Source organism: Girardinichthys multiradiatus, chromosome 20 (assembly GCF_021462225.1).
Source record: "Girardinichthys multiradiatus isolate DD_20200921_A chromosome 20, DD_fGirMul_XY1, whole genome shotgun sequence".
Taxonomy (NCBI): Eukaryota; Metazoa; Chordata; class Actinopteri; order Cyprinodontiformes; family Goodeidae; genus Girardinichthys; species Girardinichthys multiradiatus.
In genome coordinates this window covers 17,096,960-17,169,048 of record NC_061812.1, presented here as the reverse complement: position 1 = coordinate 17,169,048, position 72,089 = coordinate 17,096,960, and the positions used below count along the sequence as shown (strand labels likewise).

The 72,089-nt window shown below is 38.5% G+C and overlaps 3 protein-coding genes across 4 annotated transcripts in view; 1 reads left to right on the top strand and 2 right to left on the bottom strand.

Annotated features, from left to right (window-relative positions):
* Nucleotides 1–10,479, top strand: part of col2a1b (collagen, type II, alpha 1b) — a 64,088-nt gene extending 53,609 nt beyond the window's left edge. For both annotated transcript variants that reach the window (XM_047347292.1, XM_047347291.1), the window contains 11 exons: nt 688–795; nt 3,567–3,620; nt 4,364–4,471; nt 4,850–4,903; nt 5,041–5,148; nt 5,261–5,314; nt 5,518–5,625; nt 6,902–7,190; nt 7,474–7,661; nt 8,629–8,871; nt 8,961–10,479. In XM_047347292.1, coding sequence (XP_047203248.1) covers nt 688–795; nt 3,567–3,620; nt 4,364–4,471; nt 4,850–4,903; nt 5,041–5,148; nt 5,261–5,314; nt 5,518–5,625; nt 6,902–7,190; nt 7,474–7,661; nt 8,629–8,871; nt 8,961–9,107 — 1,461 coding nt within the window. In that variant the 3' untranslated portion in view covers nt 9,108–10,479. The remainder of the gene's footprint in view (nt 1–687; nt 796–3,566; nt 3,621–4,363; nt 4,472–4,849; nt 4,904–5,040; nt 5,149–5,260; nt 5,315–5,517; nt 5,626–6,901; nt 7,191–7,473; nt 7,662–8,628; nt 8,872–8,960) is intronic.
* A 4,647-nt stretch (nt 10,480–15,126) lies between these two features.
* On the bottom strand, nt 15,127–20,655 carry LOC124856310 (leucine-rich repeat-containing protein 3-like). Its single transcript, XM_047346643.1, has 2 exons — nt 20,468–20,655; nt 15,127–18,761 (listed from the first exon to the last, which is right to left on the bottom strand). Exon 2 carries the CDS (start codon nt 18,693–18,695, stop codon nt 17,832–17,834), a length of 864 nt encoding a protein of 287 aa, XP_047202599.1. The 5' UTR covers nt 18,696–18,761; nt 20,468–20,655; the 3' UTR covers nt 15,127–17,831.
* A 12,620-nt stretch (nt 20,656–33,275) lies between these two features.
* myg1 (myg1 exonuclease) lies at nt 33,276–68,017 on the bottom strand. Its single transcript, XM_047346664.1, has 7 exons — nt 67,677–68,017; nt 66,786–66,898; nt 56,875–57,034; nt 55,766–55,915; nt 50,512–50,634; nt 45,532–45,713; nt 33,276–33,687 (listed from the first exon to the last, which is right to left on the bottom strand). The coding sequence occupies exons 1-7, from the start codon at nt 67,956–67,958 to the stop codon at nt 33,498–33,500; spliced, it is 1,200 nt and encodes a 399-aa protein (XP_047202620.1). The 5' UTR covers nt 67,959–68,017; the 3' UTR covers nt 33,276–33,497.
* Between the last annotated feature and the right edge of the window lie 4,072 nt (nt 68,018–72,089).

Sequence of the window (72,089 nt, the reverse complement as noted above, 5' to 3'; positions counted from 1 at the left end):
GATTATGCTTCAGTCATGTTCTGCAGGTTTATTCTGTGTCTTTTCTATTAAGATACAATGCAAAGTGCAATTTTCGTGTGGTCACTGAGTAATTATTATTGTTATAAGCCGTTTAAACCCAACAGCTGGATCTAAGTAAAATCCTTGGTCCTGATGTGATTGCATCCTGTTTCTTTTTCTGAACAGACAAAAATATAAAGAGGAAACACACTGAAAAATATTGTTCTTCAAATAAATTTAAATATAAGAATTATGTAGCTAAAAGGAAATGCCACAGTTATTATCTAAAATTCAGAATAGTTTTTTATACTTCAATATTGCACTAAATGTAATGACTGTAGGATGCAGGGTGAATGTGCAAAGAAGAAATTGTTTAATTATAAAAAATATGTTGAGTTTTGGAAAAACTCTTCTGTTGAGTCTCTAACCTATGTGCCTCTGCAGATATAATACCCTTACTAAAACCCAAAGCTTCATCTGAATATTTATTTTTCCTAATTCCTATTTCAAAAAATTTTCGGTTTTGTAATTGTAAAATAATTTAATTGATATTAGCATATAAAGCTGAACACTAGAACCTGAACTACTAGCTAATCAAAGAGTTGTGTCATTTTTTCATTTGTGAAGATTTACAGGATAAATATATTATGTCCACATATAATAATGAGTCCTCATTGTTGCTCTCAGGGTGAGCCTGGAAAGCAGGGATCTTCTGGCGGTCCCGGAGACCGTGGACCTCCTGGACCCGTTGGACCACCTGGGCTTACTGGACCTGCTGGAGAACCTGGCAGAGAGGTGAAAAAATATAATATTAAATAATATAATATATAGATAATAATGACCACACAGATGTCTGTCCAATTAACTGTTTCATTAAATGACATCATGTTGTTTTAAAATTAACTTACCTCTGACATTTTATTCTCTAGCTGTTAAGAGAAGTGTGTCTTTACAGAGACACTTCCCACGTTATGTCTTCATTGATTGCACATTGCACCAGTAAGAGCAGAGTGTGAAGGTTCAATTAGCAGGGTAAGAGCACAGTTTTGCTCAAAATATTGAAATGCACACAACATTATGGGTGACATACCAGAGTTCAAAAGAGGACAAATTGTTGGTGCACGTCTTGCTGGCGCATCTGTGACCAAGACAGCAAGTCTTTGTGATGTATCAAGAGCCACGGTATCCAGGGTAATGTCAGCATACCACCAAGAAGGACAAACCACCATCCAACAGCATTAACTGTGGACGCAAGAGGAAGCTGTCTGAAAGGGATGTTCGGGTGCTAACCCGGATTGTATCCAAAAAACATAAAACCACGGCTGTCCAAATCACGGCAGAATTAAATGTGCACCTCAACTTTCCTGTTTCCACCAGAACTGTCCGTCTGGAGCTCCACAGGGTCAATATACACGGCCGGGCTGCTATAGCCAAACCTTTGGTCACTCATGCCAATGCCAAACGTCGGTTTCAATGGTGCAAGGAGCGCAAATCTTGGGCTGTGGACAATGTGAAACATGTATTGTTCTCTGATGAGTCCACCTTTACTGTTTTCCCCACATTCGGGAGAGTTACGTTGTGGAGAAGCCCCAAAGAAGCGTACCACCCAGACTGTTGCATGCCCAGAGTGAAGCATGGGGGTGGATCAGTGATGGTTTGGGCTGCCATATCATAGCATTCCCTTGGCCCAATACTTGTGCTAGATGGGCGCATCATTGCCAAGGACTACCAAACCATTCATGAGGACCATGTGCATCCAATGGTTCAAACATTGTATCCTGAAGGCGGTGCACCAATACACACAGCAAGATTGGTGAAAGATTGGTTTGCTGAAAATGAAAGTGAAGTTGAACATCTCCAATGGTCTGCACAGTCACCAGATCTAAATATTATTGAGCCACTTTGAGGTGTTTTGGAGGAGCGAGACAGGAAACGTTTTCCTCCACCAGTATCACGTAGTGACCTGGTCATTATCCTGCAAGAAGAATGGCTTAAAATCCCTCTGACCACTGTGCAGGACTGCATATGTCATTCCCAAGACGAATTGACGCTGTATTGGCCGCAAAAGGAGGCCCTACACCATGCTAATAAATTATTGTGGTCTAAAATCAGGTGTTTCAGTTTCATTGTCCAACCCCTGTATATATATAATTTATATTATAATTATTAATTTAACAGGTAAATTCAATCCTGTAAAGACTCACAATAAAAACACAAAGATGCCGATTAGAGAAGTTAAATAGCAGATGTTTATTTCTTTGGTGCTCGGACCCCGGAGGAAGACATGAATGCTATGAATGACATGAGCTTGAATGAATGATTTAAGATTAGAATTAGAGATGTCTTCCCCCACGGGATCCGATACTGGTGATGGAGTGGAGGCCCGATAATAAGGGAGTTGGAAGGAGCTAGGAAGCCAGATGGTGACGATAGGGTGGTGGAGGGTTGAAGCTCGGCAGGAGAGCAGGGAGATCAATGGTTGGAGGTCCTTAAAAGCGAAGCCTTGAAGGGTGATTGGCTGAGGAGGAATGCAGACTTGACGCTGATTGGTTGGAACGGAGACGCATGATGGAGTCATAGTACGGAGCCAGTAGTGGAGGCGAGTCTTCCAGATTGAATTTTCGTCAAAACTCCATTATAGAGTTTCATAACTTAATGGACATTTAATGGTACATTAATTTATTTCACGGTGCATTTATTTATTTGATCATATATATATTTATTTATTACATTTTGGCCCTTTTGGCCATCTGTACACCTTAAGGGTCACATCACAAAGATTCTGAAAATCATCTTGCGACCTCCCACTCGGTGTCTCGCGACCCCTACTTTGGGAACCCCTGCTTTAGAACATTGTATTCTAATGATAATAATCTTTAAAATCCTCCGACGCAATAAGCGTGTAGTGCACTATATTGTGAAGAAGTGGACAATATGACCATAGGTCTTAACTGATGTTGACTTTGTCATTACAAAGACAAAATAAAAACACTTTATTTGATTCATTGAGAAATTCAACTTTAACAGCTATTCAACTCTTTCTATTAGTTTTCTTTGAAAATAAATGCATATTTACATTTCTAATGGAGGTAAATGTTTCTTTTATCAGTTAAAAAAATTATTTAAAGCAGCTTTTTAATATTACATTAAAGTTTCAAATATTAAAAGATAATTGCTAAACGTTCATGTGTAAAATTAGGCCAATGGAGAGAGTACAGGATTTAAATACAAACGTAAAATAGTGCAGTCTTAAAGACACACTTGACGGCATGCATTTGATGAGAAAATATGTATCAAAGACTTTAGACTTGACTTCTACTTGATCCTCAAACACTCAAGACTTGACTTGAACCTCAATGTAAACTGTTTTGGACTGGATACGCAGCTACCAATCCAGTTTCAGTTTCATATGGTGAGCAATTGAAGTGTCCACAGTTTGCATCACTCATACATTTGTATTGTGTCCTATTATTAGATTAGGTTGCAGTGGGGCCCATTATGCAGCTGAAATTTATTCAGTAGAACACCTGGTTAGAATTAATTAACACTTCATTTCTGTCTAACAGGGCAACCCTGGATCTGACGGACCTCCTGGTAGAGATGGATCTCCTGGAATTAAGGTAGAAAACGTGAATTACAAGGAGTCAAATCATCTGTATTGCATAATGCTGATGTATACCGATCGTCCATAATATTGCAACCACACACATATCATTGCCTTTAAGGCAAGTCTGAATCATTAGGAAAATAACTAAGAACATCTGGGGTTCTGCACTAGATCTTTCAGGCTCTTTGCGTTGTGGCATCCCACAGATGCCATTACATATGTACTGGAGGAGTCAGAGAAACACCTCTCCTCTGTCATGTTCTTTGGGTCCATCCTTGGCAATTCTGTGCAGGATCCACTCATGTCTTGCTGATAATGGAATTTATGCCACAGGGAAGAGCTGTTATCATGTAGAACTTGTGATTGGACCTTGATTGTGCTTTAATAAAATTTTATAGAGATGGAGGTGTCCAAACAACATTTATTAAACGTGAAAGACAGGATCTGGGTTTTCTTTGGAGAGTTTGTTGTTAAATAAGCAATAACATAACAATAACAGTAACAGTTTTTACACAGTTTGTAAACAAGGGACCTTAAAAATCATCCATTTTAACAAGTAGAAACACATTTGTGTTTCCATCTGATGCAGCCAAGTAACCTGTGGTAAGGTCTGCAGTCTTTTTGTCTCCTCAGTTTACACAGTATATCCCTGAAGACAAATGATCAGTTATTTATACTTTCTCTTTCTTATGTTGACAATTGTAAGTCCATAACATTGACCCTGTTGTTTTCTAATGTGTACTCTTTTTGCTGCAGGGTGACCTTGGCAACACTGGTCCTGCTGGTGCTCCTGGTGCTCCGGGTGGTCCTGGTGCTCCCGGCCCAGTCGGGCCCACTGGAAAACAGGGAGACAGAGGGGAGTCTGTGAGTAATGATTCAAACACAAGCAAAGTTAACACACAGTTTGATGTTTTCTAAAAAACTATTTCAAAAAAGTATTTTTACATTGTGAGATTTCTGTAAAATGTATTTTTGCCAGCTAAACATTAGCATATTGTCTGACACAAGCACCAAGAAGATTTTCTGAGGTGTTTCATTGTGACAGACCTTATATCTGAGACATAAATTATCTTTGATTGCTTTTTTTTAATTTACATAATATTAGCTTAGTGTATGTTATGAAGCCTTTGTTATTTTAACTTTATTTTATTATCAAATGTGCTGTAAAACACGCTACAAGGACATAATTATTGCTAAACATGCATGTGAGTTATTATATTTACCATTTTCTTTGTTTGTTAGGGTGCCCAAGGACCAGCAGGACCTCCAGGACCTGCCGGTGCCAGAGGAATGCTTGTATGTATCCTGAATGGACAGTTGTGAATGACGTCCAGCCACTACAAACAGAAATGAACTCCTGGTTTATCTTCTGTCAGTTCTCAATTTTAACCAACAAACAAAAAATCATTAGGATATTTTACACTTGTTTTTAGGGACCCCAAGGACCCCGTGGTGATAAGGGTGAAGCTGGGGAGTCTGGTGAGAGAGGACAAAAGGGACACAGAGGTTTCACTGGTCTGCAGGGTCTCCCTGGAACACCAGTAAGACACCACAATTAATCTGAATACATCTACACCTTAGACCTTTGTGTTACACTATTACATTGTGTGTTTTATACTTACTGTCGTTTTTCCTGTGCTTTCTCTGCATTAGGGTCAACCTGGAGACCAGGGCGCCACTGGACCTGCTGGGCCTTCTGGACAAAGGGTGAGTACAAAGACAACCAAAAGTGTTGCAATTAAAACTGTGACATTGTGTTGGTTTTAAAAAAAAATCATGCACTTTTTATACAGCAGTCTAATTAGTCTGACTACTAGACAGCTAAATAAATTCTGTTTATGTACACTACACCATACACTAAACGTTCATGTTTTAGAATGAATAAGGCTTATCAACACCTCCACCTGTAGGGACCACCTGGACCTGTTGGTCCTTCTGGAAAAGATGGTGCAAATGGTTTACCAGGACCCATCGGACCTCCCGGACCTCGTGGTCGTTCTGGAGACTCTGGTCCCTCTGTGAGTACTTACAAGAACCTTACACCCTTTTTCTTTTTTGTCTGTGTTTTTGTTTGTTTTACTCTGCAAACTAACGTCTACAAAATAGAACATATGTTGGTGCATGTTTATAGGAATTGTTTTGCAAACTTGACAGAAAAATAAATGTGTGTATTAAGCTTATATCCAAGGCAGAATTGAGGGAAACATAAATGTAAAATAAATTCACCTTAACCTCAAGAGTAAAACGTTTACAATGCAGCTTCATGAGTAGAAGGGCTCCTGTTAATTATGTTGTTAACTCTGCTTTTGTTTGTTAAAATTATTGAATACACCCCCTTTCAAAAGTATCACCACCTCTTGAACTTTTTTATATTTTGCAATGCTGCAGCCACAAACCTAAAGTATGTTATTGGGACTTTATGTGATAGTTAAGCACAATGTAGCATGTGTTTGTGACATCCAAGGAAAATGAACCATGCTTTTCACTTTTGTTTTTGCAAATAAGTATGTAGTGTGCATTTGCATCAGCTCCCATCACTCTGGTACCTCTAAATAAAATCCAGTACTACAACCTTCCTTCAGAATTCAACATAATAAGTAAATAGAATTTACCTCTATGTAATTTAATCTTAGTGCAGATGTTCTGTGAAGGTCTCAGAGGTTTGTTGGAGAACATTTGTGATCAAACAGCATCATGAAGAACAAGGGACACAGCAGAAAGGTCAGGGATAAAGTTGTGGAGATGTTTAAATTAAGATTAGGTTATAAAACTATACCCCAAACTTTAAACATTTTACATTTCACTGTTCAGCATGGAAGTGGAAAGAATACAGTACAACTCAAAGCCCTTTTCTTCTAGTTTACATTTATGTTATTTTGTGTTGGTTTATCACATAAAATTTCAATAAAAGTTCAGTTGTTGCTGTGTATCACAGCTGTGTACCCCTATTTGATGGAAAAATATGCACAGTGGCGCACTTGGTAGCACTGTTGCCTTGCAGCAAGAAAGTCCTGGGTTCGTCTCCCAGCCTGGGGGTCTTTCTGCACGGAGTTTGCATGTTCACCCTGTGCGTGCATATTTTTTATGTAGCAGTTATTTACCCAGGCATTCAGAACAGGTTGTTTTTCAGAATTGCTGCCTTACAAAAACCATCTTCAGAAAATTGGGCAAAATTAAATGTGCTCAAGAGAAGGAAGAATAATCCAGCAGGGCATAAGCAAAACAGAAAGGATACAGGAAAGCAGCAATTGCTAAAATAAAATAAAACTAATCCTTTTTTTTTTTTTTTCTCAGGGTCCTCCTGGAAACCCTGGACCCCCTGGTCCTCCTGGTCCCCCTGGTCCTGGTATTGACATGTCTGCCTTTGCTGGTCTGGGTCAAACAGAAAAGTCTCCCGATCCTCTCAGGTACATGAGGGCCGACCAGGCCTCCGGAAATCTTCGTCAACATGATGCCGAGGTTGATGCCACTCTCAAATCTCTCAACAATCAAATTGAGAACATCCGAAGCCCAGAGGGGTCCAAGAAGAATCCTGCCCGCACCTGCAGAGATCTGAAGCTGTGCCATCCCGACTGGAAGAGCGGTAGGTGACAACAAGAGACTGGCTGACTAGGGGTAGAATGTGGAAGCAGACTTGGTTCAGACTGTACATTATTTGAAAAGTAAGGATTTGACTGAAATCTAATTTGTGTTGTGGGAGATGTTTGTCTTGTGCTGATTTAGGGTCTGTTTGTACAACAGAACATGCCAGAACATCCAACATGTTCCCATTGAGTTGCAGCTTTTATTCAGCTGGACAGGATGAGTGATGTACAGGATTGATCTCACCCTGGAGGCTGATGTTTCTTTTTTTTGCTTTTGTTCAGGTGAATACTGGATCGATCCCAATCAGGGCTGCACCGTAGATGCAATCAAGGTCTTCTGCAACATGGAGACCGGGGAGTCCTGTGTGAACGCCAAGCCTGCCAAGATCCCACGCAAGAACTGGTGGTCCAGCAAGAGCAAAGAACGCAAGCATGTCTGGTTTGGAGAGACAATGAATGGAGGATTCCATGTAAGATCTGCAACCTGTTTCAATTTTCTTAGTTTGTAACATATTCATTTTTACTGTCTGTGTTCTGGCACAATCTAACGCTTATTTGGTACTCATAGTGCTAACTTAAACACGTTGTTGCTATATTTAGTGAGTCCTCTGACCCATCTAAAACTGTGCCAAGCAAGGCAGCAAAGTCTTTGTACATGAATCCCTCCCAGCTGCAGTCAGAGTACAAAAATGGTCATGCATTTGCCAGTAATATTGCCATTACAGTTATGCAAAATATAAATGTTACTGTTATTTGTAGGTTCATAATTGGACTAAAAATTTTTATGAAACTTTCACGGATGAAAATCCTAAAATGCTTTACGATAAAATACATGCTATGCAATAAAAAAAACGACCCTTTTTTTTAATAAGACAGAGATTTCCCATGACGTTATTCCTCTCCTACAAAATCCATTACATGAAAGTTGCCTATTTATGGAAATGTGGTCATGACATCATTTAGCGACTTCTAATGACTTAAAGACCAAAGGTTACTTTTTTAAGTGTGGTGATAGTGAAAATATGAAAATAAGACAGTAATACAGTAATACCACAACAAAGTTATACACTTTCAGTTCTACACCCTTCTTCCCAATACCCTTGCACAATACAAAACAGTGAGAAATAAAAGGTGACACACATACTTTGAAGCCATGACAGGACACTGATACTCATGTACTACATCTGTTTCCATTTTCCAACATAGCTGGCAACATATGAAACAGCAGCTTTGGCACAGTTACAACAAATATGCTTACATGTGAATTTGGATCATTTTAAGGCTTTTTACACCTCAAGGGTGTTTTTATACCTCAAGGGAATCTTGCTGTTACATATAAGTAAAATATGTCTATGAAAAATAAGATGAAATTGTACATAGGAAATACATTAAATCAAGCCATTCTAAGTATTATTTTACATTTTCTATCCAATGTAGTTCAGTTATGGGGACGACAGCCTGGCTCCCAACACTGCCGCCATTCAGATGACTTTCCTGAGGTTGCTGTCCACCGAGGCTTCCCAAAATCTCACTTACCACTGTAAGAACAGCGTGGCCTACTTGGACGCCTCAACAGGCAACCTGAAGAAGGCCGTGCTGCTGCAGGGCTCCAATGATGTGGAGATCAGAGCCGAGGGCAACAGTCGCTTCACCTACAGCGTCATGGAAGATAGTTGCGCGGTATGCAATACTGCTAGCACAAACATATTTGTAGTAGTCTTTGGAGGTGAAACCAAATGTGTTAATTTTTTTTTTTTTCCTTTCTGCAGAGACACACGGGGCAGTGGGGTAAGACAGTGATTGAATACAGGTCGCAGAAGACCTCTCGTCTGCCCATTGTGGACATTGCACCCATGGATATTGGTGGAGCAGATCAGGAGTTTGGAGTTGATGTTGGGCCAGTTTGCTTCTTGTAAAAAATAAGCAGCTGACAAGAAGAGGAAGAAAGTTGCTATTGGAAAGAAATAAAATAGGAAATGAAAGAGGAGCACGCTACAGTAAAAGGAGAGAAAAAGCGAAAAAGAAAAATCAAGACATTTTTTTTAATGGAACTTCTTTTCTAAATAAAAAGTGCTTTTCCAAGTTGAACTCAGTAGGATATCTGCACTGAATGGCACCAACAAACTGTCATTTATGATCCATCCGCAGGCATTGCCTTCAGTCATGTCTCCCTCCCCCATGGACACCCTCCACTCCCTAAAACCCTCCCTTTTTCACTAGTTGTGAACAGTAACCTCCCTCTCACCTACCCAATCTCTATGAACAAAAAGGAGGAAGTATGAGGAGAAAACAGGAACATGCCAGGGAACAAAGGAGAGAACAATGTGTTGGTGTTATTTATTTATTGCTTGGGTTAGGGTCCCAGATGTGGTAGGACTGAGGTTGTTGCAAAGTGATTAAAAATAGATATATTTTAAAGAAAAAGAATTATCATCCACCTACTTCCTCCTGTTTTCTGGATATCATCATCCCTGTGTCACAAACCAATAAAAAATGTTTAGTTCCTTGAAACCAAAAATATTTCATCATACTGTAGAAAGTGCAGCCGTTCCTGTTTCTCCACCCATAGTGTGTATCAACATTACTGTGTACTATAATAAAGTCAATGGTGCTATTGTTGTAAAACAGTTTGTGTCTTTCAACAACCAGATACTCGTAAGTAGTGACACACACACACATATATGTATATATATATATTTATATATATATATGTGTGTGTGTGTGTGTGTGTGTGTGTAGTTTCTTAGAGACCGTTTCTTGCTGGGCTTTTCACTGTGATTTATGTCCCTTCTTACATGAACAAGCATGACTGATAAAGTTTAGTCAGCGTAGTTAGGAACAAATTTATTTGTATTTTTCAAAACATTTGATTTGGCATTTTAAAACTACCTCACAGTAAAAAAAAAAAAATAACAATCTAAACTTAGTTTACAAATAGCATCCTATCAAGTTAAGATGGTTATATTTGGTTAAATGAGCCCAGTCTGCTGACCCTCATCCAGTGTGTCCCTCTCAGCCCCCCTCCTGTCCTCTCACACAGCCTCTGCTTCAATCTACAAACACACAAAATCAAGTGATTTTGTGTGTTTCACTGATGCTGCAATTCAATCCAGCACAGAGGGTTCAAATGTGTGAGGTTGTGTATATTTGTTATTATTAATAGTAGCATTATTATTAATAATAAAAGCGCTATTATTATTTTATTATTATTATTATTATTATTATGGTCTTGACTTGTTTTTGTTATGTCTTAATTAATGTAAATTGGAAATAAACAACAAAACCCAAGTACCAGACTGAAGTTGAGTTTTATTATTGAATTAATATACAGTTAGACTCAAAATAATTCATACCACAGGGGATATTTAGATATATAGTAATGACTTAATTTGACCAACATAATTTCTTCTGCCTGGAAGTAATGTCAATGTTTTGAATACAACAGAATCTGTGGAGAAGGCTAAAGATTAGGGTAATGGCATTGAGGTCTTCCAACTTCAAAGAACTAAAGTTATTGCAAAAAATGAATGGAGAAAACTACCAGTGTAAACATAGGAAAAGCTTGTCTGCAGTTATAAGAATCAGGTTTTGATTATACAAAAAAAATGTACATGGTGTATTTTTTGTTACAATTTAAATACAACTAACTGTTTGGTTGAATGAAAATGACTTATTTAAATCAGCCAGAGCTATGAATGAGTCTAACTGCAATATTTTCTTTCTTTTAAAAAAATTAAAGGAGAGGAAGGGATTTTCATTTCCTTTAGTGTTACTTCTTAGTAGAGAGGAAACGACAAACAATGCCAACAATCTCACAAAGGACTCATATCATCCTGCACACCTCAACATACTAGCAAAATATTTGGTAAAGTTTGTTTTACATTTTAAACTTTGTCCTCATGTTATTTTGTTTTGCTTTTTTCTCTCAAATAAAATTCTGATAATGTTATTTATAACTATTGAAAACATTCAAATAAAGTACATACAAATTGAACTTTTCCACATTTTATGTTTTATGTTTCAGACCAACACAAAAGTAGCACAGACATTAAAAAATGCTGTGTTATTTTCATAACTTAACTGCTGGGTAAGAGTCGTCGGGTCGTACGTTGAGTATCTTTGATAAAACATTGGGTCAAAATTATACCCAATTTAAAAGAGGTATGGTTAATTAGTAATAATTGGGTTATTTTAAGGCTGCACGGCGGCGGAGTTGGTAGCACTGTTCCCTTGCGGGAAGAAGTTCCTGGGTTTGAATTGCAGCCTGGAGTCTTCCACAGTCCAGAAACTGTTAGGACTGTTAGGTCAACCCATTACTCTAAGTAGCCCTTAAGTGTGAGTGCATGATTGCATATTGCCTAATCACTGCACACCAGAAATGACCTTGACACAGGGGCAAACAGATGTGGTGATGAGATTCCACCATCCAATGAGCTGAGGAGCAGGACATTTAGAACCATGGATCCAGGGACCCAGTCTGGTTCACTGAGGTGACACACAAAGCCCAGTAATGCTCCTAGTGAAACCTCCTTTACAATTAAATCAGGCATTTAGAATTTATACTTAGAAACACAGAGTGAGAGAGAGGTATTTTTAATGTTACACCTTTAATCAGCTAATAATACTCAGAACATCTATTCTCAGTTATCTTTGTAATTTCCATTTAAGTAGTTTTTAGTTTATTTCTGGTTTCTTTAATTAGCTCCTTTTTAACTGAATGTAGAAATGTGATTACAAACAGAGTAATAACAGTTTCTATGAGTAAATAGTTTCAATATAAACATTCTTTTTTTTATTGGAGTGTTTTATATTAGGATATTGGGGGGTATAGGGGAGGTGGGCTGGTGCCTATCTCAAGATATTCAACATATTCTTCTAGATATTTTCTATTAAATGTGCAATTAGAGCTCAAATAAGTAAGAGAATTTCCAGCCAGGTTGATCAACCGTTAATGAGTGTTTATCATTCTCTACACATACTGTAGCTGCACTCATCTTCCCATCCCTTACATGCTGAAGAAAAGCCTTCTGGAAACATGATGCTGCAACTATTAAGTTTCACCATGGCATGGTGTGTTCAGGGTGATGTGTAGTGTTTTTTTATTAGTGTGGCTTGCAATACGTGCATTCAGTTCTTTTCCTCTGATACACCTAAATAAAATCCATTAACATCATTTGCCTTCAGATGTCACCATTTAACAGCATCATGAAATTCAAAAACACACCAGTGGTAAAATCAAAGAAGTGTCCTTTTTGTTTGTCACAAGCCATGTAGACTACACAGCAAACGTGGAGGACAGCGGTCTCCGTGAGATGAGACCAAAACTGAACTTTTGAGATACGTTCAAAATGTTATGTGTAAATACAATAAAATTGAACATTACCCCCATCACCACAGCAACACATGGTGGTGGAACCATCATGCTGTGGAGATGCTTTTCTTAGGGACGGGGACACTATTCAGTGTTTACTGCAAGATGTATGGAGCTAAGTACAAGACCTTCCTGAAAGAAAAGCTGTTGGAGGCTTCAAAGGACTTGAGACTAGGAGCTAGGTTACCCTTTCAGTAGAACAACAGAACCAGGGCTAAAACGGGATGGTTTAGATTTAAGCATATTAATGCATTAGAATGGCCTAATCAAAGATTAGACCAAACAGTAAAAGAGAATCGGCTGAACAGAAAAATATCCGTCATCCTTTTTAGATTTTTATTTGTCAAAAGTGTATAATTTATCTTCCATTTCACAGTTATACAGGTCCTTCTCAAAATATTAGCATATTGTGATAAAGTTCATTATTTTCCATAATGTAATGATGTAAATTTAGCATTTATATATTTTAGATTCATTGCACACTAACTGAAATATTTCAGGTCTTTTATTGTCTTAATACGGATGATTTTGGCATACAGTTCATGAAAACCCAAAATTCCTATCTAACAAAATTAGCATATCATTAAAAGGGTCTCTAAACGAGCTATGAACCTAATCATCTGAATCAACGAGTTAACTCTAAACACCTGCAAAAGATTCCTGAGGCCTTTAAAACTCCCAGCCTGGTTCATCACTCAAAACCCCAATCATGGGTAAGACTGCCGACCTGACTGCTGTCCAGAAGGCCACTATTGACACCCTCAAGCAAGAGGGTAAGACACAGAAAGACATTTCTGAACGAATAGGCTGTTCCCAGAGTGCTGTATCAAGGCACCTCAGTGGGAAGTCTGTGGGAAAGAAAAAGTGTGGCAGAAAACGCTGCACAACAAGAAGAGGTGACCGGACCCTGAGGAAGATTGTGGAGAAAGGCCGATTCCAGACCTTGGGGGACCTGCGGAAGCAGTGGACTGAGTCTGGAGTAGAAACATCCAGAGCCACCGTGCACAGGCGTGTGCAGGAAATGGGCTACAGGTGCCGCATTCCCCAGGTCAAGCCACTTTTGAACCAGAAACAGCGGCAGAAGCGCCTGACCTGGGCTACAGAGAAGCAGCACTGGACTGTTGCTCAGTGGTCCAAAGTACTTTTTTCGGATGAAAGCAAATTCTGCATGTCATTCGGAAATCAAGGTGCCAGAGTCTGGAGGAAGACTGGGGAGAAGGAAATGCCAAAATGCCAGAAGTCCAGTGTCAAGTACCCACAGTCAGTGATGGTCTGGGGTGCCGTGTCAGCTGCTGGTGTTGGTCCACTGTGTTTTATCAAGGGCAGGGTCAATGCCCAATGCTCACAGTGCCAAAACCACTGGTAAATGGTTTACTGACCATGGTATCACTGTGCTCAATTGGCCTGCCAACTCTCCTGACCTGAACCCTATAGAGAATCTGTGGGATATTGTGAAGAGAACGTTGAGAGACTCAAGACCCAACACTCTGGATGAGCTAAAGACCGCTATCGAAGCATCCTGGGCCTCCATAAGACCTCAGCAGTGCCACAGGCTGATTGCCTCCATGCCACGCCGCATTGAAGCAGTCATTTCTGCCAAAGGATTCCCGACCAAGTATTGAGTGCATAACTGTACATGATTATTTGAAGGTTGACGTTTTTTGTATTAAAAACACTTTTCTTTTATTGGTCGGATGAAATATGCTAATTTTGTGAGATAGGAATTTTGGGTTTTCATGAGCTGTTTGCCACAATCATCCGTATTAAGACAATAAAAGACCTGAAATATTTCAGTTAGTGTGCAATGAATCTAAAATATATGAATGTTAAATTTTCATCATGACATTATGAAAAATAATGAACTTTATCACAATATGCTAATATTTTGAGAAGGACCTGTACATTACACTGTGTTGGTGTGTCGGTCTTTCACCTAAAGCTCTATAAAATACACTGGATTGTAGCTGTAATGTGACGAAATGTGGAACAGTTCAAGGGTATGACTACTTTTGCAAGGCACTACAAAAGAGTTTATTTAGATTTGAACCATTTGTTTTAAGCAAATGTGAAAGTAAAGAGATGATCTGAAGAAAAATGCAAAACCAATAAAAAGCCCACAGTTAAAGACTATAAAAAGTGGTAAAACAGTATCTGGATTGTGAGTGTTTAACTAATATAAAATGTGCATTGAAGCTGACAGAAATATGTTCCATGATATTGAGATGTATGATTTGTGACAAACAGTAAACACCCACATTGCTACACACACTATGCTCACTTGGTTTTAAAAGGTCAGGGACGTGTCCAACGTCATCTCCTTTTTAGCCTTTGGTTTACCAACCTGATAACGACTAACTCTAATTTACAGTGTCTGAGCAGACATAATGCAGCCACACTTTCGCTGTGGGTTACAAAACATGCACAACACATTTAGCACATAACAGTTTACAGATAGGTGACCTACTCTAAGTTCTGCTTCTGCACCTATAGTGGACCAACTGTCTCATAAAACAAGGGTACAGTTATATTATAACAGTCTGTTCAAGTAATTTGTACGCAAATTATTATATGTTCAACATAGATCAGTCCATTTAATTCTCTATTAACTGTTTATTTTCACAAAGTTAAAAAAAAATATTTTTGTAACAAATTCATGAACATTGACCAACATACAGTATAATCAGACAACATTGTCAGCAACAAGGTAAACAATTGAAAAAAAAATCTCACAAACTAGCTATGGCTTTATTTGCAGTCTTCTAATTTCTGCAACACCAAAGATTTTTTGTATTATGTAAGTTACATCTAATTATAACACTATACACAAGACATGGGTTGGTAAGAGACTCGCAGGTTTTAAATTCCAGTCTTCAAGGGCCGGTTCTCCTACAACTGTTAGATGTGTCTCTTGTCAACACATGTGAAAACATGTAATTTTGTAATTAGAATGATTCTGTACAACTTGAGTGCATGAGGACATAATTACACCACTTGACTTTATTTGTCTTAACTTTTTGTATAAATACCATACAGTGTAGTCGCACATTATGCTATTCCAAGCTACAGTCAGCTACTTGACAGACATATTGTCACCACCAGTAGTTTTAAAACAGTGTTAGCTTAATAAGAGTGATAGGTGAAGCTCCATCAGTATCCCCATCATGTCTGGCTTTTTTGTTGAAATATTTCCAAAAAGCAAAATTCGCCTTTCTCGAGAGCAAGAAAAGGTGTAGTAGTCTTCTTTCAGCTAGCTATCTGGCAGTGCGCAGCAGGAGAGTGAGGGAGACCACCTTGTGTCTCTATTATAGAGAAAACTCCAGATAGTCTAACAATTTTTTGGCATCTCATTTAAAAAAACGTTATATTTTAGGAATTGTGAGATGGAAAAGTGTAGCCATTTTTAGATAGTAACTTTTTCAAACCTCCCCATGCCTACAATAGACCAACATTAAGAATTACAGTGCTACTGAAAAACAAAATAACTGACACAACACTACACTTATATGAATTTTATTTTCATTCACATTGTGTTGATTGTGTCATTTTCCACAAAGACATTTACAGATTCTTGCTCATCATCTTCCTACATTTGTTTTTATTTATAAGTGTTACTTGATTGAATATCAAAAAAGAGACTAAACAAGGAATAAACAATTATTCGGTTCATTCCTTTTTATTAGTCTATCAGGTTTTTGAGCTAGATAATCTTGCAAAGAACATCTGTTGTGACACCTAACAATGCAGAAGTAGTAAAAGAAATGAAAGGTAAATTTAAAACAAATGTAATTTTGCTTGTATCATTAATTTGCTGAACACAATCTCAGACCTTGTTGGGAACTATTGCTCTAAATTTGCATCTAGAAATGTGCAAATAGACAGAGGTTTACATTTCTTGTTGTAGAAGAGAAGAATGACATTCCTATTTAAAAATAAGACTAACCTACCCCTTTGAGGAGACTACAGTTATTTGCACAATAAACAGGATTACAACACCCTCTACAAAACTCTATCAAATGTGGCTGTTAATCCAAAGTGGTTTAGCTCAATATGTGGAGAAAGCTGGAGGAAAATTCATTAATTTTTACAGGGCAAGCCTTAAACATTCTAATGAAATGAATACTCCTTTTAATAATAAATTATGTGCTTATTTTTTAATGGCTTTAAAAATAGAATCAGTTTTGATAGAGCCAGATGCGGAGGACTTAAACTGTGGAGAGCCAATAGTTCCAAAATGTAGTAAATAAATAAAATAAATAAATAATGAAAAACTATTTATACTTGTCATTATTAAAACAAAACTGGAAATTAATAAATCCATTTTACCCATATTTATTTACCCATTTTAAATATTTCAGTAATCTATTAAATACAGAATTATATAATTAAATGCAAAATTCATTGATTTGAATTTGGAGTCTACTATATATCGAAATGTTATCTGACTTTTTCAGCATTCATTAAATTAATGTATGCTTCCTTTGCTGCAGTAAACCATGAAATAATTCATATTTTCACTGTGGCTGTGGCACTGCGGCTTGTGTCACTGTTACTTGTGTCACTTATGTTTATCGAGACATGTCTATTTATTAACTATTTCTGCATTTGTTTTGCATTTAAGTGTTCATATTATAATTGAGCCTTTTGTTGAACTCTGGCACTATTGGACCCCCATAGCCCCAACAAACATCAAAGTAAGAATGGTTGTGACAATGCCTAAACACACCACACATTCACAAACATACACATACACAAATCTAGCAGCCAGTAAAGGACACACATCTAAATTTGCACACTGACAAACACACTTCAACTGATTAGTGCCTTTCAAGTGTTCATTAGGGGTCAGCTGGTCAACGTCTCCTAATTAGAACCTAATGAAAGATAAAAGAGCACAGTATGAGGCGTAACGGGAGAAGAAAAGCAGGGCTACAAAGGGAGACAAAATGTTATTGAGTTCAAAAATGTCTTTCTCTACACGTAACCTTGTTTTATCTTTACCTCTGCTGTGTTTTTATAACTTCTTCTATTCTCTCAGTGCATAAAGTAGAAGTTCAGAAATACTTAAACTTTATACTAAACCTGAAAAAAATTTAATAAGAAAATAAATGTTTAGAAAAAGAATTTTAAAGGAATAATCAAACATTTGTAAAAGGTTAATTTCCTCTATGTATGCATCCTCCACAGTTGGTCTACAGTAACTTCTCTCAGCATTTCAGAGTCACGTTCCACAATGATGTCCTCTGAATATTGAGTTTAAACAGCATTAAGCTTAGAAACCGGTGCTCAGAGTGTCTGCCTCTGTAGGGGTCTTACGTGGGCTGGGTAGACTCTTCAGGTACTCCAAATGCCTGCGGGCTTCTGCCTGGTTCTGCCTAACATAGTACACAACATACATGATGACCATAAAAAACCACACAAACATGGTCACCAGCATGGCTACATCTGTGGTCTTCCTCTGCAGGCTGCAGAAGTTCACCCCAGAATCCAACAGTTTGACCAGCGGCTGACCTGCGTGCTCGCCCAATGATCCCGGGTCCTCCCACCGGCTCCCCTCACCCACACCTCGCACGGAGCTCTCGCAGATGATCCCATTCACGGTCTCGGGTTCCAGGTTCAAAGTCTCCATCAGTTCCTGCAGAGTGCAGTCACAGTGCCAGGGATTGTGGTAGAGCCGCGTCTTGGCGCGAGTGGACCCAAAATCCTCCCTGCTGGCCAGCCTCAGCTGGTTATGTGAGAGGTCCAACAGGCGCAGGTCAGGTCCTAGATGCCGCAAGGCACCGGAGGAGAGAGAGTCGATGCGGTTGTGGGATAGGTAGAGGTCCCGCAGGTGGACCAGGTGGTTGAAGGCACTCTCTGGGATGTTCCGGATGTAGTTGCGCTCCAGGTGTAGGGAAACGGTCTCTGGTGGGATCCCTTCTGGGATTTCCCGCAGCCCTGCATTAGAGCACAACACAGTGGCTGTGTCCCAGGCACAGTGGCAGCTGTCCGGACACTGCGGGGTTGCTTGACCCCACAGAGCCGAGAACAAGAGTGACACACACAAATATGAGTAGAGATCCAGCCCTTCACCTGTCTCCTTTCCTCTTCCTCCACTGACGGCAGTCCACCTCTTCTCACACAAGCCTGTGCACATCGCCTCACCATATCCCCATGACACACATCAGTTCCCAATCAGACTCAGATGTTGCAATGGGAAAACCTGACAGGTTGGGAAAAATCAGGTTGGGATCAGAGTAGAAAAATAAATCTGCAAACACATGCAATCAAAAAGAGCACGCATGCAGAGGATTATGCAGAGGAGAAACGCTCACGTTACAGAAATAAAATGAGCTAATAAAGATTCATCCAACACAAAAATGCCTTCATGGAGCAACACAGCACTGAATCACATAAAAACCCAATTCTGTGCATGACAAACATCTTGTATGGTCGCTAATTCAGTAATAACCAAAGATGCACCAACATATTTAACTGCAGGGACTTGCTCTTTTAATCATAGTCTAAGTGGCCTAATAAGGTTGCAAACCCCTTTTGCATTTCTGCATTAGAAGGACATAAATCATCAAACAAGATTATCTCAATTTTGCCCTGCCTCCTTTCTGTTCTGTCCTTCAAACTCAGGATAAAAGGTATCATTTTATCCTGATCAATACATTTTCATCTCATTTACCTTTCTATTTATGTCTCTATGATACCAGGGCAGCTTAATCACAAGGGTTAGGCATGCTACGCTCTGTAGAGATAGAGGCTAGAGAGAAGAAGAATCAATAGCCCAAGCATTGCCAGTTACACTATTAAAGACAAGAACATCAATCCTGGGTAATCTCACAGTGTCAATATGTGACAATAGTGGGGAAAAAATCGTCCTGCTGTAGTCTGGGTGTTACCATCTGCTCAACATTTTTGCAATTGGAAGGTAAAAGTTTAAAAAAAAAAGCAAAGATAATATGCAAAAATACTGTAGAATATGCTGCATGTGTAATATGAGTTAAATTATTTTTCAAATCACAAGCCTTATCTTCATGTATTTTTTGTTTTGTTTGGGTTTTTTTTAGTTCCTCTGGCTCCGTGGATGTTTTCATTGCAGTTTTCTCAGACAATTCAATCAGATGTTGCAGAGCCGCTTTGTTTCCCTGAGACAAGTGCAGCCTTCCTGAAGCTCATGTTTCTATAGGACGGAAATCACAAGAGACCTCTTGAATTTGATTACAAGAATACCCTCTTAAATGTCAAACACCCCGTGTTTTCATAATAAAATCAAAACTGTCATGTGTGTCTACTCTCCACTGGAAATAGAAATACTATGCTTTAAGGCTGGGACCTCTGACTTTTAAGGCTGGCCTAGATCTGTCTGATATGTTTGGATTAAACTGGGGAGAAGACCAGTATGTCCTGTAAACTAAGGTAAAGATTTCAGACACTGATCATGGATTTTATTAATATACTGAATTAATGCATGCAAAATTTCAATTAGCAAAATAATCACCTGATGCATGAGGAAATAAGGAAGGTTGAACTAAAGAGGCCAAAGAAAATACAATAAAATGGTGAATTATATATGTTTTGAAAAAATATGCGCATTGTTTTTAGTATTTAGAGGAAATTAGATGAGTTACAGAATAAAATTCTAAATGTTTGCAATAAAATTTTGTTTAGGCTTAGACAACTTTAATCTGAGTGAAAGCCGTCGTAATCAAACGGTTATGATAGGATTACAATGGGGTTTTTGTGTTTGTTGCATGCTTTACAACTTTTGCATGCATAAATTATACATAAATTACACAACTCGCCGTTTCTCTGCTTGCATTTTAGACTTTTCTTTAAAATAATTCATGACTACAGCGGCAACTGCTATAGAGACAAATATGACACATTTTACGCACACAATAAACAGAACTAACTTACCTTTAAAATAATTTAATATGAAGTTTAAATCCATATGTTGGATGATAGTTGTTTTCAGATTCCGTTTGCAGTTTATATTCGCTTTTCATTAAAATGCCCCTTTTCTGTGCGGATCCATGAGTGGAAACGCTGCGCTCTGCTGCCTGCAGACGGCTCCATCGCGGACTGTCTCAGCGGTGGAGGCAGTTTTAGCTGTAAAGATGTGGGGCAAACTCTCTCTCTCCTCCTCCTCCTCTCTCTTCCTCTCCCTCACGAGTGTTTGTAAGAGGCAAATCCAAAGACGCAGGGGATGTACCATCATCACCTCTCCTTGCCCCGGCATCCATCACGCCTTTTCTGAGAAGACGCTGGTTACCTCCAAGAGCTATCAACTTAATTACCTTTTGCTATAATTAGATTCTTAGAATCAGTCTTCCAGAAAAGCTGATTGAGCGAGATAAGTTAAAGAAAGAATAAAAATAAGTAATCACATTTATCAAACAGAATTTAGGCTACAGTGCTAACCCCCCTCCCCCCTTCTCGCAGTTAATAAATTATTTTTATTGCAGTGACACACTGAAAAGTTAAAACAAACTTTATTTTGAGCGCAGTTATTCAGTGGGGAATGTAAGGTACTAATTGTTTTAAATAAAAGCATTGGGATATTAATTGGTATACCTGCTGCTTTTACTTTGTGCAAACCATTTCTTCAGATCATTCAGAATCCTGGGTAATCTTCTTTCCTCTCTTCTCTTCATCTCAGCCCATAGGTTTTCCGCCTAGGCTTTATGCCTGCACTGTGATGGAAAAAGGTTGATTTTATACAAGGTCCACAGAAAACCATTATTGTATTGATTTGACCATAGCTTGTGGATGATAAAGAACCTAGTGATGACCTATTTTCAATATTCTGAAAGATTCTTGTTTAAAATGTCCTTGTTGCCATCATGCTGTGGACTTTACCAAGGTTCCCAGGACCTTTGGTCAAGAAACAGCATCAGTCTATCCCAAAAGCATCACAGACCCTCTGTCATACTAAACACTGGGAATGAAGGGCTTTTCCACATATTTAATTAAAGTCCCAGAAAATGTTGTAAATTCCGCTTTTTAATGCTTGTATAGAAAATACTTTTTGGCATTAACCCCAACCAACCACTTAGCATGTAGACATCACCAAATGGTTATTCTGGACACTTGATGGCCCCAATATGCTGTTCACGAACAGGTCTGAAGTTCACTTACATACTACTCAATGTGCATTGCTTTGCAACTTAAAATGTAGAGTATACATTTAGAAATTTCTTCTATTACATTTATCATTAAAGGAATTGCTGGGGTACCAGGAATTGCACCGTCGGTGATTTTGCTTAAACCAGTTATTTCTTAATTTGCCTTTTCTCCAAATTCAATAAATGTGCTGAAATTACTTTTCTACTTTTTTCCCCGCAATACCTTGCTACTCCAAAATAGGTTTGAGCCTTTTAACACATCTTTACCAGGGTCCCAGTAAATGAAGCTGAAAATATTTGTATTAATTTCTTCAGTGTCTTCCTATTTGACTTGAGCAGCATAAAAACTTCTAACTAAAAGCAACACTGAAATATATCATTAAAGGTGGGCGACAAGTTAAAAAATATATATTTTTGACCTTTACATGATAGATTGCCTCAAGAGGGCAGAGTAACAAATCCATATAAAACTGTCTTGAGTGATTACGTTCATCCCATGATAAGAAATATCGGTCCTGAAGGGATTTGCGTCTTCCAGATAATTTAGTCACTTCATTTAAGAGAGGAAGTCTTGTTAATCACACGTTTACAGACATAAAATCTTATCATATGAAATATTCTGGACCAAGTTTTATCAAAAACAAATTTCATCAGAACACTAAACGAGGAAACAGGCCGTAGTTCTACCTTCTTTGACTTGCAGAGCAAATTTATAACTTACCTTTTTAAATAATCTAGCCTTATCTTACTAAATTGACCTGTTAAACATCTAAACGCAGCAAACAGAAACATGATCAGACAGCCAGTTTTATTTTGACAGTCTAACCTTGAGGTTAAAACATTACAGGTGACATGAATTTTGCAGTGATTGCCTCAGATCTGTAGAAATTTTAACTCTCCATATATGCTACACTCTTACAGTCCATTCTCTTTTCATGAAACTACTACCTCACCATTCATACTTTGCTATGTTTTAGTCTAATGTTATTTTTGGTTTTATGTAGATTTACTGATATTTACTTTACAACTGATTTCTAACAAATCTGATGCCTATAGTTACCTTCAGTGGTTTTTTTTATTGTTTTATTGTTTATTTTTATTGCTGTATAATAATTTTGACATTCACATCAGAATCAATGCGAACCTACTTTCGAAAGTTCTGAATGGAATATTTAATTAACTGAAACAGTACACATTGAGTTGTTGTCCCCTTTAATTTCTTCTTTTGATGATTTTACATCCTTTGCTAACTCTTGAAATTTGGTTGGAGGAAATTTGCCTTGACGATCTCCGAAGCTCATTCAATTACTACTGGGTAATGTCTCAAGTCAAGCTGTTGTGGAGACTGAATTTGATTTTCAAGTCTACACTGCTGTGAAACAGTATTTCAACCCCTGCAGAGCTCTTCTGTTTTTGCTTCTTTTTTGGTCACACTTGTTTCAGACCATCAAACTCATTTTAACATCAGACAAAGTTAACCTGAGTAAATACAAAAAGCAGTATCCGTTAAGGATTGCGTTAATAAACTAACCTGGTCATTTATGAAGAGGTACAGTAATTGTTCCTAAAACCTAATAACTGGCTTTGCCACCCTTGGCGGCAGCAACTGCTGTCAGGTTTTGCCTTTACTGCCAATGAATCTTTCACAACGCTGTGGAGGAATTTTGGCCAACTTTTCTTTGTAAACGTAGTTTGATTCAGCCACACTGGACTTAAGCCCAGACTTTAACTAGATCACTCCAAAACCTTTTTGGTTTTGGAGATATTTAGAGTGCACTGGCTGGTGTGCCTTGGATCATTGCGCTGCTTACTTACTTGCTTACTTTATTAGTTAAAAGCACTTTAAGACAGCCACAGTTGCAACAAAGTGCTGCTCATGTAAAATTGAGGACATTTTAAAACATAAAACAAAGAAAGAACAAGAACAGAAAATTGAAAACAACAAGCTCCATAAGTAACAAGTCAAAAAAAAAACTAGTGCATAACCCAAGTGAACTTTACTCATGAAAGGATGGCCAGACATTGCCTTTGAGGGTTTTCTGATACAGAGCCGAATCCATGGTTCCGTGTCACAGCAAATCATCCAAATCTCTGGGCAGCTAAGCGAACCCAGAGTAACAAACTACCACCACCATGTGCTTGAATTTTTAGTGTCACAGGTTTCACAGCTTCCAAAATGTTATTTTTTTCCTAACAGTCCACAGATACTTTTACTAAGTCTTGCTGATCCCCAAGATGTATTTTGAGAAGAATAACACCAAAACCTTTTTTCGCTGTGGTTTTCCACATGGACCTCTCCCATGGATGCCATTATTGCCCAATTAACAGAGGCAAGTGAGATTTGCAGTGCTTTAGATGTTGTTCTGGGTGATTTTGTGACCTCCTGAATGAGTTAGCTCACTTAGAACGTCAGTATTTGTAACTTTTCAAGGCAAAGAAAAGCTGAAGTAAATAAGATCTGAGGTAGACATGTGCAGAAATGATGTATGCATTGTAAAAAAAAACTCAAATTATTCCGAAGCCACCAGAAAAGGTTTCATGTATGGATTTTTCTTGTTGCACATATCTGTTAAAAAACCAATTACTTTCTCTAATAAAAGATAGTCATCAGTGATTCCACAGGCTCTTTGCTTGCCCTATGCCATCATGATGATGTATGGTAGTAGCTGCATCATGGTATGGTGGTGTTTGTTAGTAGCATCAGTAGTATCAGGCCAGGTAACAGAAAAACAAATTATAAATAAACTCCAGCGAGCTAAACATGAATAAACTGAATCCTAAGGAAAGTTTTTTTAATAGAGGAAAAATGTCTCTGCAGTTGAAATACTACAACATTCACAGTAGATGTCAAACTGTTAAGAAAAATATTCAAGGCAATCACAGTTGGAAGCACAGCTGTGCTGCGTGATAGAACCAAAAGAAAACAGCATTATAGAGAAAATGGCTCTTGTAATCATTTCTTGTTTTGTCCTTGCTTACTATTGGAGGTTGAGCAGAGAGAGACCTAACCAGTGACAGTGTGCAGAAAGCGACTGTATATCAAGTTGGAAATGAAGATTGACATGAACAGGCATAGAAACAAGTGCACTAATTTACAAACACAAGGAAGCCAGGACACATGGCAACCTTGACTTTCACAGGCTTTCCCATGAAATTTTCATCTGAATGGCAATAGCATGAAACACGTGCATAGGTACCAACTAGCAAAATAAATGTACTGCAGAGAGATGTTATTTATGAGATCTACTTTATTTCAAGTGGTCTGGGCTTTGTTATCTTTTATTATAAGCAGTAATAATATCGGGCCTGCTGAAATCTATAGCACACCCCTGACAAGTATAGTGCAGATTGCTGCGACTCCAGTGCTTCTATTATTGGGCTTTACAGATTACTACTGGTGAATGTTCAATTCAATTCAATTCAGTTTTATTTATATAGCGCCAATTCACAACACATGTGGTCTCAAGGCACTTCACAAAAGTCAGGTACATACATTCCAATTCATCCTAATCATTGAACAGTGCAGTCAGATTCAGTTATTTATTCAAATTGGATAATAAGTTTTTCTATCTAAGGATAGTTGTGTCCTTGATAGGAGAATGTCACTGTGTTTTCCAGAGTGAAGGCTGTTGACAAGCTGAGTTTGTAGGTTTTCAGACAGAAAACAAAAGGGCACATAATCAGGAAGCAAATAAAGAAACAAAAACAAAAAACAAATAAAAATAAATAAATAAACAAAGTTTTTCTGGGTTCTGACTGAAAATGAAATCCATCATGACGGGTGAGAAGTTTCATTTTGCAGAAGGAAAAACAGAAATGAAAAATCTAAGGAAAAAAAGGCTGAACCAGGAACATGAAGTGTCTATCTAGGATGATCTGTCAGGGAGAGCGTCTAAACGACGTACAGGCCTATGAGCAGTCTGCTGCTGACATTGTTGACAGTGTGAAGTCTTCTGGAAAACCCGACTGCAGCGAAGTGAAGCCATTCAGCATCATCTGTTTGGGTTGGACGCTGTCCTCAGGGAGGAAATCGCTGAATGAACCTTAAAACTAATGTGCAAACAGGCATCAGAGACAAAACAAAATAAAGAAATAAATCTGACAGCCAGTGGGAGAAATGCATGCATGTCTCTGCCGAAAATAAATAAAATCCCTGTTCAAGTGAGAAGGTCTGTTACAATGATGATTTGAATACATTTTGCACAAGTTTGAACTGATTGTAGAGTTTCTGAACTCCAAGAAATACTCAAACATAAACAATCTGTATGCCCTTCCTAGTTGCTGTTCAGCAACTACCTTGTTTTAAACACCAAAAAGACTGAGAGCATGATTATAGCTCCTCCTGAACTACATACAAAGATAAGTCAGGCTCTTGCTTCTTTTCGTTCAACTCCTAAGTCCATTAATTGAAATCATGGTGTAATATTCAACTTTTCTCTAGGCTCACATATAAAAACTTTGTCTCGTTCCTGTTTCTTTCATTTCAGGAATATTTCTAAACTGTGACATACGGTTCCTTCAGCTGAACTGGAAAGAATAATCCACGCATATGTATCATTGCGTTTAGATTATTGTAATGCCCTGTGTACTGGTTTGGATAAATCATCCCTTTTGCGCCTCCAAGCCACGCAAAATGCTGCGGCCAGACTTCTCACACGCTTCAGCAAGCAAGTTCACATACCCCTATTTTATACTCTTTACATTGGCTACCAACAGATTTTAGGGTACGTTTTAAAATTCTCACACTAATATACAGAGCAGCCAGGGCCCAGATTACCTTTCTGATCTGCTTACAAAATAGACTGCTGCTCACTGTTGTCATTCTGAGGCACAACATTTCCTAGTTGTTTCGCGCACCAGACTGAAGACCAAGGGAGACCAAGCCTTCCAGTCTGCAGCACCAAGGCTGCATTGTAGTGTTATTTTATCTTATTAATGACACTTCATTTTAATAGCTATTTTATTGGTTTTCTGGACAGCGCTTTGTGATGGTTTTGTCTCAGAAAGGCACTTAACAAATAAACTTTACTTACACTAATATTTGGTCAAAATTCCCTAAAAAAGTTGCACCATGGTATTCAAACTGTGGTACAAGTACTCAGAGGAGGATTTGGTATTTAGGTAAAGAGTGGCAAATTAGCTATAATGTAGAGTGGATATATAGAGTGGATTAATATTCGTGTAAGAAAAACTATTTTGAATAGATGATAGTGAACCAATAAGAGCTGGTAGTTATTATGCTGGATTCTATTTACCTCTCAAGTCAGAACATGAATCAAGGAATACCATCAAACCCTGAAAAACCATTCCAGTTAGCTATAAAACCAGTTCAATTTGCAAATTTTGTACTAAATGACTAAGTTGGTTCCTTTTTGCAATACAACCTAAAAGCACTGTATGTCTCTAAATGTTTTGAAATAAACAATAAAGAAATGTGTTCATAAATACAAATCATGCATGTATTTACTAATGAGGAAGATCTAATTCATAAAAATGTGGAAGAATTACAAATTAACTATTTATTGCTACATCTACCACTATGTTCTAAACATGCAGTAGCCATATTGGATTTTGAGGTTGGTGTTAGTGAGAAATATTTTTTTTCCGCCAGAATTCTGACTTTTGGGTGCGTTTAATTTTCCAACTTGAAAATTTGCTTAAACATGTTTTTTTTACCTTTGTTTTTGTTTTTTTGTGACAAAATAAACAACAGAAAAAAGTCCAACTCATGTTGTTTTACTGTTTTAAAATGGCCTAACATTATGGTTGTATTTTGAAATTTTGGCATTTGATGAGATTATTCAAGAAAGTTTGAGAACTGCAGGGGTAGAGGATTCTGGAAGTTTGATGATAGCCAGTTTAATCCATTCTAAACCCAGTTTTGAAGCATTTTGAATTATTGTCCTGTTGGATTGCACAATTATGTTTCACTTTCAACAATCTAGCTGTTGATTTAAGATAAACTGAAGAATCTGGATTTAGTCCTCCGTGATTATTCCACCCATTTTGTGCAACAACTCAGCACCAATGCTAGCATAACAGACCGCCAGCATGATACTACCATCACCATGCTTTACAGCTGATGTAGTGTTCTCAGGTTTGGAAGCCTCATCTTGACTTCTCTGAACATAACTCTTTTCATTGAAGTACAACAGTTCAATCTTTGTTTAACCTGACCATAAAACCATCCCCCATAATCCTTTTAGGGTGTCCATGTAGGCAGCTGATAATTTCACTCATACTTGATGGTGTTAATATTGGAACTCAATTCACTGTGGACAGGGACACTGGTTTCTCTTGAGTTCAGGGGTTTACTGGTTTGTACTTGAACATCTAAACACGTTTCATTTCAATTGAGGGGGCCAGTCTTGGTCAGACTGTTGAAACCTGAACACAGTTGGGTGTTCCTAAAGAACAATGATCCCAAGAGCACATAAAAACTGTGTTTAGATGGATAACTGTGCCCTGTTTAAAAAGAAATATGGACTATTCTTATTTAAGCCTATATTTACATTTTTATTACTGGATCTATTTTTAATTCATTGCTGTTTTATTATCAGGAATTAATGGTTCAAATGCATCATTAAAAGCCCAAAATGAATTTAACACTTGCCAATGACAACTGTATGTAAACTCCTGATCACCAGTGTATTTATAATATGTATGTAATATGAGGTAAGGTATGAGCCCAAAAGTGTAGATCAGTCTGATTAGTTATTCTGCTGAAGCTCTTAGTTGCTTTTTTCACTGTTTGGCCAACTGATGTTTGCTCATGTAGGAGTCGCCTAAAAAATGCTTACGACTAAGGAGTGGCGCTGGTTCATATGCTGTGTCATTAGAAAGTGTAGTGTAGATGGAAAACTCCTCCCTGCTGACAAAATAAAGTATTAGCAATTTTTGCTTTGTAGGTGATATGGGAAACAGGCAAAAGATATAGTGCTGGCTGGTTCTGTAAGCAAAAAAGACAGGAAAAATAAACATCAATGCAAAAACGGGAAAGAGAACATCAAGCCATTTAGTTTACTGTGCATAGAGATCAAGCAATTGCTCTTGAACATGAATAAGCTTAAGATCGGATGTGTAAGGGTAAAGTGACAAACAGAAACTGAAATCAATACACTGTTGGCTGCAATTCAGTTTTTTTTCCCTCTTGTCAGATTGATGTTTGTTTCACAGTATCTCTAATTACACTGTTCTGATGAATACACCTCCACTGTGTCCTGTTCTGCTCAGAGAGGTAAGTTGTTGGGGGAAAAGATATCTTTTGCATCCTCACAGAGAAAATAGCAGTACTTGGCACAAACTATAACTTAAACTATATATAACTTGAAAAGGCTGTCACACTGGAGGCTAAATTAGATTGATACTTTGGATTCGGGCCGGCATGGACCAAAAGCACCGAAGAACGCGTGCAAGTGTGTAAGTGTGCACTTCAGAGACAAAGGAAAAATTGATGGTGAGGTGTTAGCGTCGTCTCATCAAAAAAGGTAGATGGTTTCCTGGTACATATTTGGGTTTTCAGAATAGTCCATATTTTTTAATAGGGTTTAAATTGGGGCTTTGGGAAAGATAATACAAAGGCTTAATGTTAGCCTGCTGTGTGTCATGCACTCAGTGGTGGTTCTAGACCACATTCACCAGGGGGCCAGGGTGGGACCAGTGTTTGTTCATTGGGGTACAAAGGAAAAGAATGAAACAAAAAAAAAGGGGCAATATATAATCATTTAATATATACAGGTCCTTCTCAAAATATTAGCATATTGTGATAAAGTTCATTATTTTCCATAATATCATGATGAAAATTTAACATTCATATATTTTAGATTCATTGCACACTAACTGAAATATTTCAGGTCTTTTATTGTCTTAATACGGATGATTTTGGCATACAGCTCATGAAAACCCAAAATTCCTATCTCACAAAATTAGCATATTTCATCCGACCAATAAAAGAAAAGTGTTTTTAATACAAAAAACGTCAACCTTCAAATAATCATGTACAGTTATGCACTCAATACTTGGTCGGGAATCCTTTTGCAGAAATGACTGCTTCAATGCGGCGTGGCATGGAGGCAATCAGCCTGTGGCACTGCTGAGGTCTTATGGAGGCCCAGGATGCTTCGATAGCGGCCTTTAGCTCATCCAGAGTGTTGGGTCTTGAGTCTCTCAACGTTCTCTTCACAATATCCCACAGATTCTCTATGGGGTTCAGGTCAGGAGAGTTGGCAGGCCAATTGAGCACAGTGATACCATGGTCAGTAAACCATTCACCAGTGGTTTTGGCACTGTGAGCAGATGCCAGGTCGTGCTGAAAAATGAAATCTTCATCTCCATAAAGCTTTTCAGCAGATGGAAGCATGAAGTGCTCCAAAATCTCCTGATAGCTAGCTGCATTGACCCTGCCCTTGATAAAACACAGTGGACCAACACCAGCAGCTGACACGGCACCCCAGACCATCACTGACTGTGGGTACTTGACACTGGACTTCTGGCATTTTGGCATTTCCTTCTCCCCAGTCTTCCTCCAGACTCTGGCACCTTGATTTCCGAATGACATGCAGAATTTGCTTTCATCTGAAAAAAGTACTTTGGACCACTGAGCAACAGTCCAGTGCTGCTTCTCTGTAGCCCAGGTCAGGTGCTTCTGCCGCTGTTTCTGGTTCAAAAGTGGCTTGACCTGGGGAATTCGGCACCTGTAGCCCATTTCCTACACACGCCTGTGCACGGTGGCTCTGGATGTTTCTACTCCAGACTCAGTCCACTGCTTCCGCAGGTCCCCCAAGGTCTGGAATCGGCCCTTCTCCACAATCCTCCTCAGGGTCCGGTCACCTCTTCTCGTTGTGCAGCGTTTTCTGCCACACTTTTTCCTTCCCACAGACTTCCCACTGAGGTGCCTTGATACAGCACTCTGGGAACAGCCTATTCGTTCAGAAATTTCTTTCTGTGTCTTACCCTCTTGCTTGAGGGTGTCAATAGTGGCCTTCTGGACAGCAGTCAGGTCGGCAGTCTTACCCATGATTGGGGTTTTGAGTGATGAACCAGGCTGGGAGTTTTAAAGGCCTCAGGAATCTTTTGCAGGTGTTTAGAGTTAACTCGTTGATTCAGATGATTAGGTTCATAGCTCGTTTAGAGACCCTTTTAATTATATGCTAATTTTGTGAGATAGGAATTTTGGGTTTTCATGAGCTGTATGCCAAAATCATCCGTATTAAGACAATAAAAGACCTGAAATATTTCAGTTAGTGTGCAATGAATCTAAAATATATGAATGTTAAATTTTCATCATGACATTATGGAAAATAATGAACTTTATCATAATATGCTAATATTTTGAGAATGACCTGTATAAGAGAGCCACAGAGCCACTTGCAGTTCTGGAGCTGCAGGTTGCAGATCCCAGTCCCCCGATTTAGTAGATGAAAACTGCAATCCTATCTCAATATGGCTGAGGCTGAAAGTGCAACAACTTAATTTTTAATTCATTGTTAAAGTAAAACTGCAAAACTAAATTGGTCCAAGGGACAGATTTCTCTGCCAGCGCATTTCATTATTAAAAATTGATTTAGTATTATGTCTTCAGTCCAGGGGCCAAGACCAGTTCTAAAGGGGCATTGGCCCCAGTTAGCCCTTATCTAGAACTACCCATGCAAACACTGGAAACCCCTAGAACATCAGTGTCATTTAAGCAAGTTTTATATCACTGTGGACTGATGGGGTGTTGACCAACAAAGTCCAGAATTGGCAACTTCAAGTCTGGTTGAAATTTGCAGCTGCCCACATGGACAATCCAAACGACATCTGGAGAAACGTTTCACTGTCAGTCAAAACAAAGATTGAGAACAAGAAATACATTAGGAGAGGAAATATTTAAGTTTACAAACTTAATGCTATAACAACTGCCAAGCATGGTGGTGGCAGTGTTATGCTGAGGGTCTGTTTGGTTGTAATTTGTACAGGTCCATAGCCTTAAGTAGACAATATTATGAAAAAATACTCCCCAACTTCACCTGAAAACAACAATTGGGTAATACTTACATGCATACTGAGTGTTTCAAATGGGTCATAATCCTTAACGCACAAAAACACAAAAATTATGTCAGAATAGATTAAGCAGGCTGACATCAAGCTTCCACTAAGTCCCCACCTCAACTGATAAGTGATTTGTGGATTGTTTAGAAGCCAATGTTGTGCCAGGAAACCAACCCATTTAAATGAATCAATTTCGACAAGAAAGTGGTCAAATGTCCTGCTAGAAGCCACAAAATTTTTACTGTTTTTTAATATGCCGGTCCTGGGTACCAAAGCATGTGGTCAAGGTGCTAATTGCTTATTACTATGTACACCCCCAGAAGAAAATTAACAGTAGCAGTTTTTTCTTCTAAAATCAGTATCTCTACATGAAAGCTATTCTGTACCAGTGTCTGCTGAATTACAATACAAGCTTACATCAAATACTTTAATGAGTTACTTACTAGATGATCCCCTGGACATAACAGCAATGTTAAAGACAGGTAGAGAACACGCTAAGGCACATGAAAGTGCCATGGAAATACGTTATGCTACCAGGTATTGATCTGTCTACTCTTCCTGAGTTGAATTGGTTTTTTCCCCTCTTAGTCAAGGTCAGGAAACACTTATTTTGATATTTATGGGGTTTTTTTTTTTTTTGCAAAGTGACTAGTTTGATTTGGGAGAAATGTCAGTAGTTTATAAAATAAACCAAATATTTATATAAAGAAAAATAGGATTATCAAGAGAAACCGAAGATTAAGTTTTTATTTTTTTCCAGAGTTGTATATTTGAGCCTTTGGGTATAATTTTGACCCTGTCTGTATTAGAAGTCACTCTAAATGAATTCAAAAGCTAGTGTGTCCAATTCTTGTTTTTAAAGTGTTTCTTGAAATGTTTATATGAAAATTTGACTACTCAATAAAAGCCCAAAATGTATATGAACCATCAATCATCATCCATACCCATGATTAGTGTATGTTAACTTCTCACTGGAACGACATCTTCTGCACCACTGCACGCTAGAAATGACGCAGAGCAACACGAAGCAGGTGCAAGCAACATGTCACTTAATATTTTTTCCCCTTGCTGTGGCATTTACACAGTAACACCTGCAAAAACAGTAAAATAAAATGTCATGTAGAGCCAGAGAGGCATATGGTCAGCTTCGTGAAAGCACGCAAGTAAAGGATATATAAGAAAATAAGAGTATTAATGAGAAAATTAAGGGCACATCCTGAGTTTATTAGTGGGAAATTGACTGTGCTAATAACCTTGCTGAAGCACTGGGTGCAACAAGGAACACCTCTCCATGGTGTTTGGAAATTTAATTTCTTAGAATTAATCAGGCATCATTATTGATGCTTTGATCTTGGAGCTTGAGGAAGTGGGGTTTGAATCTCTTTGTTGTCATGTGGTTAATGTCAGCAACGCTGGAAATGAAAGGAAGAACCACCGTCCAGGTGCGTGTATAGAAATCATCCCTTTAAGGATAGGCCATGGCATTCACAGGCTTTGAAGATGCAGGAGGTGATCTATCAGATGGCAACATATTAACTCAGCTGAGGTGAAACCAAAAGATTGGAGCAGAGTGAGAAATACAGTTTGTTTATTGATGATTTTAACCCAGCAGTAAATACAAATACCAAAAAGGAAACCAGAAACAGGTCTGTATCACGAAGGACAACCACAAACGGTACACAGAACAGGTAGAGAGAACAGGATTTAACAAAACCATTCCAATCTAAACTAACACATTAATCGTTGATACTCTATGAAACACTGGCTGAAGGTTGGCTAATCTCTCTGAACGTTCAGTTGCTTCCGTTAGCAGGTGACTGGGCGGCAGCCTGCAGGGTCCTTCTGGCCATCTCCAGGGCTCCTTCCTGAGTTTTGTTGCCGCCTATAAATCCTCCAGCATGGACAAAGATGCCACCCTTAATGCCACTGAGCTCCGACAGCGCTTCATCTCGCACACCACGCCACTCCTCCGGAAGGGACAGCCTGGGAACATGGGGACAGAAGGGTGAGTTGGTTAAACAGATGGACGCCACATGGTCAGCTGGTTACTTCATGTTTGTTTACCTTTCATTTTTGTAACACAAGACACATTTAACACATCAAAATAACAGAACAAAAACCAAATCTGGAATAAGAAATGCTAAAAAGCGAACAAGTTGACCAGTGAATAAATATTAGGTATCAACTTATACAACTGATTTTTCAGGTACTTTTAAGTAACAACACCCAGTAGCTGAATACAGACCTCTAAATGTGAAGACCTGCAGTTTTTGCTGTCCATCAATTACCATTTTTAACACTATATAGTCCATCAGTTACAGCGAGAAAGATTCTTTATATCTTCAAGTGGTAGTCAAACTTCACCAAGGTGGACAGCCAAGTAAAATGCGCCCCTGAGTGAATTAGAAAAAAATCTAAATTCAGCAACGTGGTAGATCTATTCTTGTTTTTAAAATGTTTAACATTTTTATTGTATAAAAATTTTAACCTGGGAAAAAAATGAAATAATCAATAAAAGCTCAAAATGTATATCCACCCTGACTAGTACACAATTATACGTTGATAACTCATAATTTGTGTCCAACTTACTCCAAGAGATTCTGATATTTATCATGTAGATAATGGGACAAATAACATTTAAATACTGATATTTATCAAGACCATTTTGTTTTTTCCCCATTCTCCCAGACCTGCAAAATCATCCAAGCAAATTTAATACTTTTACCAATTAGTCATTTAGAAACGCTAAAAGAACATTGCAATATCTGAGACAAAGTTTGATATATGGTGACCAGACCACATAACTATGATTCAATGAATGCAAAAATGGCTGAACTGGAGCCATGTTGTAACAAGGTATAAATTAAGATTATATGATTTTATTCAATGTCAGAATTATCCGGTCACAAACAAGATCATTTTTACAAGATATTGCTGCTGAAGGTGGTTCTACAATGTTTTATGATGCATTTTTAGCAAGACACAATTTTAAGATGTTTCAGGAGGTAAATGAGTTTATATTTTATTCTGTCCTAATTCATAAAAACAAAAAGAAACACGGTGTACTTTTTACCACGAATCTTATAATTATCAAGTGAAAAACAGAAATAAAAAGCCATGAAAATGACATTAAAATTGAATTCCCACCAATATTTCCGCATCGCTTTGCACAGCAACTTGCATTGTCCTCCTCATTTCAAATTCGATGACCAGAAAAACAAGAGATGAGCAGCTGCCTTCAAATGCAATATGTGAAAAGAACCTTTGCACACAGCAAATCTAGCATCAACGCCAGCAAATACAGCAATAAAAAGTCAGCTTTATTGTTCTCCAGCAATGTGGAAAATTACGAGTCGACAAAGTAGCAGCAGAGTCATACTGTGTTGGAGTCAACAAGCAATCTTACAAAGTACGGAAAAATATTGTCTCTGCAAGGGTTTATGAGCTGACCTTCACGAAGCATCTCCAGATGAGGCGTATAGAAGCTGACAATTCAGAAAATGTGGAGCAGCTCATTTACCACCTACTGCATGTAATACACACGCCTGTTAACAGCATGGGCAATACTTTAAAATGCATTACTAGTTATTTCGAGTCTGCGCACATCCGTGTGTCATTTCTACTTGATGGGGATATAATCTCCATTATGTTAGTTTCCAGTCTTCCTCAATGGACTGATATGTTTAGCAATTTTTGCATTTATTTAATTCTGACTCTGCATTTCACTACTCACTTCATCAATTTTAACTGTCTCTTAAGCAGGCTTTAAATTGAATGCATCAAAACCCTGAGAGAAAATGGCCCAACATCTATTTTTACTTGAATTTGGGATGAATTAGGGATGTATGCATTTAAACTGTTAAAAATAAGCTGACACACCAGTCAAACACAGTTGCTGTGAGGAGCTTTTCATCTCAGATTTAAAATGTCTGCATCTCAAACATTCTGCCATTTTCTAAATATAGGTAACATCTCTTAAATTATAAATCAGCTCCATGTAAATATACTCTTTACTTTCAAGAATACATAGTTTCACACCTATTAGGATTGTCACACGACCACCTAAGGTGTGGAGCATGGCAAAGCTGCTGAATAATCTCTGTTAAAGAATCAACAAATCGATTGCCCCACAGTATGGCTGGAAGACAGGCTCAGAGGAAAGGTCAACAGGGATGGTAATGAGCAAAGAACTGGAAGCGGGAGGGGAATGACTGTTGCTGCTGCTGTTATGACAGACCAGGAAGCTCCTTTTCTCAAGATGACCAATCTAAAAATATGACCTCAATTAGCAAATTATCATCTCATAGGAGAAGACCCCCACAGTCAAATCTCAACAGATACAAAGCGATTCATTAAAAAATACACATTATTTTAATGTAGATGCACTGGAGAGAAGAGAACCTTAATTATTCGTTTAAAACTGCACACAATTAGTGACATTATGCAGTACTTGACCTTATCGTTGCCCTTCATCTATAGGAATATCAGCTTTTAGTATAAAGGTACATAACATATATACATTTAAACATCAAAATATTTCATGTATTTAACCAAACAATAACTCTCATTATAGAAATTAATTATAGTTCATTCATTTGCCTTTCTGAAGTGCATGTATGTTACTGCACTAATGGTAATTTCATGAACAAATGTGAGCATTTCTTTTGTGCTTTATTCATTAGGAGAAAGGTGGATAGTAAAGTTCCAATATGATGTGCATAAAGTAGGTAAATACAGAGTGGTAATTCCTAAACTTTAAAGAACAAATGCCATATTTCAAAGCCAGAAACCCTAAAAACATGGAGTATTACAATTTGTAGATGGGCCTTGCATTGCTTTTCAAGCTGATCATTTTAAAATTCACTTTTTGGACACAAATGAGTCCTTGTGAGACAGCCTCCCTAAAATGGAAAAGTTATTACCAGATACAGAAGATAATATAGATCATGTAACAGCAGAAGAAAAACAAGAAGTTAATACTTGTTCAAATAGGGTCTGGTTGGTTCGGATAGCTTTTTCCTTTAATGAATGAAATCATCATTTGAAAACAGCCTTTTGTATAACCTGAATCTCTAAAATGTATTTGATGATCTGAAACATTTTAGTGTGACGAAAAAAGCAAAATAGAGAAAACATTTATATACATTATATTTAGCTTTCACACTAATGTTTTTTTTTTTTTCCATTTATTGGCATAATTGCTAAAAAAGTATTGAAAAAAAATCAGTATGGGGAAAGACAACAAAAAAAATAATCAAATGCTTTGGTAACATAAGGCCACTGCAGATAAGTGACAGCAGCTACTCCTCTGGCAGAAAAGTTGCATTGCCTCAGGATGCTATAGTAGCGTTCAGCACATACAGTAGTGTACAGGACATTTCTAAAGAAAGAATGCTTTCACTCCCATCTTCCCTCTGCTAGCTCACATTTCCTTAGCAATGTGATGCAGATAAAAATAGACCTCTTTCGCCCCAGGTGCAGTAGCAGGGATAAAGGCGATAAAAACACCCCTTTCGCAGAGTCGACACAAGCCTACCGGGAGGAAACAGGCCACCCAGAGAAGAGCCATCTGGAGCTATGTTTTTTATTTTAATCCATCTTAGAAGCCATTGTTCTCATGTTGCTCCCAACCAACAAGCATGTTGGCATTAAATTAAGTCTTCGAGGCGCTCCGAGGCCACAAACAGGTGCCTGTCTCAAGTTCAAACAGACTGCTGCCGGATAGGATTCTGCAGAGGTGGGGAAAAATGTCTAGCAGGAGGATGAAGAGGGGAATGGCAGAAAGTGTGAAGGCTGAGGAAGTGAGATAGTAGATGAAGAAGAGGAATTGGAGGAGAGAAAAAAGGATTACTAGAAAGGAGCAAGACGGATGGAAAAAAGTGATGAAATGTTCGTTCGTTCGTCCGTCGTCTTCCGCTTATCCAGGACCGGGTCGCGGGGGCAGCAGACTCAGCAGAGACGCCCAGACGTCCCTCTCTCCAGACACCTCCTCCAGCTCCTCCAGGGGGAGCCCAAGGCGTTCCCAGGCCAGCCGAGAGACATAGTCCCTCCAGCGTGTCCTGGGCCGTCCCCTGGGCCTCCTCCCGGTGGGACGTGCCTGGAACACCTCCCGAGGAAGGCGTCCAGGAGGCATCCGGTATAGATGCCCGAGCCACCTAAACTGGCTCCTCTCAATGTGGAGGAGCAGCGGCTCTACTCCGAGCCCCTCCCGGATGGCCGAGCTCCTCACCCTATCTCTAAGGGAGTGCCCGGCCACCCTACGGAGGAAGCTCATTTCAGCCGCTTGTATCCATGATCTCGTTCTTTCGGTCATGACCCAAAGTTCATGGCCATAGGTGAGGGTAGGAACGTAGACCGACCAGTAAATTGAGAGCTTTGCTTTTCGGCTCAGCTCTCTCTTCACCACAATGGACCGGCACAGCGCCCCCATTACTGTGGCAGCCGCACCGATCCGTCTGTCGATCTCCCGCTCCATTCTTCCCTCACTCGTGAACAAGACCCCGAGATACTTAAACTCCTCCACTTGAGGCAGGAACTCCCCTCCAACCTGAAGAGGACAAGCCACCCTTTTCCGGTCGAGTACCATGGCCTCGGACTTGGAGGAGCTGATCCTCATCCCAGCCGCTTCACACTCGGCTGCAAACCGCCACAGCGCATGCTGTAGGTCTTGGCTAGAGGGGGCCAGCAGGACCATGTCATCCGCAAAAAGAAGAGACGAAATCCACTGGTCCCCAAACCAGACCCCCTCCGGCCCTTGGCTGCGTCTAGAAATCCTGTCCATAAAAGTTATGAACAGGACCGGCGACAAAGGGCAGCCCTGCCGGAGTCCAACATGCACTGGGAACAGGTTCGACTTAGTGCCGGCAATGCGGACCAAACTCCTGCTCCGCTCGTACAGGGACCGGATGGCCCCTAATAAAGGGCCCCCGATTCCATACTCCTGGAGCACCCCCCACAGGGCATCACGAGGGACACAGTCGAATGCCTTCTCCAGGTCCACAAAATACATGTGAACCGGTTGGGCAAACTCCCATGAACCCTCGAGCACCCTGTAGAGGGTATAGAGCTGGTCCAGTGTTCCACGGCTGGGACGAAAACCACACTGTTCCTCCTGAAGCCGAGGTTCGACTATCGGTCGGACTCTCCTCTCCAATACCCTGGCGTAGGCCTTACCAGGGAGGCTGAGGAGTGATGAAATGTAAGATGATAATTATGGGACAGACACAGAAAACTCACTGGAGAAAGGAGGAGAAAAGAAGCAGAAGAAAAGAAAAAAACACTAATTGGAAAGCTGGAGAAACGGGAGCTAGTGGAAAGAGGTGAAAATAAAAGGAAAAACCATCGCACCAACTGGTCAGAGCAGAAGAAAAATTAAAATCTTTTCAACTTCCTGTGAGCGGGATTTGCTCAGTTGGTCCCCTGCTGCTTTCATGAAACTCTCACAATCAGTAATGAGCCCTGCGAATCAGACACCTAGACCAGCAATGTCTGAGTCCATAACAGGTATAGGAGAAAGATATTTAAAGAACGGTGCAGTGAAGAGGTTAGAAATGCTATCTAGAGTGACAACATGGGCTCAATTCCAGGAAGAGGTCATGGCAACAACTATAAAAAAGAAACCAAGCACCCCTGAATAACTGTGCAACAGATGCCAAAGATACTGCATGGACAAAGAAAACTTACTTTGTGTTATTCATGTATTTAAACCTACCAACATTTAATGTTACTTACAGATTTTATTTCATAGTACAAATACATTTTTTATTAAAATTGAAATATTTCGTGATCTTCACTCACAAACTATTCTTTAAATGCTACTGTGCTGAAACTGTGTTATCTTCTTGGCAATAGAAAGCATAGACTCACCCATGATATTCTGACAGATTCATAACCATAAACAAAAATACCAGCCTTCCATTGTATTATTAAAACAGGTTTAAACAAAAAGGTAAAAGTGAATAACATAATCAAATTACTGATATTTAAAAAGCATGTTGGTGGCAGTAACAATAGCTGATGCAACAAATACTGCTGCAAAAATAACATTTTACTGGTAAAGTAAAAATAAAGTAGTTTAAAATGCTTTGCTTTTTGTTTTGACAAACAAGTGAGCACAGGTGTGTGTGTGTGTGGGTGTGTGGGTGTGTGTGTAGATAGGAGCTACTTTGTGTACTCAACAAACTGCTGATGGGCAAGTAAATAAGCTATTGCACAGGACAAACATTTGAGATGCAGCAAAAGATTGGCCCACCAGGGCCCAACAATTTTCGGCTTGAAGACCCTGATCAGCGACTGGCCAGGTGGAAACTTAAAAAGCTAATCTTTTTCAGATCAGTGAACACCATACCAAGGGCCTGATCTTAAAAGATCCCAAATAGGGGGTGCTAAATTGCTTATACATGTGCATGTGCAGTAAGTGGGTGCGCTGCGTACGAATTTAAAAGATTGCACGTGCAATGGATAACAGGTGCAAAAGAGGTGCCAACCGCCCTATTTAAATGAGAAAATTGCATGTGCTACTGCCTAGCTGCTACTGCCCCCAGCAGAACTAGAGGAAAAGCAAACAAATCCTCTCTGCTTTGGAGATTTGAACATGCAGGGGTTGTTGTGCTGATTTTGTTCCTTCTGTTCCGTTCTGCTCCTACTTTTCTGGACTGTTACAGTTTGTTACCCTTTCTCATCGTTTGTTAAAGGAGTTGGGTATCTGTATATTATAGCTTTGTTAATTTTAGAACATAACGTCACATAACTGTCGTGCAAAGAAACAGTTAGATACATAAACAAATTATTTTCCAATTTTGCTGAATTCCTTTGGTTTGTTTGCCAGTATTTTACCGGTATACAATCTGTTTGATTGTTTAAATTGTTTTTTTGTGACACAAAATAATTTTTTCACTAAAACCCTCTACTGGTCTATGTTCACATTCAAAACACGTAATTCAACTGATCCATGTCCAGTTGCTCTGCAATCTATGCCTCCTTCTGGCCACAATGACAGCAGACATTTTTGCACCCCAGTTAGTACCTGCATCGCAAACACGCTATATCTAGACGCAAAAACAGCACCGTAATTCATTTCCGGTTTGATAAATCGCATTGCGGGTGGTAAGGGAATACATTTGCATATCCCCTTCCCATAAATTTGCTTGTCTGGGTCATTATCATGCATTTTGCATATTCATGAAGACAAACACGCTAAAAAGCTGATTTTATACACGCAAACCGATTACCACCTCATTTGCAGATCAGCTTTGGGGAGGCAAACAGTTTGTACACGGAAACCTTTTGAGGATAAAGCCCTAAGTTTTACCAGCCGGCAGTAACTACAACACTCTTTGGTGCTGATGCTGTTATTTACTACAGAGGACTCAAAGTCAGGTAGTTTTAGTGTCAGTGTCATGTTTAGAATCAAGTGAGAGGATGCACAGATAAATAATAACCTGCCTGTGGAAGAAGAAATTTTCCAAAATGCTGGCAACATATTCACCATTCTCTACGCAAGCCCATTAATAACATCACCAGGCAAGAACTGACTGAGAACCTTCAAGGAAAACGGTTCCGGGGCTAGAAACAGCTGGAAGCAGACATCAACAGATTGGGCTACACCTTGAACCAACTGGAGGAGAGGACACCGGAAAGGGAGGCAGGAGAACATGCACAATAGTTTTTACACTAGGGAGGCTAGCAGGCAATAAAGATAAGTACACAAGGAGACTGCTACTTTTGTAGTGCCAGCTACGCTATCCGTGCTGATTGCCAATTTAAAATGCAAAATCCAGCAAAAAATTACAACTTGACAGTTTCAATTTGTGTTGCTTTGTTTTAAAACAACAGTAAAACCCTGTTTTACAATGTCTGCTTTCTCATTCATCTTCTTTAATACTGATACAAATAATCATTGATCATCACAGCATGAAAACAATTAGAAAATATTTTCAACACTGTTTTTGAATCATAGTACTCATGATCAGCATTGGCAGGTCAGAAAACTACAAAAACGTGACAAACGTTTAGATGAACAGAGTCTCAAACATTTATAATCACATATGTTTGGAAAATGTCCAGTTTCCAACAGTTCCAAATTAAGGGACTTTGTCCTCTCTTGGCTAAGACAAACAGCGGTGATGGAAAGAGAAAGCCACTGTACTCTAATCTACATGCAACTGAATAATTCTTTGTGGTGTCATTGGCTGGTAATTAAAAAGATTTTAAAGTTAAGAACTGCTATATTTAAAACTTTTTGAAGTTGTGAAACTGTATTATACCTTAAAACAAATTAATTGTCCATGCTTATATTTTGCACCGGGTGGCTTCAACTGTTAGCCAATGATGTTGGGTATGATCAGGTACAATTCAAGAACACAAAAACCCTGAACTATTCATAATTTCACTACCCTTGACATAAGACCCAGTTCCATCAGAAAAAAAGCAATCCCAGATCATGATGGCGCTACCACCAAGTTGATGATGAGTTGCAGTGTTATTTTTGTGCCAAATACACATTTGGTACTGCAACCTAAAAATGTAAGTGTCTCCAGGCTTTATAAGACTATATCACATTCTCATACAGGGTTTAAAAATATTTGAACAAGGCTTGTATTTTATTTGTTGGAATAAAATTGTACTTTTTTTTTCAGCCCTACTTCTTAGTCTAGACATACAAAGAATACGGAGGATCATTGTCACAAGTACCAGCCAGAAATTCTTGCAGTGTCCTCGGTCTCTGGGCAAGTCTCTGTCTGGTCATACAGTTAATCCCAAAATATTTCATACTGTATGTAGATTACGATTTTCATTCAACCAAAAAGTTTGATTCTGATAGGAAATGAGTCAGCCACCTCTCAAAAGAAAATAAAACATAATAGAAGTCAATTTTGAAAAAAAATATATTTAACTGTTAAGTTAAAAATTGGTATGTCAAAATTATTTATTCCCTTATCAATAATCAATTAATTTATATTATTGGCATTACAACAATCAAGCCCTTCCGTTACCTGTTGAGCAACTTTTTACATGTTTCTACTGGTATTTTCTTCATCTATGGTGATGAGCTCCAAGTCTTTAAGATTGGAAGGCCTCCTTGTCATCACCCTAATCTTAGGTCCCTCCACAGATTCTGTGTCAATCAGATTATGTTCGTTACTCCGACTGGGACATTCTCAAACAGTAATATTACTTCCAGTCGGAAGATAAATGTCTTCCAACTGATACCTTTGTAAATTGTGATCATTTTCATCTCTTTGTTACCTCTCTGCAAACTATAGTTTGAGCTTTAAGATGCAGATGAGGAAATTTCAGGATAATCCTACTAGGACAGCTTTATTTACGCTTTACATTTCCACTGAATTTCAGAAAAAAAATAATATTGCAGATTCCTTCAGAGCTATGTTACTAAGTAACATCAGAAATAAAACACTGTATTCAGTTTCACTAAATGTCATTACCAAGATTTGGACACATTGATATAAAACAAAAAGCACACAGTCTCACCAACTACATTATTTGGCTTTCTTTCTTTCCTCATTTTTCACAATATTATCTGCTGTCATTTTCACCGATTAGCTTAATGAATTTGGACCAGTCTTATCAACTTTTATGAGGTTTACCTTTAAACATTTCCAAGCGATAAAGGCAAAAAAAATAACTTGAGATTGTCTCTTGGGCATCACAGATTTTTTAGCTAAACTAAATTAATCTTTGCCAACACAAACCTCCAAACTAAAAAGTAAGCAGCATTATGCGTTCAACCTTCAAGTTTAATAGCTAGAATCCTTGTGACGTCATAGAGCTAGAAAACTCCTGCGCAGAGCAGAATTCTTCCTCTTTACCCGCAGCTGTCCACGATGCACCCACCTGCGCCAGTCCGAGGCAGACGCTTGTCCCAGCCACCACGTCTTCTGTTCATTCGACCTGCTAAACTCACTAACCATTGGACTTGCTCCACTGTTCATTAGAACAGGTCACGATAACACCTTGTGTTCTATAATACCAAACCTCACCAGGCAGGTATTCATAAAACAATAACTGACAGAGACTGAGAGCTGTTTGACTACTAATGTCTGATAATCAGGTGATGCCCAGAGTTGTTCATTTTAATTAAAATTACTAACTTTGTTAATAATTGCCTTTGGCACTTATTAATAGTCAATCATAGCCAAACCAACCATGTGCCAAGAGCATGGTTTGCAGACTTGAACAAAAATGAGTAAAATGTTGAAACAGTCCTAAAACAAAATGCCAGTTTGACAGAAACTGTCCAGAGACAGCTGCACTGACATGAGCTGCTGCACCTCAGCAAGCACCAGAAATAAGCTAATAATTTATCAGAAGAGACTGAAAATTCAATTCCTGTTGGAAGCGACATAAACTAAATAAATCATACAAAGGTTTAAATGTAAATGCTTAATCTATCTGAATTGGAATATTTTTAAATGCTGGTAATTTATTTTAAAATGAAGTGATTACTATTAAGAGCTTTGTTGATTTGATATCCAACTAGACAATACAACAACTACAATATGTACTGTGTTGTTTTTCTGTTTTCCAATAAATAAAGACATTCAAGCCAAACAAAAATAAACTTTCCTTTAGCAACATAAATGATGTCGGTTTTACTTTACAACATTTTGTAGTGCTGCATGATATCAGGAAAACATGATATTGTGATATTACTGCTAAATATTGTAATGATCATAGAGATTACAATCAACTGCCATCTTTCTTTTCCATCACTACAACACTATCTCTGAGCTCTCTGATCGTGGTCACGAAGATCCGCATCATATGAGGGCATGAAGCGCAGTTAAATTCCATCCAAATAGACAAATACATTATTGCAAAGCAGAGTCTTAAGGCATGGCACAGTAAATACTATAGCCTAACAAATATTGCATTCAAGCAGTCCTTTGCAATTGCGATCTTGCATACATTGCGATAACCATTGTAATTCCATATATTGTGCAGCTCTACATATATTTACGTCAAAATTCAGTTTGAATGCCATTCACATTCTGAACAAGATGATGAGATAATGGCAGAATATGCTAATGTATTGCTTAACAGAGCATAAATCCCACACTCATTAATATTGATGAAAACTCTAACACGTTTAGGTAGTAGCTCTAGGAAAATGCAGCTGTCAAGCAGGAAATGCGTTGTCTAACTTCATTTGAAGCACTGGGTTTAATTAACAGCATTGAGTCAAAAATATGTACCTGAATGAAGGTGTGTGCGTGGAAAAAAACACTCTGGTGGCATCATCAAAGTGCTGATTGTGTTTACATCTTTCAGCTCCTTAGAGAGCACTGAGAGCAAAACTGTTGTCCTGACTAAGATATTACCTCATCACAAAGGAGTAAAAAACAAGTTATTAAGTCTTTGTAGGAGGTAGGCTCTCACTGGATAACATGTTCACGCTTGGTGAGGTGCTGTCAAATGGTCCACTAGGTATTAAAGGTAAATCATATTCCATCGTTTGTCTCTGTCACCAGAGCTAAAGTCACTTCCACACATGAAGAAAACTCTTCAAGGTGTGCCTGAAACACCATCTTATAAAATTATTCTGTGGGAAAGTTTCTGTGCGAGTCAGAGTCCCAACACTTCTGAGAGTGTAAGGTGCTTGATTTCTGCAAAAGTAACTTCTCTGAGATCTTCCCTACACTTATACAATCCAAAGCTGTGCCACAAACAACATATATGGCCTGTAAATGACCTTTAACAAAAAATGAAAACAGACCTTGGTTCAGGTCGCACTTGTGACTGTTTACACACCATCCATCCATCCATCCATCCATCCATCCATCCATCCATCCATCCATCCATACATACCTGTTCTGGAAGGTGTTGAGCCCTGCAGGGACACATTGGACCCGCCACTGGCCGTTCTGGTCTGGGTAAATGACAAATTTGATGACAGTCTCCACATTGAGTTCTCTCTCTAGTGCAAACAAATGCTCCTTCCACGGACAGCCACCCTGAGAGAACAGCAGCACCTCCCCACTGGGATCAACCTAGAAACAACAGAGAGGGAAACTTTTATCAGTGAATATTATTTTCTTCCCAACCTACCATATCAGACAGTAGCTACCGAGAGCTGTCCAAGAAGCTAATGAAGGAACGTGAAAAAAGGAAAACTCTTGGCAGATGACAAAACTGAACCATATGTTTTTGAAGCCCGTCTTTGGCAAGCTTCAACCAATCAGATCACCAATTTGAAGAAAAAAAAGAAAAATCAAACTTCTTACTTAATCAAACAGGAGAGGAGTGAAGACATTGTTAAAATTAGGGGAGATCTATGCACGTATCCATGCAAGAAAGTATTAAAACCTCACATTCAATTAAAGACTGGAATGCTCACTTTCTGCAGCTGAGAAGAATGGGGAGGCCCAAGTAACCACGATCAGATTTAGAAATCACATATGATTAAATGAGTCTCAACTATCACATGAATTACACGATTAAATGAGAAATACATGAGTGTCATACATGAATAAGAAATAAGGACAAGAGTAATTCTTGTGATTCGTTTAATCTGATGAATAGAAATGCGATGAAATTTAATAGCAATACTTCTATTAAATTTTGATACTAAAACTTGATAGGTAAAAGACATGAAGTTAATCAGCTGTAAGGTTTAAATATAAAGATTGAATGTAAAAAGTGATCCCATCCCACCCTCCTTTGACCCACAGCTGTCCATTAACACCTCAAATGTTTTATCTTCCACCTCAGCCCTAGACTCTTCTGCTTCTACATGTTTTCCTTCAACCATATCAGAAGATGCTGATGCTTCCTTTGCCACCTCTTTCCACCTGTGTGTCTCAAGAAGTCAGGTGAAGAGACAACTGGAGAGACTGAATAGGAATAAGGCTGTAGGTCCAGATCATGTCAGCCCTAGAGTCCTGAAGGCCTGTGCAGAGCAGCTCTGTGGGATTCGGCAGCACCTCTTCAACCTTAGCCTGGCCCAGAAGAAGGTTCCGGTGTTGTGGAAGACCTCCTGTCTTGTTCCGGTACCAAAGAAAACTCATCCATCAGTCCTCAATGACTATAGACCTGTTGCCCTGACATCCCACATCATGAAGGTCCTAGAGAGACTCCTGTTGGCCCACCTGAGTAAGCACACAGTAAACCATCAGGACCCCCTTCAGTTTGCTTATCGCTGTGGAGTTGGAGTTGAAGATGCTATCATACACCTGCTTCAACAAACCCACTGTCATCTGGACAAAGCCAGTAGCACTGTGAGGATCATGTTCTTTGATTTCTCCAGTGCATTTAACACAATCCAACCTGATTTGCTTTGTCAGAAACTCCAGAAGACTCAGGTGGAGGCCTCAACAATCTCCTGGATCAAAGACTACCTGACAAACAGACCACAGTTTGTGAGACTGAAGGGTTGTGAGTCTAACCAGGTAGTCAGCAGCACAGGAGCACCACAGGGGACTGTACTCTCACCATTCCTTTTCACTCTGTACACCTCAGACTTCCAGTACAAGACAGACTCCTGTCATCTGCAGAAATACTCGGATGATTCTGCAGTCGTGGGGTGGATCAGAGATGGACAAGAAGATGAGTACAGGAAGGTGGTGGACCGCTTTGTGGCATGGTGTGGAAACAATCATCTCATCTTGAACGTGACTAAAACAAAGGAGATGATTGTAGATTTTAAGAGAAACAGGAATAAGTAAAAACTAATTCTATCATGGGAGAAGAAGTGGAGATGGTGGAGGAGTATAAATACCTCGGTGTTCACCTGGACAACAGGCTAGAGTGGAGATGCAACTGTGAAGACATCTACAAGAAGGGACAGAGCAGACTGTACTTCTTGAGGAAGCTTAGATCCTTTGGTGTTTGCAGCAAGATGCTGCATATCTTCTATAAGTCTGTTGTGGAGAGTGTGATCTCTTCTACCATCATCTGCTGGGGAAGCAGCATCAGAGCCAGGGACTTAAAAAAGCTCAACTAGCTGATAAAGAAGGCTGGCTCTGTTCTGGGGACTCCTCTGGAACCTCTGGAGATCATTGTGGAAAGACGGTGTTGGACCACTTGTTGCTGAATATTGGACTACTGGCACAGACACTAGGCCTCCTGGTGCTTTCGGCCATTTTGTATCCAGGACATAGCGGCTGATATGACACGCCCCAAGTCTGACGTCACAGGGCGCTATATATGGAGGCCTCCATGTTGAAAACCCCGCCTTCAGCTGGAAATCTTGACACGGTTACCACGCAACTGAAGCATCATCTGGAGAAGAAGAGATCCCACGTGGAGTCTTCATTTATTCTCTCTCGTTGGCCATCGAACAATTCATAACTGAGGTTTCTGGACTAGGAAGGCCAGAAATTTCACTTTGCCGATCAAAGACGTGAGTTTAACACGTAACTAAAAACACGGAGTTTGAGGAACAAACCGCCACCGTGTTTTCATCCCAAGTCAACTTTGATGGTCAGGTCATATTTTTCCTTTTCGTCAAGAAGGCCAAAGGACGGGACTGACCGCTTTCCTGGAGTTGAGCTGCGGACGCGCACAACGCTTCAACCCCCATCTTTCCCTCCCACTCACTGACCCAGAAGGAAACTTCACCAAGTAAAACCCATCCTTTATTTTTATTTCTTTATTAGAAGGCCTGGGCAGGGTCAGAGGTTGTAGAAGCGATCAGAATCGCTAGTTATGATCTCATGTGTTCTGAACGATATGTGCATGTAACCTTGTTATTGAAACTTTGATGTGTTATTTTGATATCTGGAGCCGCCACGTTCATAGCTCTGTGCGTGTTTTACCACATGAGAGTCAACGCAGGTGTGTGGTAAGACTGGACTGTTAAAATCACCTCATGGTAAAATTCTCCATTTTCATTTGTCTCCAATCTCACTGCTTGCTAGCTTGCCGCCAAAAGGTTTATAACTCTTTGTCTGCTCAGGAGTTGGGGGAAGTTTTATGATCAAGACATCACTGAGTACAGTTGGAGTTGCGCCCCCGCCCACTCTCCACTCACCCCATACCTCTTCACCATATTCTCAATTTTGCCATAAATGCTGGTTGATTCAACACCCACTGCTATGTTCTTTATTTTGCTTATTTAGATGTGTTACCCTTGTTATGTAGAATTTTGCATGTTGAGTAGGTGAAGATTAATAAATATTCACATAGATAAAAAGAGAGCGTTTTGTGTTCATTGTGTGCAAAAAGTGATTTGTCAGTCAAGATAAGGTTAAAAGTTCCACACGTTTCGGCAGAAACGGCCGATTAAACAGTGACATCTCCGGTAATAGTTATTAATTATTACTGAGTATTTAACGGTTGTAATTGTCAAAGGCGTTGAGCCGCAATTACAACACCAGAAACATCTCTGGTCTCGATTCATAAATGAGGATTTTGGTTAAGAAATTGATTTTGTCAAATTATGATTTGTAATTATAATTATTGATCAAGATTAATCAATCAATAATCATAACCCCCAACAACGGATTCTTCATAAAATGAAGGACATTATGGAGAACCCTGAGCATCCTCTTCATGAGACTGTTTTACAACAACAGAGTGTCTTTAGTCAGAGGCTTCTTCAGATCTGCTGTAAGACGGAGCGCTACAGGAGATCCTTCCTGCCCACAGCCATCAGCATCTACAACGGCTCTTTGAAGAAACCTTCATAATGAGCTACATTTAATTTCCCTTTGGGATTAATAAAGTATTTTTGAATTGAATTGATTGATCTGTAAATGAAGATCAATGCTGTTGTAAAGCAACTAAGCAACTGTGTTGTAAGAAATTAAATCATTATTTAAAGGAAAATCGAATACGAAGAAAGCTGAGAATACAGCAGATGCTGAGAATTAAGGAACTAGGATGGCTTAGACTTACGGAAAGTCCAAAGGTAAAAAAGGGAAAGGTCAGCAGTGCTTCTGATCATCAAGACTTGAGACATCAGTGCTTGTCACCTTAGAGAAAGGGAACTGCGGATTTCAGTTTATCTTCCGCCCGAGAAATCAACTCGTTGCCACCTGAAAGATTCAATCTGAACGGGTGGATTAAACACTCTCCGTAACCCAGAGCCTTCACTTTGAACTCCCCAGTCTCAGCATTAGGGACAGTTGGGTTAAATTAATTGATTAGTTTTTATAATTTGATTATTCAGCCTTGCCGAATTGTATGCTGTTACTGACCCCCGCAAACGCATTACTCATTAACGAAGCTTATAACATTTTAGATGAATTGTGGACAGTCAATTATTTGTGTCACATGTATTATACTTTTCTTGAACAGAAGTGGTAACCTTGGTAACCTAGCACAGTTACCAAGTGCAAGTTGTAAAATAAGGGAAATGAGCAGCCATTAACAGGATTGATCGATGTCACCTGGAAGGTCGACCTAGGTCAACAGCTCCGATTACCAGAAAATATCCCTGGTGCCATAAACATCAAAGCAAATGGTCCTGTTGGAACTGACTGTTCCTTGAGAAGACCGAATGTAGAGGCTTTCAAGAGGAAGATGGCAATGTACGAGGAGCTGGCAGCAAGGGGTGGAGGACCTGGTGCTACCCCCACTGAGACGGGAGGGATCCTTGGACCACGCAAGCTACTCAGAGAGAAGCCAGGGCCTCATAAACCATGTCTGGGTCGCCTGGGGGAGGGTGAATGATGTGTCTGAACTGCACCATAGGTGTATGTGAAGAACTGTAAACGTGATACAAAATACCCTCACTATTCAGACATGCCTGGTTAATGTTTTTGTTTTTAGTGCATTAATAAATACATATTTATTCTTTAACAAAAAGAAGAGAAAAATAAACCTTAGTATTCACAGTTCTGTTACCTTATGTCTCTCTTTGACTGCTTGCTCAACAACTGCTCGAGCTGGCAGCCAAGATGACTTGTAGAAATCCAGACGGTCCAAAAACTCCTCCCCAACCATCTTCAGGGCCTTCCTGAAACCCTCCTTGTGATAAATGGCAAAAAGATGAGTTTGTGAGTAATTTCAAAGCTACTCAGTGGACCTTATTAAGAACATTCATATAAATTACATCTTCATAAACAAGCAACGATATAAAAGTAGCAGACAGAAGTCTTCTCTAGCCTCAGAAAATAAAGACCACTTAAGTAAAAAAATTTAGCACCAGTTCATTTTACCAGAAGAGACACTCAAAGGACAATCCCACCTTTTTTATGTTTATCGCTCTTTTCTTTCATCACAATGTCTCCACCACTCACTATGAGCTTTAGCATCTTTAGCATCTACATTTGGTTTCAGCCTCAAAAACAGTGAAAGTCCACCCAGAAGGCCACATGGATCCTTTACGTATAAAGTGTTAACGCATACCATTTAAAATTTATTTTCCTGAAATTGCCTGAACAAGAAACTGTTCATGATATCAATAAACAATACAATATAAACCCATCCTTAATTGCAGTAACGACTGCAATTTGTTATGCTGTGCAGCTCTAGAAAAGAGGAGATGCATTCAACTTTCTCATAAAAAGTTGTTGGAGCAACCATTTTTAATCCAGCCAACAACATATTTTGACAGTCTGATACTGATATTTGTTTGCTTTAATAATAGGCTGGAATCCACAGTGGCAAATGTTTTAAAAAGGTCAAAAAAGAGCCGAACAATGTTTGTCATCTGGAACCTGAATGAAATATTTATAAGGATTCTGTAGTTGTGTCTTGTTCTAAAGAAAGACGGAAAGCTTGACAAGTTATCATTATTACTAGAAAGTCTCTTACTTGTTCTTTGGCGAGACATTCAAAGAGTTTAACAAGAATGGACATGTTTGATATAGACTTTCAATTGTTTAGGTTTGCCTAATGGAAGATTTCCAAATGAAAGTACTCTCATTTCCAGTGAAATGTTAAACAGAAATGTCTGATTTTGGTGATTTTAGAATTAGAGAAAAAAAAAACCTGCTGAGGTTTAAAAAGTATTTTGGTTATTTGCGTATTATTTTCACAACAACACAGTATCTACAATTCAACTGGGTTGATGTGGGTCACAGCTCAAACACATCCACAAGCAGCTTCAGCTTCACACTGTATGGCATGGAGAGGTCTAATCTGCATGCATCTGAATGAGAGGTCTGCAGCAGTAGTGGGTTTTAGCGGTCATGGATGGAGGAGATCTCCTCCATTAAGTATCTCAATTACAACAAACACAGGTTAGTCTACCATAAATCTGTCTCAGTTTTCTACTGGCCCAGAGATGGCTTGCCAGAAGGATCGCTTGGTGTGGAAATTGGAGGAAAGTACCCAGACAAAAAGTAATAATTGTGTGAGCTGAATTGTGAAAAAAACAAATAGGCCAAAGATCCCCTGAGAGCCCTTACAATGAAAAAAAAACATTGCCATAGTCAACATATTTGCAAGGCTGGGCAGCACATATATCAGGAGAGCTTTCTGAAAACAGGTGCTGATTCCCAAAAGACATTCCCATCCTGCACTAATGAGACAGAAAAGTGACACTGGGTCGTTGCTGAGCCTGTTTCTGTACGGCTCTAAAACGAATCTCTGGACACTAATTGCTTTGCACCCTTTTTTGTTAGTCACAACGCTTTTAACCCATTGAGCTGTTTTGTGTCCAGACAGCTTGTTCATTATGTGTGTCATTATAATTATGTATGATTTCTTTTATACAGGAACCCTCTGGGTGTTAAAGCTTTATATCCAGTATCAAAGTAGAACAAAAGGTGGCTTCAGGTGGTTTTATGAAGGTAAAAGGTTATTTATCAATCAGTTTGGACCATTTTTTCATTACGTTAAAGCATAAGATAAATATAACTGAATATGAACTTTTTTTTAATTAAAATTAGTTCTAACCTAAACAAACCCCTAAAAACAAATCAGTGCTTACTTACATGTTACAGTGGGAAAACCTTCATGCCTTACATGCCCTAGATGTAATGCATATGTTTCATTCAGTATGCATGGATCTACAGGTCCTTCTCAAAATATTAGCATATTGTGATAAAGTTCATTATTTTCCATAATGTCATGATGAAAATTTAACATTCATATATTTTAGATTCATTGCACACTAACTGAAATATTTCAGGTCTTTTATTGTCTTAATACGGATGATTTTGGCATACAGCTCATGAAAACCCAAAATTCCTATCTCACAAAATTAGCATATCATTAAAAGGGTCTCTAAACGAGCTATGAACCTAATCATCTGAATCAACGAGTTAACTCTAAACACCTGCAAAAGATTCCTGAGGCCTTTAAAACTCCCAGCCTGGTTCATCACTCAAAACCCCAATCATGGGTAAGACTGCCGACCTGACTGCTGTCCAGAAGGCCACTATTGACACCCTCAAGCAAGAGGGTAAGACACAGAAAGACATTTCTGAACGAATAGGCTGTTCCCAGAGTGCTGTATCAAGGCACCTCAGTGGGAAGTCTGTGGGAAGGAAAAAGTGTGGCAGAAAACGCTGCACAACGAGAAGAGGTGACCGGACCCTGAGGAAGATTGTGGAGAAGGGCCGATTCCAGACCTTGGGGGACCTGCGGAAGCAGTGGACTTAGTCTGGAGTAGAAACATCCAGAGCCACCGTGCACAGGCGTGTGCAGGAAATGGGCTACAGGTGCCGCATTCCCCAGACCTGGGCTACAGAGAAGCAGCACTGGACTGTTGCTCAGTGGTCCAAAGTACTTTTTTCGGATGAAAGCAAATTCTGCATGTCATTCGGAAATCAAGGTGCCAGAGTCTGGAGGAAGACTAGGGAGAAGGAAATGCCAAAATGCCAGAAGTCCAGTGTCAAGTACCCACAGTCAGTGATGGTCTGGGGTGCCGTGTCAGCTGCTGGTGTTGGTCCACTGTGTTTTATCAAGGGCAGGGTCAATGCAGCTAGCTATCAGGAGATTTTGGAGCACTTCATGCTTCCATCTGCTGAAAAGCTTTATGGAGATGAAGATTTCATTTTTCAGCACGACCTGGCACCTGCTCATAGTGCCAAAACCACTGGTAAATGGTGTACTGACCATGGTGTCACTGTGCTCAATTGGCCTGCCAACTCTCCTGACCTGAACCCCATAGAGAATCTGTGGGATATTGTGAAGAGAACGTTGAGAGACTCAAGACCCAACACTCTGGATGAGCTAAAGGCCGCTATCGAAGCATCCTGGGCCTCCATAAGACCTCAGCAGTGCCACAGGCTGATTGCCTCCATGGTACGCCGCATTGAAGCAGTCATTTCTGCCAAAGGATTCCCGACCAAGTATTGAGTGCATAACTGTACATGATTATTTGAAGGTTGACGTTTTTTGTATTAAAAACACTTTTCTTTTATTGGTCGGATGAAATATGCTAATTTTGTGAGATAGGAATTTTGGGTTTTCATGAGCTGTATGACAAAATCATCCGTATTAAGACAATAAAAGACCTGAAATATTTCAGTTAGTGTGCAATGAATCTAAAATATATGAATGTTAAATTTTCATCATGACATTATGGAAAATAATGAACTTTATCACAATATGCTAATATTTTGAGAAGGACCTGTATAAATATGTTAAATTGCTCCCATCCTCCATTTCTATCTCTAGCTGGCAACTGCAGAAAATCTGCAAACCTTCGCTTAGAACATGTACAACTACTCAACAATGCACCAGGGCAGAATAGGATATCGAAAGAGTTCAATGATATGTGTTCAACCACATGAGAACATATAAGGAATGTAAAAAATATAACTGTCCATTTTATGATACGGAGATGGAGTGGGGTTAAATCAATCTTTACTTCTTCCTATTTCAAATTTATAAACTGAATCTGTCATTTATGCTTTTTTATGGTGTTTTGTTTATTAAATTGTTTAATACTGGATTGTAGTGTAGTGTTTTATTCAAGCTATACATAGGTTGGTTGCTGGTTTCAAGGCATACAAGGGATTTTAAAAGTTATGGTTTCAAAGTGACTAAAATCTTTCAATGGATAATATATTGCTGGTTTAAAGTGCTTTTAATGAGATGCCAGATAAAACTGCAGCTTCCTTGCCTGTTGCTACGCACTGGCAGTCAGCTGGATGAAAGAAGCCTCCTATACTTTTCTCTTGCTTTACAAGGATGATAAATTTCACCGTTGGAAAATATTTCTGGTCACAACAATGAAAGTCATGGATGAGGAAACTAAAGGAGAGCCACACATTGCTCTTATGAAGGTAAAGGAAGCTTCTGTTACCTTTGCTGCTCTATAACAAGCAGAAGACCAAATTATATTATAATGCTGTTATTACACTTAATTTAGCAGTTGTTTATTTTAAATTGTTGCTTAATTCTATGATAAAATAAAAAACGTAGTATAGATAACATTTATAATTGTAAAAATCAATATGTAATGTTTACCAAATACCTTTTTTTTTCTTTTTTTCAACAAACAAGAATAAAAATAGAACTATAAATAATTTTTGTTTATTTTTAAACAAGTCTAAAAAACATGCTAGTTTTTGTGTTTTGTGTATTTTCCTGCACAAAAACACTGTCGACCAGCTGGTAAATGCAATCCTTCATCCTTCACCCTCTCCTTCATCAAGCTTTATTGCTCTCTTTTGTCTTACAATACCAAAGCAATATTACTTGACATTGATCCATAAGTCCATCATGAAACACATTTGAAGAAAGAAACTTTGAGCTTGAGAAATCTGACATGATTAGCCAAATTATTTACAGGGTTCCAAAATATTCTTTAGGGCAAATTTCCACACTTTTTCAGAGCTCTTGGTCCTTTTGTGGGCAGTTCTTAAAGTATACACACAAACTATGATAATGAACATACGCCAGATATTTAAAATACTGAACAAGCAAAATCTTTTCTTGGACAATTTATGAATAGTCTGATCTGAGACAGAAGATCATTCCTGTGTTGAATCCTAGGAACAAACAATGAAATATGCTCAATTTACTGCTTAAAATAGATCTAATCTGTGCAACCTTTATTAAACAAGTAAAAATTAAAACATTAACAAAATGCATCAACCATTCTGAATAATCATTGATCTTTAAACAGTAGGGGAAACCTCTGACGTTTTCCATGCTCTCCATGTGAGAGTAAATTGCACGTGCACAGTCACGTGCTCACCTCTGTATCCTGACTCTTGCTGTTCCAACGAGGATTAAGATGTGCAACACGTGCACTCAGCGTGGAAGAGACGGCGTAACGAGCCTCCCCGTCATACTGTGAGATGCCGTTGTCTACAGCATCCACTTCCTCTACAAAGTTCTCGTACAGCTGTGAACGAGTGAAAGAGACAAGTGACAGTTTGATAATCAGTAACGAGAATCCACTTTCTCTATTGTTTAAATTTCTTTTAAACGCAAAGTCTGTTTTAGTCTTATAAACTCATTAAAAACCAAACTGACTTGCATAGGAAAGAAGATTACCAACATGATTCTATTGTGAATGAGACATAAAAAGTAAATAAAACAAGTGCAAGGTTTAAAAGAGACTAATAGAATCTGATTTGAGGCAGAAAGTGCGATTCCTCAGTACATCGGAAGGTCAATCACCAAAGAGCTGACATTTTGCAAGAGGCTTGCAAGCGGAACGAAGCTCCGGGGCAAAAATAGACGTTCGGTTTGTCTAAACCAGCTGAGGAAAAGACATGAAACACACCAACATAAATAAAGCCTCAGTTATGTGTCAATGATAATGTATGGCTGTAAACACAGTGACACATCAGACAAGCCAAGACAATATGAGTAAATAGCACCAATAATTTTATTGACCTCAGGTTCAGCAACCTGGCTGGTATTTTAAATGCTTACTGCCGAACATTTCTGTTGGCCAAGATTTCAGAAACATGGTAAATTGAATTGTTTCAATCCTCATCATTCCTCACTGACAATAACTGAGAACATGCACGTGGCTGCAGATTAGACACTAATAAATAGAACATTTTGGGAATTTGGTGGCATTGCTGCTTTAGTTTGTTTATCGTGAAAAAACATAACATAACTGAATGCTTTTTACTGAAATCTGAGCAAATGGCCTCTCCTATTTAATTATCAACGCTTTCTGTCATCATAGCCTTCTATTTTATAACAAAATATAATGTGTTCAGTTAAACAGATCAGATTCTTAACCCGCTATGGGAGAATCTGTTTCTGAATGACTGTTAGTACAGTAAATAAAATACAATCAGTGGTAATATACCGGCAGCTATAAATCTGTTATCTTTCTTTTCTTACCTTGTCAAAGAGGATCTCCAGCTGCCTGTCGTCCTCCTTCATCTGCGTCAGCAGGGCCAGCAGTCGACGGCCAAAGTGCAGATAGACCAGACCGGCAGAGCTGAGCTTGGTCACCCACGGCTTCTCTGGACACAGACTGTGGAAGTTCTCTGCGAAGGTCCTGAAGGAAAAGAAGATAATCTATCAAGTGAAAGCAATAGAAACAAAGGTTTCTGTTTACGACCATAATACTGTTTCTAAACAAAGAGGGGAAATATTTCATACTCAAAGAAAACGCATTTATTAACTATGGTTGGTCGATGTTAGAATATGTCACTAGTATTATTAACAGAGATGAGGTGAGAAATCGCCTGGTGACAGGAACAGTCAGCTTGACCAGACCAGTGGAACATGCTGGATTTGGAAATGCTGGCAGTCTTATGGAAACTTAGAATTTGCATTTTCCATAATAATGAACATGCAGACTGTTGTTTCTGTAATGCTAATAGCTAAATAAGATGCTAAAGCCAGTTTTTGTTTTAGATTATTAGTAAAGAACTGTTTTGTTGGGTAAGCCCTCTCACACATTAGTTTCTGTTGCCAATATAAATAAGTAATGTCTGCTCACTGCCTGAAAGCCACAAAAATATTTTCAATGCTTCACCTATACCAAAAAATGCTTTACCTATACAAAAGAAAATAAGTTGGCTTAAACCTAAATATGTTGGAGGTAGGCATATTTTGGGCATAGTTGTAAATGCATTCTACAAATGGATACTTCAGATATAATAACATGTCAAAAAACCCTCCTAAAAATGTTCAAGACACAACAACGAAATGTAAAAGACTTTCCAACAGCAGCGAAACAAAAAACAAGTCAAAGTAAGATATAGCTAAATTAGCCTCTATTTCAAATTTATAGTGCATTAAGGAAATAATTTGTTGTTTAATGTGTTACTGAATGCAACAATGAGATCAACAACAACACACAGAAAATAAGACAAAATGCAGAAGCTGTATTTATAAAACTTAAGTAGACTCTTTCACTTTTCACAGGATTAGAGGGTAATTAGCAGCCTGGTGCTAAAACTACACGTCATTAACTGATCAATAATTAGTGTAAGCACCTCTAAAAACACATATGAATATACAAGTTTCGAGGTCTAAAGTGTTCAAGTATGTGTTTACACAATGCAGAGGTTGGAGAGGAAACCGTTCACAGCCATCACTCTGTAAGGGTTATAAGGCCATTTACAGTGTGGAGTCAATCATTTTACAGACAAAAGGATTCCCAAGTGGAAAAGATTCAAAAGAGAGACAATCTTCCTAGCGAGCATTGATCTATCAAGTTTGCCACAAGTACACACCATGTAATGCTCAGGGGAACTGCAAAAAACTCAAACATGCAAGAAAGTTCATAACAGTACAACTTGAAAAAGATTTAACATGTATGCTGGCCAGGGAAAGGACACTTTTATGAAAAAAAAGAACATGGCAGTATTATGTAGATTTGCAAAGTGCACCCAAACAAACCATGAGATATCTCTAAACAATGCCGTTTGGCCGACAAAAAAAAAAAAATGGAAGCTGTTTGGCAAAGATGCTCAATGCGATGTTTGGAGAAAACCAAACACTGCATGTAAATACTGCTGTAAAGCACAGCGGTGAAGGGGTGACGATTTGAACTGCTTTCCGAGTCACTGAGTTATCCTCGAACACCATATTGTAAAGTGAAATGCCAAAACATCTGCCCTAACAGCATCAAATCCAGAACAGAATGACTGATTGAAACTCTCTGGCTCCTAAGGAAGCTGCATTGATGGAACAATGAACAGAAGAGTGGGCCAAATTTAATCAACATTGATAGTCATACAAAAGATGATTGTTCAAGTAGCTGCTGCTGCTAAAACTGATTCAACTTAATATTGTATTGAGAAGATTTACTTACAACTGCAGTAATTGGCAGCGTAGCTAATGTTAGCTGACTAAGGTTTTTGAACATCTGCCTCAAGCTAATTGTACCACAACATGTGATATCTGTCTGTCACAAAATGTTATAATGCCAAACTGCTATTAAGATTATGTACTTTCCCTTAATGCTATTATTTGTTATTTTCATCCAATGACTTGTACTTTTAATACTTTTATACTTCAAAATAAATCAACACTGACATGCTCCTAAGTGCTCTTTTTCAAGCACACACGGCCACTGCAGGATTCCCCTCAGACACGTGCTGACTTGGGCGGGCTCCAGCAGTGAGCCACTACCGGTCATTTAATTTAGGCTTAATTAGGATGCTTTGGCTATAGCACAGCGGAAAGCAGGACGTCAAATAAATGAGTGACATGCTTGGAGAGCGGGGATTAATCACAGCCATTAATGGGCTAATTGGCAGAGCTATGGTATTTCTATGGCAATATGGAGGATATGCGAAGGAGAGGAAAAACCACTGGCTAAAATGGAGAAACCAAACCATAGACATTTTTTACCAAAAGAAGTAATCAGATATGCTTGTGTGAAATCAACCTTCCAGCATGTGCCACACTGATTTATAAGGAGGACAGATAAAAGGAAAAAGTTTCAAATGTTTTTCCAGAGAAACGTTTTGAATAAACTTTCGATACATATGTTTACAAGCTAAACTACTTAATGTTTCTGATCCCTCTAATCATTAGGATTGCTTTAAGCTGTGTACGTAGTCTGTGTGTCTGTGTGTGTGTGTGTGTGTGTGTGTGTGTACGTAGTCTGTGTGTGTGTGTGTGTGTGTGTGTGTGTACGTAGTCTGTGTGTGTGTGTGTGTGTGTGTGTGTGTGTGTGTGTGTGTGCTGCTTCTTCAAACTAGCAGCGATGGAAAATTAGCCTTGAGCAGGGAGATGGCAAATCAGGGCAAATTTCCACTCGTTTTATAAAAGTTAACATTTTAAATGTGACAAAAATCCAAACATCATTATTTCCGCTTTGTGTTTTCAGGAGGAGCATCAACCACAACATATAAAGCTGCAGAACAATCATTTGCACCACCCCTTCCTGTACCCCGTTCGGTGAATCAGGCCTATTCCAGACTGTGCAGACATCACCGAGATGCTAATTAAAACTACAGTCTAAGGATGTCAGAAGCCTGGTCAATGCATTGTTATATGAAAGGTACGTCATAGCAGATTTTGTGAAGCTGCAGGGCGTGTTGTCATGTAGCATCAGAGTTGAATGCATTTATCGAAGTAACACCCATACAAATGTCAGGACCTCTCCTCTTTCAGTATCACATTGTGTTGAAACTCAATTAGGGTTTAATTCACCTGACTATAATGTTGTCACATTTAAGAGTATAATAACATAACAGGAATCTAAAACACCAAGTAAATTAAATTCTGGTGAGATCATATTAAAAACTCTCAGTGAATGGAAGTAGTTTGGGCAGCATGTGGCGTCTGTAGATAGATCTTTTATGTTCAACCTCCACACTAGATTTCAATATGAAGTTCATAAAAGAATCTAGTTCCTTCAGTACAGAGAGGAAAGGAAGCAACTTGCACAATGAAAGAGAATCATGCGGTTTTGTTTTAATTTGCTTAATGAGCAACAACCTCTCAAATCCCTGCCACATCTAATCCAGGATGTTTTTCTACCCTCATTTGCTGTTTGGAGAACTGCCTTTATTTTTTGCAGACACTTCATGTTTTCATTAATAACCATCAGAGAGTAAATGTTTCTTACTGTAAAAAGCTGCCTTATGGTAAAGCTTATAATTAAGAAGACAATATGTTTTCCCTATTCGAAAAGTTTCAATTCAATTCAAAAAAACTTTATTAATCTCAAAGAGAAATAAAATGTTATTATGCAGGTTTCTTCAAAGAGCCGCTGTAGATGCTGATGGCTGTGGGCAGAAAGGATCTCCTGTTGCAGTTTGTCTTATAGGAGATCTGAAGAAGTCTCTGACTGAAGATACTTGGTTGTTGTACAAGTCTCATGAAGAGGATAATCAGGGTTCTCCATAGCTTTCTTCATTTTATGAAGAATCCTTCTCTGCACAATGATCTCCAGAGTTTCCAAAGGAGTCCCCAAAAGGAGCTTTTTAATTCACTGCCTCTGATGTTGTGGAGATCACACTCTCCATAACAAACTTATAGAAGATATGCAGCATCTTGCTGCAAACACCGAAGGTCCTTAGCTTCATCGAGACATTCAGTCTGCTCTGTCCCTTATTTTAAAAAGCTTCACAGTTGCATCTCCACTCTAGTCTGTTGTCCAGGTGAACATCAAGATATTTATACTTCTTCACCTCATCCACTTCTTCTCCTGTGATGGAAATAGTGTTTGACCTATTCTTGCTTCTCTTAAAATCTACAATCATCTCCTTTGTTTTATTCACGTTCAAGATTCCACACCATGGCACAAAGCGGTCCACCAGCTCCCTGTACTCAGCTCTTGTCCATCTCTGATCCACCCGACGACTGGAGAATCATCCAAGTATTTCTGCTGATGACAAGAGTCAGTCTTGTACTGGAGGTGTGAGGTGTACAGAGTGAAAATGAATGGTGAGAGTACAGTCCCTATGGTGCTCTTGCGCTGCTGACTACCTGGTTAGACTCACAACCCTTCAGTCTCACAAACTGGTCTGTTTGTCAGGTAGTCTTTGATCCAGGAGATTGTTGAGGCCTCCACCTGAGTCTTCTGGAGTTTCTGACTAAGTAAATCAGGTTGGATTGTGTTAAATGCACTGAAAAACCAAAGAACATGATCCTCACAGTGTTGCTGGCTTTGTCCAGATGACAGTGGGTTTGTTGAAACCAGGTGTATGATGGCATCTTAAACTCCAACTCCTTGATGATAAGCAAACTGCAGGAGGTCATGATGTGTGCTTGTTTGCTTACTCAGGTGAGCCAACAGGAGTGTCTCTAGGACCGTCATAATGTGGGATGTCAGAGCAACAGGTCTATACAAGCACTCATGGGTACGTTTTCTTTAGTACCACAACAGGACAGGAGGTCTTCCTTTAGGACTCGACGGGTGACCCATTCAGGCCCACGGCCTTATTCCAGTTCAGTCTCTTCAGCTGCCTCTCACATGACTTTTAGACACAGATAAGTCGAAGGGGGAGGCATCTTTTAATTTGGTTGAAGACAAACATGAACAAGCAGAAGGTCCATGGCTGAGGTAAAAGATAAAACATTTGCAGTGTGAAAGGAAAGCTTTGAGTAAAAGGATGGCGGGATGTTGGTTTGGCTGTGAGCAGGAGAGAAGGATGCTGAGCTTGTTCTTAAACTGAACCTATTGAAGATTGTGTTTAGTTCATTGGTTCTATCCAAATCTCCATCCGTTTGATCCTCCTTCTGCTTGAAGCCTGTGATCTTCTTCATCCCTGATCATGTAAGGAACAGAACATGTCTGATGTAATTAACATAACTAAGAGCGAGTGTCCCCCTTACAGTGCACCGTAAAACTTGAGGATTCACCCTGATTTCAGAGAAACACAGTTCACTAAAAAGAGAAGGCTGAAATCTAAAAAAATAAAAACGTTAAACCTGGGTATTTATTTTAATTGGCTACCTTTTCAAATACATCTATGTATAATACAAAAACTGATCATGAGTCGTGAATTTGATAAAATGTGCCTATTAATACTGAAGATGAGACATGACGAGATTGTACTTGACTTCAAAAATGGAAGAAATTTACATGTGAAGAATGATTATAACTGACCCAAATGAGAAACTGGATTTTTAGAGCGATAAGACACGCCGACTGATGGGAGACAAAAAGCCTACATTTTAATAAATATATAATTCATGTATTGTAACCTGTGTGGCAGTAGGCAGTTTTTTTTAAATAGATTAAATATTTTAAAATCATCTCCCCTGTTAAATGTTATTCATTTTAACAGAACCTTTTGCAAAAATTCACTTTTGCAAAAACAACGGTGTATTTTTGTAAAACTTGTCAAAATTGTATAGGAACTTACACTAAACACCCATGCTATTAGCTAACATACAACATGCATGTAGTACCATGTTAGCTAAGGCTAATGCTAGCAGATCACCAAAATTTACATAGTGTATAATAGCAGCAAATAGGCTTAACAGGCTATTGTTAGCATATTAGATAATCAAGGCTTTTTAATCGCTGCCACTAGCTGCTATAGGGTAATATGCTATTAGTAGCATGTCATTGAATGCTAACACATTACCAAATGCTATCAGACTACCTAACTTTACATAATGCTTGATGGTAGCTTCTGATAGCCAATATAGATTATGCTAATGCAGCTTTTAGCTAACATGTAGATAAGGTTATGTTAGCATCTAAGCTAATGGTAGGTAACTGAACATTTTGAACAGCTGCCTCAAGCTAATTGTACCACAATATCAAACAGATTGCTACATAGCTGTCACAAAAAATACAAAATGCAGAACTACTGTAAAGATTATGTATTTTACTTCAATGCAATTTTTTTATCTTATTTGTTATCTATCTTATCTATCTCATCTATTTAAGTTTTAAAATGTCTTTTAAAATCTTTTAAGCCTAGAAATGCTGCTTTGTTTTGGTGTTAGCTATGTAATTTACAACGAAACAATAAATTGATGTGATGCTGAATTTCAAACAGTTTAACATCTTTAGAAAAAAAACACCCCTGTTTGGTTCCTTACAGGAAAAAAACCAGTGATATTGTTTTATCTGTCTGAAGCCAAACAAATCAGTTTATCTTGGTCTTGCACAACATAATGACTGGAAACCGGGAAGTAAAAACTGACTGGGTCTAAATTGACTAAGAGTGATTAGAGCTCAGTCATCAAACTACCTTCTTCCTTTAGTTGCCCCTTTTAGGGGTCTCCAGAGCAGATTATTGCCTCCATCTCATCCTATGCTCAGCATCCTCTTCCCTCACCCCATCTCTCTTATTATCCTCCTTCACTACATCCATAATCCTTATCTTTTCCTTCCTCACTGGTAGCTCCATATCCAAGACCCTTTTTCCAATATATACACTACATCTCCTCTCCTACTTGTGTGTCTCTCAGCTGCTAAACCTGAGATGGTTCTCTGATAAACTCAATTTCGCAATCAACATACAAAGAATAGTAATTATTGTATGACAAACAGCCGACGAAAGACAAATTCACATCTTCATTGCATCGATGGAGCTGTCAAGATCATGTGTCTAATTGCCCTTTTTCCAGCTCTTTCTCCAGCATTTGGCCCACTTATAATCTTTCCTTTCATTACAATTATTATCAGCATATGTGACTGACAGCCACATTCTCCTGTGGCCTCTGACTGAGTCTTGGCAGCCTCTGAGCCTCGTGAACCAACACAGGGAGGGTGGGTGTTTGACTACAGGAGCACTAATTACCAGTAACAGCCTAGCAGCAAGAGTTCTCTGACCTACGTTTATCACTATAGCTAGAAAAGTCATTTCTGATTATCATCAGGACGTTAGCTTAGCAAAACAACTGGAATGGCCTATTTACACAATGTGATGAGACTTTCAGGGAAATCAGTCCTTAGAAAGTTTACTAGGAAAACACAAAGCCTGCAGAGTTCGTGCAGAGAAAGACTAATTTAATATATCAGAACAGAAACCAAAAGAAGAATAACTCTGAAGGTCTAGATAATGAAAACATTCATAATCTTAATATCTTAATATTTTAATAAAATAATAAGACACTGAGAAACACGGGCACGATAAATTTTGTTGGGCCAGAAAACTCTAAGTGTAATAAATAGATTAATTGCTGTGTCAGGCTCAAAGATAGGGCAAACTGGTACATCAAAATGGAATTTGCTTGTTCATAATATAAAATTACATTTACGTCTAGCAGATTCATAACTAAAGACCGGACCTAAAACTGGCACGTTTTTATTTCACAATATTTCAAACATAATCAAGAAAAAAAAAACCTTGGTGGAATAAATCCGATTAATTACCGTCAGGTAGCAGTAACATTATTAGTTATAAATATTGAATTGGAATCCATTGGAAATGTGCTCGAGAATTTTTTAATTTTCTAATCTTCAATCAAGCAACCTGTGTGCCAAAGATGAAACAGTTCCTCATTTTTACCACCAGCACACAGTTCAAAGGCCAACAACAATGGGGGGCAAATCAGTGTGCAAGACCTCGGCCACAGACTGCACAACAGGTAATGCCAAATTTATTCAGAGCAACATATGCTGCCATTGAAATTATGTCTTCAAAGAATGTTTTGGTCATATAATGCAATGGAAACATTTATACATAATAAAATTAAAGGAAAAAAAGGTAAAATGCTTGGCAGCTAAAATCTCAGGAAATGTAGAACAAACTCATAAAATTATAAAAGTTCTCCCCAAATTCAAGATCTTACTTTGAATCACAAATTCGTTTTGAATTGAACATATTAAATAATCTGAAATTCATATTTACTTACATTTTATAAAGATTATCAAGCTTTCTAGTAATAATATTGCAAACATATTATAAATCTAATTATCAGTGCGCACAAATAAAATGGAATGCAGACCATAAGTGTCAGAAATTCCCACTTTGCATGGCAATAATATATTTCAGCGGTTGCGTGGAGGCCCCCTGCAGTAGATGCCCACATCGGACAGCGCCACAAATATTTAAGGGAAAAAAGTGTGCTGGATACGTTGTACTAACAGATGAGAAGAACAGGCTTGAAGAAAATGTTGATTTGTCACAGCTGATATTTAAAGTCGTTCACAAAACGTTCTTATTATTACAGACCCACAGACCACATGGCCAGAGTTCAGAAGCTGCCAGTTTTCCCTTGATGGGCTCTGATCGGTAACAGCAGCTCAAATATGAAAACTTTTCGTGTTCTTGTTCAATTGGAGCAATCAAATGAAGAAGTCCCACAATTTTTAGCCAATAAAATACAACAACCAAAGATTTAAGTCCTGCTGGAAAATGAAATCAGCATCTCCATAATGTTTGTCAACAGAAGGAAGCATGAGGTGCTTTAGAATTTCCTGGTAGATGCTTGCATTGACTTGGAACTTCAGAAAACATTGTGGACCAACACCGGCAGATGACATGGTTTTCCAAATCATCACTGACAGTGAAAACACTGAACTTCAAGCAACGTGGATTGTGTTCCTCTCCACTATACCTCCAGACTCAAGGACCTTGATTTCCCAATTGAATGCCTAATTTACTTTAATCTGAAAACAGGACTTGGACTACTGAGCAACAGTCAGTCTTTTTCTCCTTAGCCCAGGTGAGACATTTGTAGCCCATGTGTAGGATTTGTCTGTGCGCAGGGGCTCTGATGCACTGAAACCAGCATTAATCCACTCCTTCAAGAATGGATTTTGCTTGATAATCCTCTAAAGGCTGCCCCTATCTCCTTGTTGCTGGTGCATCTTTTCCTAAAACATGTTTTCCTTCCACTCAATTTTCTACATGCTTGGATATAGCACTCTGAAAAACCAGCATTCTTTAGCAATTACCTTTTGTAGCTTACCCTCCTTGTGGAAGTCAATGACTGTCTTCTGCACATCTGTTAAGTTAGCAGTCTTCACCACAATTGATCCAGACTGAGAGACCAATTAGAGCATCAGGGAACCTTTGCAAGTATTTTGAGTTAATTACCTGATTAGAGTGTGACACCATGAATTTCTCATGACAATATTTTTCACAGTATTCAAATTTTTTCTGAGACAATGATTTTTTGTAATTATTATCTTTAAGCCTTAATCACTAAAATTGAAAGAAATAATGGCTTAAAATATTTCACTTTATGTGTGAGTGATCTACATAATATATGAGCTTCATTTTCAGAAATGAGTGACAAAACTGTTGAACTTTTTCACAATATTCAAATTTTTGGAGATGAGTCTGTAAACTGACACGCAAAGGGTATGAACATGCATACAAATTGATTTGTTCCAAGCTACAAAATGGAAGCAGGCTAGGATGAAAAGGTACCTCTGATGATGGTCATAGCGATGCCTCTTGGAGTCAAATTCTCCTCCCACATCAACAACAACATCACATTCTGCCAGTAGTGCTGCATCTCTTGTCCGAATAATTTCAGCATCCTGAGGAAAGAACACAAAACCTTAAATGTCACGCAAATAAAAAATTAAAAAACCATCATATGAATCCAAAAGGGAATTTTATGCTGAGATCATAACTAGAGCTACACAGTTTATTTATTTAGTATGTAGCCAGTTAAATTGGTTTTCATCATCCTACATTCCCACACCTTATATAGAGGGAAACTGGGGTGGACATTGTGATGATCAAAAAGACAGAGTACTTTGGAACATGTAGTGTAGTAGTGCGACCTACTGGGATTTAAGCCAATGCTCACACACATTATTCAAGGTCTTGCTTTGCTTTTTGTTAGTTCCGTTATTATAAACTCCCTTAAGTTTTTTTGTTTTTTTCGGGTTTCATGTACTACATTTATGACATTGTTTGAAGTTCAATTTTGATTGTTCGATTTTATAGAAATTGATTTAAATAAATGGATAGCAAAATTGAGTTCTTAAATACTCGTTTCTTTAAGGTAAAGTGATTTCAAAATGCTAATATATACCAGAAATAGGCCACTAATAAAAACAGGATATCATTTAAATAGCCAGCTGAAATAACTAATTTTGTAATATGACTGCTTAAAGCACTTTTTAACTGTCATTTACTTCTAATGAGTGCAAATGTGATGCACTTCTTATGACACCTATTTTCAACACCACAGCGCTTTCTTGTGGCGCGTTGAAGTATACGCAGAACACAAAGGTTAAAGGCTTCAAAAGTACCAATGAAAACTGTAATTAAGCAACTCAGTTTCCTCTCTGTTTTGGCTGTACCTACCGCGTACTCCGGTAACTGGCGGAGAAAGAAACAGGCCAGAACCTCGTCGCAGTGAAAGGTTCCGTTGTGTGTTCCAATCTTTTTAACGGTCATGTTGTCAGTGCGAATCCTCTTCGGTTCGGTCGACATAAACCGTTGTTCTGCACCAGAAATATTCACAGCGCTAAAACGACGCCAGCTAGGCAGCAAATGTAACCTCGTTAAAGAACACAAAGGTTTTTTATTTGCCACAGAATGAGAGACTTGTGTTAAGCTGAGTGCAACAACTCGTACACACCACATTCATGTAATAAGTCCACACGACAATCACTTGTGGCGGGCACATTTAGCTGCCGGACCGGATGTAGTGCGCTTGTTGTCGAAGGATCCAGCCCCTTCTTCTTCTTCTTCTTCTGTGTTGTTTTTTGGCAGTTGGCAAATAACTTGAAGATGTGCATTACCGCCACCAACTGGTATGGAGTGTGGTTCTTCATGGTTTTAAATCTTATTTACTATTACAACAATCAAATTTTATTTATTAATTTAGTGCTTTTGAAAAATCTAATTATAATTTGAATATGTTTGCTACCTAAACTTCTTTGCAAAGTATCTCTCAATATAAAATTTTCTTTAATACCTACAAATTCTCTCCTTAAAATTGTTCTTTCTTGTTCATATTTCTGACACTTCAATATTACATGTTCTATTGTTTCCTCCTCTCCACAATAATCACATTTTCCTGTATTATGTTTCTTTATCTTGAACAATGTAGAATTAAGTCCTGTATGTCCTAGTCTTAATCTTGTAATTAATCTTTCCTCTTTTCTACTCCTTCTTCCTGTTCTTACTTCTCCTACTATCTTGTTGATTCTGTAAAACCATCTTCCTTTCTTTTCTTCATCCCACCTTTTTTGCCACTCTTTCCTGATTCTCTGTTTAATTATATTTCTTGCCTCTGACCTACTAATATTTATTATAAAGCTAATGTTGTTTTGTATTGCCTTCTTTGCTATCCTGTCCGCCTTCTCATTCCCTCCAACTCCTACATGTGCTGGTACCCATAAAAACACTAATATTAATCCCATTCTTTGTATTCTAAATAAAGTAAGTTTTATTTCCAACAAAATGTCTGGTCTACCCTCTGAATGATTATGTTTTAAACTTAATAATGCTGAACTTGAGTCTGAACAAATGATTGTTTTTAATGGTTTTATATCCTCCACCCACTGCACTGCTAACAATATTGCTAATAATTCTCCTGAATATACTGATAATCCATCTGTAATTCTTTTTCCTACTTTTATTTTAAATTCTGGTATTACAAATGCTACTCCTATTTTTTCATCTGTTTTTGATGCGTCTGTGTAAATCTGGACATAATGATAGTAATTGTTTATATATTCTTGTATTATACTTGAATCTAATCTACATTTTGGATCCTTTTTCTTTTCCATCTGATCCAGCCCCTGAATTAGGACACACCCTTTATGTCACGAGTGGAGAGGTAACAATGCGTACATGTATCAATTTTTAAATAAATAATTATCCATATAAAATAACACAGTTACTTGGAACTGAAACTAAAGTGAAATATTTTTTAAACAACAGTGGGTACTGTATGGCAAATGAAACTTACTGACAGTAGATGGCGCTGCAGACCCTAAAATCATATCAGACAAATAGTAGTGTTTATTCATTAGACAGCTAAACTAAGAAAAGTTTGAATAGAATTAAATACGTATGTCTTATCATGCTGTAAAATCGAGAGGTATATACCATAAAGGACGTTGAAGAATTCCTCAAATAATCGGTTATTACGTTTTTTTTAATTTAATTTAATTGTTTTAGAACTTGTGTTAGTGTTTTATTTATATAGTGATTGATCTTCGTTTATTTAATTATTGTTTATGTGAATTTCGGGTTTTTTATTTCTGGAAAGAAGATGATCTGAGAGTAACACACAACAAATCTAATGAACCCCTACATCAAAGTATGTGTCATAATGACAACAAACGCAATTTTATGCTAAAGCAATCTTTTTTTTTTTTTTTTTTTAGAAATTTTTAGCAAAATCAGTTTTAGCAAAAAATAACCTAGGATTATGGCTGTAGAGAATCATGAAATTTTTCCGAGGGTGTCTCAGCAAATTTTACCATAGAGGCTCTATATTGTTAACAAATTGTGTAAAATGTAAAAATAAATAACAAATACTAATAATAATATTCACTCGTATATGCATTTGTTTGGACTGTTCAAAAATTGTTAACATATGAAATCTTGTTTTTCTTACCTTTCTTGAATGCCTCATAATGCATACACCGCAAGAACGCTCCAAATCATTCCTTCAGTGTTTATTGACAGGATAATTAACCAGATTGGGCCATTCTAACAAACAGTAATAGATGTGTTATATTTTCCATATGGAGCGAGCAATTTAGCAAATTAGTCTATTCACTGTCAAATCAGTCCCTAACCTGGGAAAATAAGATATTTATAAAATATTTATTCAATGCGATTGTGCAAAGGGTAAGTTTTTACTGCCAGTATAACTGCACATTTCTTTCCTCCAGCGTTTGATTTCTAGTCCTGGTGTTTTTATCATCCCCTGAATTGTTGGCCTACAATATGTCCACACAGTTTTACGCGAACAGCATTTATTGTCGGAGAGTTGCACTTTATGACTTTATTTTCGGAGTAAACTGGATTAATATGGAGCTGTTGGTTTACTTCACAACACTAGGTGGAGCTGTGGGCCATCGAACGGCTTTATCTCAAAGAACCAATCAGCAGGTTGACAAGACTTTATTTTAGCTTAATGAAATTGATAGTCATTGATTTGGAGTGGCAGATTCCATCTTCTAGAGAGGTCGTGTGGGTATACAGGGATTTTATTTCAAAAGAAAAATAATGCATGTTTTCTCACAGGGAGCTCCTGAAAATTTGCCAAATTCTTGTTATTATTTACTTTTAAATTGATTCGTTTATTCAACATAATTGTTACCTGAAAAGGGTCCATATTGCTAATGGTAACTCCATGAATACACTGCAGGCTACTATTGTTTATTCTTATATTTTCTAGATTTTCCTGAGGCCTCAAAGCTCAGGACCATGGACAGTGCCTCACTGACACAGCTGCCTGAACTGTGATGGATGTTATATGCTGTTGTGGTAAAATACCCTCTTTTTCAAATCTAAGATTTTCTGTTTAAGGAATAATTACATTTCTCAAAATCCTTACTAGGTTTTGTGACAGGGAACACGCAACATCAGAGAAAGAAGACTACTGCTTTTTGTCTTTATTTACCAAAAACAGAGTTCAAATGTGTATGCAGAATATGGGATAACTAAGCACATTCCCTGTCCCTTACAACAAGATATTTCCATTCTGGCCTGATCTATTTTAGCCCTGTGTTATTAATCTGAATCGTTGCTGCCTAAGTAATGCAGTCACTTACCTTGTAGAGAGAAGTCTTTTTATTATTATTTTTTTTTAATTAGGCTGCACTGAGGTGCAGTTATCAGCACTGTTGCCTAGCAGTAATAAGGTCCTGGGTTCAAATCCCTGCTGGAATCTTTCTGTGTGGAACTTGTATAGTCACCACATGTATGCTCAGGTATTCTGTGTGTACTTAAGCATTTCCTAAAACTTCCAAAAGCTGCCTTAGGTATGTGTGTGTGTGTGTGTGTGTGTGTGTGTGTGTGTGTGTGTGTGTGTGTGTGTGTGTGTGTGTGTGTGTGTGTTCCTGTCTTGGCATCACAGTGAGAACCATGTTCCCGATTTCACCATCAAATTGAGGACCGTTTGTACCAAAGTGAGGACATTTTGCTGGTCCTCACGACCTATTTTGCTAACAGTCAGGTTTAGGACTAAGGTGTGAATTGACTTTAGGTTAAGGTTAGGGTTAGGCATGCACTGGTAATGGTTAGGTTTAGGGTTATTGTCAGGATTAGGGCATAGAAAGGGTTGAAAATGACTGAAAATCAATGGAAGTTGTTAGGGTTAATTAATGATTATATATGTTTTAACTTTAATAGAAGTGAAGCTTGCTGTTCAGAGTGATTATATCTTATATGTACAAGAGCTGCAAGATAGAGACAGGATGTTCTAGAACATTCTGTCGGTGCAGCTGTTTCTAATCTTATGAGTGTGCATCCCTCCCTTTTGTGCTTGGAATATTTTGTAACCAGGGCCTCTTCTCTTATCAATAAAAGGCAGAGAGAGCAGGGGCTGTCTCAGAGTGTGTTTGGAGGATTGTAATTGAGCAGCCTCTGAGACACTCTCACCTGCAGGTTAAAATGAACTAACTTCTCTGTGTCTTTCTTTGTGCAGAATTGTGAAAGTGTTTGGTGTTTAAACCTAACATAAATGGTCCTTCGAGCCGGATGCCAAGATGCTTGATGATCCCAGTGGGTGAGTGAGATTCCAGACAAATC

Excerpts from the sequence above, each read along its gene's own strand:
- myg1 (XM_047346664.1), bottom strand. The coding sequence starts at position 67,958 with ATGTGGTGTGTACGAGTTGTTGCACTCAGCTTAACACAAGTCTCTCAT. Across the intron at positions 66,899-67,676 it reads GCCAGTTACCGGAGTACGCG|GATGCTGAAATTATTCGGAC; the intron begins GTAGGTACAGCC and ends TTCTTTCCTCAG. Across the intron at positions 50,635-55,765 it reads GCAAGAGTCAGGATACAGAG|GAGGGTTTCAGGAAGGCCCT; the intron begins GTGAGCACGTGA and ends ATTTATCACAAG.
- LOC124856310 (XM_047346643.1), bottom strand. The coding sequence starts at position 18,695 with ATGTGCACAGGCTTGTGTGAGAAGAGGTGGACTGCCGTCAGTGGAGGA.